General features: G+C 50.3%; 1 protein-coding gene across 3 annotated transcripts; it reads right to left on the bottom strand.

The window, feature by feature from the left end:
- Positions 1–25,341: 25,341 nt before the first annotated feature.
- TNFRSF21 (TNF receptor superfamily member 21) lies at positions 25,342–61,037 on the bottom strand. Of its 3 annotated transcripts, none has more exons than XM_037392003.1 (7): positions 60,842–61,037; positions 54,742–55,396; positions 52,500–52,985; positions 36,826–37,091; positions 30,231–30,284; positions 27,657–27,876; positions 25,342–26,786 (listed from the first exon to the last, which is right to left on the bottom strand). In XM_037392003.1, the coding sequence occupies exons 1-7, from the start codon at positions 60,893–60,895 to the stop codon at positions 26,557–26,559; spliced, it is 1,965 nt and encodes a 654-aa protein (XP_037247900.1). In that variant the 5' UTR covers positions 60,896–61,037; the 3' UTR covers positions 25,342–26,556. The 3 variants fall into 3 exon arrangements, with proteins under 3 accessions (XP_037247900.1, XP_037247901.1, XP_037247903.1); XM_037392004.1 differs by lacking the exon at positions 60,842–61,037 and adding an exon at positions 59,939–60,060; XM_037392006.1 differs by lacking the exon at positions 60,842–61,037 and adding an exon at positions 56,234–56,322.
- Between the last annotated feature and the right edge of the window lie 10,101 nt (positions 61,038–71,138).

The following is a 71,138-nucleotide window of genomic DNA, read 5'->3' as shown; positions in this document are numbered from 1 at the left end:
TTGGCCCCTGTGCTCTCTCGTTTGCTAGTGCCAAAAATGCTTCTGTGGTATGCAGTCGTACTGGTCTGATCCCTTAGGCTGAGCTTGCCACCCATGCAGAGCTCATGCAGGTGTTGCTGAGCAACTGCAAATTGAACCTGAAAGGGTCTGGGTGAGATAAGCGTAGTGGCACGGCCTCGTTCACATCTCTTGGACATGCTGAGGCTGCATCGCATTGGTATCGCTGAAGTAAAACAGGTGCGGGTAGAAGGTGCTGTGTCTACTAACAGTTTTTGTTGGAAAGTCCCTGTGTTTCTCCAAGTAGACAACTCCCTAGCCAGAACTGGGCACCTGTAAGGATGTGAGTACTTAACTGCCACATCAGGTGCCAAGTTCGGTGTCCCTTATCAATATCCCTCTTAAATACTCTGAAAGTCCCAGTAAGCCACTGCCTCAGCCTATCGACATCTCTGTCTGCTCAGTACATACTTGCGTAGATCCATGTTCAGCTTTGCAGGTTTGTGAGAGTCCTTTCCCAAGGAGCTCAGCCTGGGCCAGGTCCAGACATCATATACATAGGAAGGTATTTATGAGGATTACAGGCTGTCCCTAGCCAAGCCAAAGATCTTGGGCTGTGTGTGCATTTTATGATTTCTTCCAGACTTGTTTTCTCCCCATAGCCTTTCAGATCTCACCTCTAGAAATGACTGGAACACCTGTGGGACTGTGGCCCAGTTCTGATCACCTGCAGAACAGAACCAGAGAAAAAACTCCTGCTGGACATCCCAAAACCCCTTCAAGAGAGCAAGGGAAATGTAGGACAGGGCAATATCAAACTATCAAATTAATGCATCCTGAAAATGCTGTTTATGGATTTAAAAGGTTGGTTTGTTTATTAACCAGCACACCTGGCCCTTTTATTACTGCAGCACAAAGGCGGTTCTTTCTTCATGGTTAGCACAAAAATGGAGAATTATCAACAGTGGACTGTGTACATGAAAATAAACCTGGTCTTAGGTTAGGGTGTGCATTCAGCAAGCTCAGCTGACGTGGGGCACGGGTTTGACCTTCTTGCTGGTCCCAGCTGAACAGAGAGGACAGCAAACACTCGGCTTGAATTTCCTCTCACACCAGTTTTGCACCATTATTTTACTAGCACTAGTGTAAATCATCCATTTGCAAGGGTGGATGGAGGGGAGGACCGGACCTGTGGACTGGCAGGTGGAATCCCTTCTCTGTGACTCTTCCTCCTCAAGACCCAGATCACGGAACGTGCTGATCCTTATGGAAGGGCTGATCCATCACAGGCTCTCCCCCAGTCCATTTCTTGGAGTGCCCAACCTGCCTGAGGGGCTGGGGAATGGAGGATGAAGATAGCTGAGACCAGAGGTGGTTGAAAGCTGGAATTTCCCTCCAGCTGAAATCACGTACTGTAAAACATATATCCTGCTCTGGGACCTTAAACAAGAAGCTTTAATAGGGTCTCTAAGAGAAGGAATTATAGGGAAAAGTTTTTTGAAAGAAACAAAATACTTTCTTTTATTTTTCTGATAAATGATACTGGGATTGAAAGAGAGGCTTATCCATGGGCACTTGAGCACTGGGAGAAAATTGTCCTGGGCCAAGGGGCTGAGAGCCTTCCACCAGGTGCAGAAGTAGTTCTTGTTGCTTGTTGAGTATCCCAGGTGTGCAAGATGTGGTTTCCAGGTATCTAAGATGCCTTGGCTCCCTAGCAGGGGTCTGAGACACCCTAGGACCCTCAGCATGGGAGAGCTCTGCTGGGCAGAGTTTTCCCTGGAGATATCACTGATGGTGGCTAGGGCTCACCAGCGGTGAGAAAGCAGGCTGACTTCTACAACACATACCCCTGTCAGTGTTTCATCCATAGTTTTGAGGAGTCAGACTCATTTCCACAAGGCTTCATTTGCGACAAAATAGCATTTCTCAGTTAAAACAAAAAACCAAAAAACCAAGATGACCCACAAGCTTTCAGCACTGGCTTTTCTCCTTGGTCCCATCCGCACACAAGGCTGATCCAGAGCAAACCTTTTACCTTTGCCTGGGTCAGTTGTACATTTCCTGCAATTATTGTTTGCCTGCTATCCTTCCTGTTACGAAAGGGAAGCTGGCAAGATAAATTTTTTGAGACTAGTCTACACTTGAAAGCACTGGCCCTTATCCTAACCCCAGCAAGGAATGCAGAAGGACACGTGCTGTCACCCAGCACACCTTGGAGGGGTCTCCCAGGGGGTGGGACAGTGCTGCTGGCAGCAGGTGAAAGAGATGCAGCGTAGGGGGAATTTGTTGAATGGGTATGGCATCATCCCCTGTTTTCTCTCCTTTCCCCAGATCCCTTGTGCAGCAGCTGGCTCAGCACGCTGCTGGCTCATCCAAATCCACTGTCCTCATGCTCCCAGCACTGTGAGGCAGAGGACAATACGACATAGCGCTGCTGATACACGTAATGGGCTGCTGGTGAGTAGGCACGACCTTGGGAGCTGCGTGGGTAAGCGTCTCGAGCATGGACTTCATTAAATGCATCCCTCTGGCCCTGTAATTGCATGGGGCTTGTGCTCCTGGCATAGATGGGTGGGTTGTGGTCACTGTGGGACCCCTCTTCACTGATGCTGCCTGTCCCAAAAGTAAAGCATCACTCTTCCTCCCACTAGCCAGCACAGGCAAGAGCTGCTCGCTGCTGGCAGGTTTTAGTCCTGCCAAGGAGTGCACACTGCTACCCACCCACACTTATACATTTATTCACATCCAGCTTCAAGAGGCCATGGGACAACACTGGTCTGTGTACGCATGGCCACAATGTCCATTCCCATGGCCAAAAAGCAAGGTCAGATGGGACAGGCACCAGTCTCCAGTGCTTTCTGGGAAGAGCACCTTTTGGCTTCTTCTGTTTTAAAGCTTTAAAGTTGGTCAGATGCTCCCTGTGGAGCATAGCCCAGCTTTCACACCGGTTCTGCTTAAAAACACACATTGATCTCACTCAAAACACCAGCAAATCTGACCAGCCGGAGTTGCGTGCTCATGGGGCTGTAGGTTGCAGATCGTCCAGTTCAGACTACAAAGGATGCTCGGAGGATGTCTCTAAGAGGCCTCAGATGAGCAAACGCTGACTGTCTTATCTTAGGTAAACAGGTGATCCTTTCTGATAAGCAGGCATGATAGAGGCAGGAAGGAGAACGTGAGGTATGGTTGTCCACCAGCATTGCTTAGCTGGGTGAGAAGATAAATCTTGTCTTTTTATGTGGCTGGAAGAGCCAGGGAAGCCTTTCATCCAGCCTGCTCATTTTAAAGGGAAGTGCTTCTGAGAATGCAATATTTACCTAGTACTAATCACAGTCTTTGCCAAGTATTGAAAAAGAAAGGTTTTGCTGTAGTTGGCTGGTGATAGCTTGTCTGTCCACTTTTATGTTAGAATTCCTACAGAAATCCTGAGAGTTTTGTACCAGACTCAAAATTTGCCCAGGCAACTCCAGTCAGCCTTTGGGCTCCTTTCTGATTGGGGAAACGAGGACACGGAGCACTAAGCTATCAGCAATATGCAAAGTCTTTGAGGGACGTAGCTCTTCCAAATAGCAGAATCACTGCCCAGTTCTTCCTGGATCCCCTTCCCAAGTTTAAGATAAACTTTTTGCTGGCACAAAGCTCCAGCAGGACTCCATGGCATGCTACAGCCAAGCTGCCCTAGCAGTTTGCCCCTGCTGTAACTGCCTGCCTCCTCCCCTTCCTTCACTCTTGGCAGATGCCCTGATTCAGCTCACTGAGCCAGTGGGAAACCTCATGGATGTTTGCTGGGCTGGTTTGCGGCCAGCATAGCGGTATGAAGCAAAGCAGCTGATGGAGGAACTGGCTGAACACTTGTGGTGCCACAAGGCAAGGGACAAGGAGTGGACACAGCTAAGAGCATGAGGGGAAGAGATGATTAGCTCTGTTCAAGCCCTCATATATCACATAGACGAGAGGAAAAAATGCCAAGTGAACTCACCCATAGAAATTTTCCTGTTTGAGCAGTTTCAGTAGCAAATTTGTATCTTCCTTAATTAAATATTTTATTTAGAAAGGAATTTTGTGCAGTTCTACCAAGAATTCCTTGGTTTATGCAGACAAGCAAGAGGTTTGCACAGACACTTCTCATGTGACCTCAGGCACAGCAGCAATGACTTTCTTCACTTGTAAAGGACAAATCCTTTTAAATCAGTTCATTGCTCCCCTTTGGAACTATGCAATTCCATTTTGCTCCCTGAGCAAATGAAAAAAACACTCTGTGTTGTCCAAAGGACTGCTTTGTACTGCAAATGAATTTCCCTTCAAGGACTCTCTAAATCCCTGTGCACATGAGAAGTATTAAGGGAATTAATGAACATCTTGTTCATGCTAGTCTTCCAGCGGTGCTTGCTCCCTGCTACCCAGAGCTGCTCTGTTTGCCCCATGCTTTTTCCAGCCATCAAGCAGCAGCTCCGGCTGGGTCTCATCCTGCTCCATGGCCATAGCTCTTAGGGAGCTGTGGCTGGGTCAGTGCAGCTTTTCTGGTCCCACAGTGAGCAGAAACTGGAGCTTGCCTGGTGCTCTGCAAGTCCATGAGAACCTTTGGGCACAGAGGGACCCCAGGGACAGACAAGGTCCTCGTGGGAGTCACGCAAGCTGGCCTGTGTTTATACAGCATCATACAAAATACAGCAGCACAGCTGCACATGGCCCTTGGTGTTTAGGGAGTGAGGTTCTCATTAATTTTATTAGTGCAGCAGCTTTTTTGCATTCAAGAGCTAAAATTCCCTGTTCTCTCACAGGGAGAGTGAGTTCCCCCGGGCTTTAGGGTAGCCACCAGTTAATAGGATTTAACAGGTACACACCAGAGGTGGGCTCAAATGTGGGAGCTCACTTAGAGACCACTCATCTGGAGTCCCCCCAGCCAGAGACCTGCGAGAAGGAAACCAAACTGGGCACTGCTTCTCCGGTGCATTGGCAAAGGATGAATCAGTTGATTTTACAAACAGTGTTTTTTCAAAGGAAGAAAAGAAAATGATAACAGGAAGATAATAAGTAACACAGGATGCCTAATCACTTCTGCAAAGCTTGATGATAACTTATCTCAGCGTCCCCAGGGAGGCAACTGTGAGATCAAAAGCTCTTGAAGTGAGAAGGTGCATTTCTAGTGCAAGGAACTGTGCAGGTCCCTGAAGCCTCACAGCGTCGCGGTGTGTGGTGGCTGGAGGGCCTGAGCAAGCCGCATGGGAGGGGATGGCAGATGCAACACAGCCAAAATCTGCAGGGTCTGCCCCTAGAGAGAGGTGTGTGGAGAAAGCAACTCCTGTGAGTAGTTATGCATCAGTGAGGGGCAATTTTGCTGCTCACTCTGACCCCCCAGCTGGCAGCTGGAGATGGGCTTGGTCCAGCATGTTTGTTCCAGTCTACTTGAAACAATCCTTGGTATTTATGGCTGATTCAGAGCCAAAAGTATGTCCAACATCCAGTCAGCTGGCTTTTCTCTGAGATAAACAAATCAAATCAACCTTTAATTGAATCCCCTTCTGCCGAGACAAACTGGAGCTCAAGCACTGGGATTTCCTTGGATTGTTCCCACTGGTGAAACTTTTGGCCAGTTTTGCTCTTGCGTCTGGCACTTCTTGATGACTTCATATAGAGCTGTATGCAAATTGGCGTAATGAACTGGGGATGCTTTCAGCTGGGCGAGGGCAAGGCAGAGCATCAAGCCATCAGTGCAGTGTGTTCAGGCTCTGACACCAGTCAAAGGTAGCAGGCCAGGCAGCTAGTGCCAGCAGCTACTGTAGATATGGCACTTCGTGGATTAGGCTGCTTTTTCCACCATCCCACCATGCTTAGTCACTCTTGTGTAATGCAAATTGCCCTGTGAAAAAACTTCAGAGCAAGGAGCCCCTGAACCTTGGGAAGCTTCTGCTCCACAGGGAGCTCAGTCCTCCATGTGAGTGCTGTGTGCCTCCATCAGTGGATGGTGGGGAGCAGATAGATGCCCCCAGCAGCCCCCCACACCCATAGGGATATGAACCCCTGGGGTAATGCTGGGCAGCTGGGACAGGGCTATGTCAGCACTGGCCAGAGGCCTTCAAAGGCACCTCCCTAGGTCTGATTTCTCCCCTACCAAAATGGCTGGTGTAGGTTTGCTGCAGGTCTGGAAGTGCTGGCCAGGTTCAATCAAGAGTCCAGGTCCTTAAGCAAATTGAGGTGATGAAGCAGGTTAGGCTGAAAAGTCAGCCTGCAGGTCAAGGTCGGGGTCAGGGTCAAGGTCAGGCTTAGGCACAGCCCAGCGGTCACCAGACAAGTCCCTATGGGTGAGGCAGGTCCAAACGATGGGGAACAGTCCTCAGCTGTGCCATCTCCAGGCTGGCAGCCAAACCACTAAAGGGGATGCACTGAGGATGCTGCCAGTACCTAATTTCCAGGCAGGGGAGATGCGTCCATAGCAGCAGCCCACCATCACCACAGCCAGGCTGAGACCACCCCTCCGTCATCTTCCTCCCAAGCTGGTAGGTTGCTTTGGATGAGAACTCAGGCTCAGAAGAAGCCTTTCGCAGCAATGAGGTGCAGATGCTATGCAGGACGGCAGGTATGGGTAAAATATTCACAAACCAACACTTTTACCCAACTGTGTCGACTCTTGCAGCTCCGGCCTTTCGCAGCAATGAGCCTTCACTCACCACGTACGGCCCTTCCTAAGTCACAAGTCCCACAGAAACCTTGTGCTCTTCCTCCCTCCTTTAAAAGGTGACAAGAAGGAGCAACATGTTCCTTTCTGTGGTGACAAAGGACCACTCGTGGTCACTCGGACTGCCTTGGCTGCTCCCCATCCTGTGGACAGCCTGCCACCTTGTGTTGAAAGCTGAGGACTATCAAGGTGGGTTTGCTCGGGGCACTGAAAATGCCTCAGGCTTCACTTCTTTGGCTTGCATTTAGGACTCCTAAAGCCCAGAAGAAATGGAAAGGAGCTTGAGAAGCTCAGCTCTGTGGGGGATTCAGGGGATGCAACAGAAATAGCCTCAGTGTCCCCAGCCCTGACTTTGGTGGTACAGTTGCTTTTGGGTAGGTCATTGCATGGCATTTCTCTCCCCAAGCAAGGGAGATCATCTCCTGGGTCCACAGCAGCTATTTTGGACTGTCCTGCTACAGTGGAAGATTTTGATCCATTCAGGCTGATGCCATACAGTGGCATTCCCTGCAATTGGACATGACCTTTCTTGCCCTTGAGCCTGGCCCGTAATTTGCAGCACCCATACTAAAAAGCCCATGGAAGCTCCATTGCTTTGCTTCGCTAAAGGCCTCAAGCATCATTGAAGTGCTCATGGGTGCTAGAGACAGAGATATGGGCTCCAGGTACAACGTATGGGACATCAGCGTCCACTGAGTGGTGGCTGGAGGCCAGGCCATATGTTCAGGGCACCTCGCACAGTCCTAAATACCTGTGGGAACCAAGGGCTTCAGGTCCTTACACACCTCAGGGGCTGCATCTCAAACTAGACCCTGCTCATCTTCCACTTGTCTCCTTTTACTTTCTCAAGTCTTAACGAGCATAAAGTGTTCATTAGAGAGGATAATGTTTATAGGGTGTAAGATTCTTTCACAGATCATTTTTTCATTTTTCTAAATGCTCCTAAGAGTGTGACAAATTCTTCTCATAAATCCTATTAGTGGTTAATGAACCCAGAGGGAGATGTGCCATCATCTTGCTGAGCTCTGCTGTAGCTTTCTGCAGAGGTACTCTTTTATTTCTCCTATCTTTCATGGTTTCTTTCATATTTTTCTTTTTTTCACCATCAGCCTTTCCACCCTCCTTATGCCATTTTCCTCCCGTCCCTGTTCTTGCTGCAAGCGGCATCATGTGCCACGTATACCTCATCCATGGGACTGGCAAACAGCAAACATGAGGTTCAGATGCTATGCAGGACGGCAGGTATGGGTAAAATATTCACAAACCAACTCTTTTACCCAACTGTGTCGACTCTTGCAGCTCCAGCCAAGGGGTGATGGCAGCTGGTTTAGCCATGATGCAGCAGGCAGGGAAGGACTGAGCTGGAAAATGGTGATGGGCCAGAGCCAGCTTAGAAATGGAGAAAAACATCATTTTGTCCTCCTGGTTTTGGACTTCACTTCCTACACAGACCTGATTCCTCTTATCCTTGCACAGGCAAAGAGCTGCCCAGCTGAGGAAGGCCGGGTTCTGAGTTACTGACTCACAAGCAATGGTTGGTTTCTGAGATACCTATGTGCTTACCCAGCGGGTGGTGACTCCACCAGGCACAACACAGCGCTCAGCACTGGCATGGACAAAGTTTTTTGGGACTAAGTGGAAGTACCATCTGCTTCCTGAAATGTGTTGGATGTCACATGGCATGTCTGTGTCACGGTTGTAACCCACTGGGGTCACAGCGAGATGGTGCAATTCTGCCTCGTGAGCGACTGCAGTCTGAGCAAGGCAAAGTTGTGCTGCTTTTTCTAAGGTGGCCTTCCCTTTCTTTCTCCTATGGCCAGGCCAGCTGAGAATCAGTCTGCAGGATTAGGTCTCCGTGTACACCCAGATAAACCGAAGGAGAGCTCAACAGCAATGGTTTTTCCTTCTCAGCAGCAAGCTGTGGACACAGTCTGGCAGTGTGGCACCCATTGAATTCTGGCTACAGATTGAAGTCTCTTGACAGCTCGGCTGGAGAATGATACAGGTTTGTTTACTTGCTGGGGCTCCAACTGATGTTCGGCATAGGCCAAGCTGAGTCAAATTTTCGCGTTTTGCTATATATGGCTCGTGCACATCAGGCATGAGGAAACATGCTAAAGCCGCAGAGACTCAGCCATGTGTGCACTCCTTGGTTTCCTTGTTCCTGCATACCTGTGCCGGCTGAGATGGAAGGTAAGGTGATGGCAGACCCTTTTGTCGGTTCAAGGTTGAACTGCTGACCTGCTTATCCAAGTGTAAGAAGATTAAAACATCTTCTAAAGAAGGTCTGAAATCCTTGCTTTTCCAGTAAACAAGCAAGTAAGTGTTTACTGGCCTGCTGTGAAACCCAGCCAAGAAATTGTGCTGAGTGCTAGCAACACTGAAAAATGACCCCACGTCCTCATAGCAGCAGGTCCTTGAATAAGATGAGGAACAAGTAAAAGGCAACTTTCCAATTACTTTAACATGCATAAAAAATCAGGTTGTGCCTGGTCATGGCTTTGTGGTCTTTCAGTGGAATTGCTATTTGGTGCTGCCTTGCTCTTGCATCTTTATTGCTTATTTAAAATGTGCCTCTGCTTGGACTGGAGTTTTGTAATAGTGGCACTTTGGGCTTCCACATCTATTGCCTCCGAAAACATCACATTAAAACTTGTTCAGCTGTACAAATCCCAGCCCTGCAGACAGAATTCAAAACATCGCTGGCGCCTGCCTGGGTTCCCTGTAAAGCACTGACAAAGCTGACCCCAGATCTGCAGTAATGATCACATCCCCGCGACTGTACCCCTGTCACCACGTGCTATGAAAGCACCCTTCTGGCTTCTGCTCCGGGTCAGTAACATCGGCACACACCAGATCTGCTCCACCACTGAACTGCATTGACCTCCGCTCCTCCACCAAAACGTATTTACCTCTAGCCTAGAGCACAGCATTAAATGATTAAATATTTTACTGCCTACAGGAGCTGGGAATGATACTGCTCTCAGGAGGGGCTGGGCTGCACAGGTATTGTGATAATTAGGTTTAACCGATGTCCTGCTCCCTACTCTAGTGGTACCCAGAACTGCTGGGGGTTATGTGACAAGTGTCTCCTGTCCCAGCTTTGTCCTGCTGTGTGGTGACAGGTGCTCCTCTTTTGCTAGATTTGCTTCATTGTCACTATATAATATCCCTGAAAAGAGGGGGAAAACTCTTTTTTCAGCCCTCGACCACAACCAATAAGATGGCCAGGGAGCCATCCTGTCAAAATTTCCCTCAAACCCCCTAAAATGGGAATCAGGACAGAGCAACTTTCTTCCACCACCTTCCATCTTCTACCCCCACACACCTTCCCACAGTTCTTGTACTGAGAATCACTGAGAGCGAACCCAACTTAGTAGCACACTTTCTTACACCAAATAGTTGCTTACACACCAAAAGAGTTCCCATGGAGGAGCTACCTGCCACCACCACCTGGCTACAACAGCTGTGAGCTCCCCTGAAGTCTTATGGATGCACATGGTTCCCCACTAGTGTACAGTAGGTAATGGTCTTGGGTTTTTATTGAGGTAGAGGGAGCTGCAAGTGAATTGTGGCTTTTTTCCTTTTGGTTAGAGTTGTAGAAGCCTGTTTCCCAAGTTCAGACTTATCCAAGTGTGGGAAGAGTCACTCTTGGAGGTAAATGGACATATTCTCAGGTCCTGTGTGGAGATCCAGGGAGCTGAGCTCGTGGTTGTGTGTTCAGGTGCTGAGGGATCAAGAAGCATCAAAACTTGTTGAGCTGAGCCCCGCACAGGTTTGCTGGTGTTGGCACCAAGGAACCACGGTGGCTGGTGGTGGCCCTGGACAGCTGATGAGCTATTGGCCCAGAGCAGCCTCTGAATGACTGGGCGACCTGTGGACCCTGTACTGATGGGCAGCAGAGCAGGACCTCGACAAGCTCAGGGATGGGAGGTCAAATCAGCCCTGCAGAGAATCTAAAGGCCAACCCAAACCTAGTCTGTGAGACCAGACAGGTGGCACTGGCTAAAACTTGGCCACTTCTCTGGGTCAAGGACCAAGAATGTGGTCAATCCCATCTAGGTTTTCTTTCTCATCCCTCTCCTGTCTGGACTTTTGTTTTCCCACAATCTCTGGTTTTCCCCTTGTAAAAGGCTTCTGCCTTTCCCTTCAGCAGTCCTGTAGGATGGAGCCGGACCCACGCAGAAGTGTTGAATGTTGCAGAGGTGGAGGCCGGCACCCTGTCAAGGCTGGGCATAAAGCTGGAGAGGGTAACAGTGGGGCACTTGACCGCTTCATGGTATTAAACATCTTCTCTTCCAGCCATACGTGGTGATGTAGACCTGGGACATATTGGTGGGATATGGGAAATTTTTGAGCTCTTGAGGTGCACAGACCACAGGCAGGCAACTCCCGCTTACAGACGAGTGAACAGTAGGTGTAAGAAGCAGTGGGCAAATGCTTCTAAGGCTATGGAAATCTAATCATCCTTGGTGCATCTCACATCTGTTACGTGGTTTGAGGTCTGGAAACAAGATCCACATCCACAAAGGTGTTTAGGAGCATCATTCCTATATAGGATCCTCACCTGTGTCAGCACCCATGGGTGTTTATGCTGCTGGTAGGAGCTAGGACCTACCTATCTTTCACACATCTGGCTTCAAGCTGTCATTTTGGCAGACATGTAAGGACCTGGCATGGCTGGAAGAGAGCAAACACAAAATACAGGGTGTCCTGTGTAGGAGCATTGGTCGGGAGGGGACGTTCTGCAGCTCTGCCTCCAGCTCACTGGATCACACCACCCACGCCTGGACAATGGCCTTCATTGGGCATGTTCTTGGCATCGTGCCTCCATGCACAGCACTTTTTGTGTTCTTCCTGAGAGTTGTGAGGCTGAGCTGTGTGTTTGCTCAACAGAAGCTGGCAAGAAAAATCCAGAGGAACAGGAGGACCTTAGAGGCTATCAGGGTGACCAGGGAACTGGGACGGAGTCACAGCAGAAAGATATAGGGAAATAAAATCAAATAGATATGTAGATTCTGCTAGACCAAGCCCAGTGCAAACCACAGCTGAGCTCAGGTTTCAGTGTCACCCTTTGTCCCCCAGTATTTTGTGTCAAGGAAAAAAACTACTGTTTTTCTCCCCTGGTTCTAATTGCAAGCAAATGAATGGAGCTGTGTCTGATGAGGATAAACTACAGGAATTTCAAAGGATATCCAAACATTTAATTTTGAAAATTAGAAATGTTATGTGCATTTTAGCCTCCACGTAGTCCTTTATAATGCACAACTTAAGGCAAAGATGGGGGAAGAAAAGAAGGGGAACAAAATAATTGTAAAATGAACCAGATCAGCAGATCTGATCTGGAATTGTCAAGGAAGCATGATTCAACCTGATCTGGACATTTTTCAGTGCTATTGCAGCAAGAATGGGAAGGCCAAGGCTGAGCGCAACATCTCTGGCACCTTCAGTTGATGCCCTTATCTATTTATTTATTTAATTTATTTTAATTTTATTTTTCATTGGATGAAGCACTGAGAAGCCTGCCTTCTCCTAATTTCATATGCCTCATCATCCTTATCCTCCAGGAATCTCTCAAAGACAGAGATCCCTGACCTGCAGGACGCTGCAGGAGCTGTTTCATCTTCCCTGCACCATCAACATCTCTGGGTCCCACCAAGGTTTTCAATGCCATGCAAGAGTTGTCCTTGCCCATGATCAGCTTTTCAAGAGAAGCATTTTGAAGTCCACCAGGTCTTTGCAGGTTTATTCTCATGGGGGCTGCATTTCTGCAAATGTAAGATTTAGCCATTTTTTTTTTTCCCTCTTGCATTTCCTCCTTTAATGCCAGCCTCCAGAGGGCGAAAACCATTCAGAAAGACACTGGCAAGAGCTCCAGCCCTGCTGGAGGTGATCTGCTTTCAAAACCCCAGCGGAAAGACCTGCGATAAGGAATTCCCCCCAGATGGTGAGTTTTCTGGCCCATTTCTGTGATGGCATCTCTGGTCCCCAAGCCTGACCACTGCTGCGGAGGTCAGGGTGATGGGCTGGGTACTGGAAGATGAGCTGACCCAGGGCTTCCTGGAAAGCTTTTGGGATGATGAAATCGGCTCGTGCCTTACGTCAGGTAGGAGGTTTTCAGTGGCTTGCCCTGGGAGCCGGTTCATAAGCCAGAAATCCTGGGTGAGGCAGGAAAGCCCTGATGGTGCTGAAGCAGAAGTTACGCTCCTTGTCAAGAAGGTATACAAGCAGTTTCCTTGCAAAGTGCTAGGAAAGAAGGGGATCTGCCATTTGCCACCTTCAGAGGGGGTAGAAAATCCTACCAGATCAGAACGTCCTGGTGCTCCAACACTAACCCAGAGGCCAGATTGATGGAGCAATGGGTCCCAGGACAGCCAGTATTAAACCAAGGGCTGGATGCTTTTGGGGACAAGACATAACACTGCCATTTGTCAAAGAGACCCAGTTCCTGGGAAATGCTGAATTTCTTCTCTGAAAAACAGGTCTTTTGCATATGTCTCCAAAGGAACTGGAAAAGTAAGACCTGGTGGGGATATCATACTCATAAACAGAGAGGATATTCCTCGCTCCCAGCTGAAAGAAACGATTTTAAGAGGGTACAGAGGAAAGATGGCATGAGACAGGAGATGGGAAATGGGGCTGAGAGAGGTGACTGAAGGGGAAACAGGACTGCTGGGGGCCTCACTGTATGGAACATTTCAGTGCATATCTACATACTACCAGCTATGCTATTGGTATAATTCAATTCTGTAGTATATTGATGGTGAGATGGGAGGCTAACGGCTTGCCCCTGGGCTACAGGAGGATGCTGCTGTAAGCTGGAGGGACCCAGCACCTCTGCATCCATCCTGGCATCATCACTGAAATAATTTTAGTAATTAAATCATTTACTGCTACATTTCTGTCAGATCTTGTTACACAGCACCTGAGTTATTTTTCCAGTTGAGTGATTGCCTGGTGATGTTTGATTCTGCCATGGTGATGTTAAATATTCTATCCCTGATGAGGTCCCTGGCAACTGCCTCAGAGGGGACTTTGGTCAGGGCTGGCACTTTCTTCTGCAGCAGTAATGCTGTCAGGGTATAATCCTGATGTGGATGCAGTCCTGCCTCATCTGGCATCACAGCTTACCAGGGGCAGAAGGGGAGAATTTTGAAGAAAGGATGCAGGGAAGATGAAACAGCTCCTGCAGCGTCCTGCAGGTCAGGGATCTCTGTCTTTGAGAGATTCCTGGAGGATAAGGATGATGAGGCATATGAAATTAGGAGAAGGCAGGCTGCTCAGTGCTTCATCCAATGAAAAATAAAATTAAAATAAATTAAACAAATAAATAGATAAGGGCATCAACTGAAGGTGCCAGGCTCAAAACAGACAAATCAGCCAGTGTTTAGTACAAAGTCAGGCAAGGAAGCTTTGGGTGGCAAAGGCTGGTCCTGCTCTCCCCAGAGGATCTTGGGTGGTCACAGGAGAGACACCCATGGAGGGTCATGCAGAGCCCCCAGCTGCTGCAGGCTCTCCCCAAGCCACAGACGCTCAGAGGCAGGCGGGTTTGCAGGGGAAATGTCATTACTTGTTATTATGCCTCTCCCAGACATCTGCTTCTGGTGAGTGTCAGCCATACGACCGTGGGTGACTGGCACATGCGGGTGACTGGTACAGCAGTCCTGTCCCGTTCTTATAACCCCTTTGACTGATGCAGAGAAGCTGCAGCAGAGACAGCCCCGGGCTGAGCCTCTGCAGGCTCATCTCAGTCGCACTGTTCACTGTTTCTCACCTTGTTTTTGTAGCACAGGCATGGGTGGCTTGTGCCAGCACAGATGCTGCCCTTATGCCAGTCCAGTTGGAGAAACACCTGGAAACAGATCCCCCGTGTCCATCTGTCTGTGTTATACCAAGCTAAGGAGCCTTCCCTCTGCCTCAGCTGCCTCTTGTAACCAATAAATCCTGATTTGTTTTTTGCACAGTCCAGCATTAACAGAACAGCTGGAACAACTGTACTGGAATATGCATGGCTTTTACTGGAGAGGAATAAATTATAATGGTACACAGAGGCTTTTTTCTCTTTTTTTCCTCTCCTCTCCTCTCCTCTCCTCTCCTCTCCTCTCCTCTCCTCTCCTCTCCTCTCCTCTCCTCTCCTCTCCTCTCCTCTCCTCTCCTCTCCTCTCCTCTCCTCTCCTCTCCTCTCCTCTCCTCTCCTCTCCTCTCCTCTCCTCTCCTCTCCTCTCCTCTCCTCTCCTCCCTTCCCCTCCCTTCTCCACTCCTCTCTTCTCCTTTCATGTGTCTCCTTACTGCTCTTGAGGAAAATGAGGTTTCCTCGAGCTTGATGATGGTGGTTCTACAGGGCACTGCAGTGAGGATTATGTTGTATAGGATTTTAATGTGGTAACGTTAGCTTGCCAAATGGTCCAAAACCCAGCAAGCACAGGGAAAGAGCTACTTAGTCTGATCAAAATATGCAATTATTTTTATCTTTAGAAAAATGCCTCCTCTGGAAGGAAACAGCTACACATGTAGAGATGGGTGGTGGTAAGATGCTGGCATTTTAGTGCTGAAAATTACACTTCACGCTTTTCAACAGAGCCTTGGGGAACAATGCAAATGAATGATACAGAGGATGGGCACCGCAAGCCTGAATGTCTTGCTCTCACCACTTCCCTCCCTCCCACTGGCACCACCAGCAGGGAGCATCTGGCCTTCCTGCAAATACCACGTGTGATTTATTGCTCTGATATTAAAGGCTGGACTATGAGCCCAAACATCACCCTCAGAGCAGCAGGGTATAAACCTGTGCCGCTCACCATGGGACTGCCACCGTGGGGGGGCAGCTCTCAGTGGGCATCGTGTTGTCACCTTCAGCCTGGAGGTCTGAGGCCAGCTGAGCAGTGCTCACCTCTCGTAGCCTTGTCTAAGAAATGCTAATTGTGCTGTGCTGCTCGAGCCTTGGCTCTATAATTAGCAGTGCTGCATCAGCAGGTGTTGATGCCGCAGTGTTGATCATGCAGCTCATTTTCCAGGAGCTGCTGAGACTCCAGACACACGAGGGGTTATTTCAGGTGACTTGTCCATCAAGCAGTTTCCCCAGGTCCGTCCATCCCCTCTGAGTGAAGGTTTGCTGTATAATGCAAAAGTGCTGGATTTTTACAGTGACTAACCAATTAGTCTGATTGGGAAATGCACATAGATTTTGAAATACGTTTTTGTGGACTTCATATTGAGACTCCAGTGGGACACACTTGAGAAGGGAGCTGGGACCTGGGCTGGGGACCCAGCCCCAGCCCTGGGGCAGCACCAAGTGTGAGGGCATCATCAGAGGCGATTACACCAAAGGAAGGGTTTGCTGCCCTCAAGGGAAGCATTTCCACCCCTTCAAGCACCCAGACTGGAGGGTGGAGTCCCCCATGGCTCTTGTGCATTGGGGCAAGCATGCCAAAAATCAGTGAAGCTGAATGTTCTTTCAAGATGTACCAAATGCTGTATCACTGCCTATTACACAGATACATGTATATTCATTTAAAATCTGGCATGCCATCCTAGTTTGGTTCCTCCAGAGAGGTCTCCAATGGGCTGGTGCACCTGTGGCTTGAGATGTCAGGCCCAAACCAAGACCTGTGTGGCCATCTGTGGCAGCAAAACGCTGCTGGCTTTACTCATCCATGGGGGTCATGTTCAGGAGTGCATCACCTTGAGGGTAGATGCAGGAAAACAGCCTCCCCCAGCCCTTCCCACCACACATCCTTCCAGACTGAGGTCCTCCAGGGATGTGGCTGTAGGACACAGAGCAGGGAACACCTGAGCAAAACAAAGGGGGTGGGAAAGGACAGTAAAGACGAGGGGGGACTTTCAGTTTGAGGTGCAGAAAAAACAGGTTACTTTTTTTTCTCCCATCAAAACAGCTTTCTCCACACCCACACCCCACGCCCCACCACCCCTCAGCCTGGAATTGCTGAGGTATACTGGGGGCCCACTGAATTTCTTGCATAGCACATGCCCATGCTCGTGAGTTCAAAGATTGCGTCTGCCGGTGACTGCCAGGATTTGGTCCCTGCCAGACCAGCTTTTATTTCCCTGCCAGATCTAGAAGACCTTGTAGATTCATCTCTTTGGCACTTTATCCCACACGCTCATGGCACAACCGAGTAGCTGCAGTTACCAAGCAAGTGTCACCCCCAATTTATGTCACCGTAGGAGGGAGAAGAGCCAGGATTATTACGTGTTTATTATATTAGTGGCCCTATTTCTAGGCTAACAGCAAAACCAAGACATGTTTTGCAGATGATTGTGCGCTTTATCCCAGGCAACAAATCCTGACTCAGCCTGTTACATAAATTATTTATTACAATCACAGAAAGTTAGAGGCAAGGAAGGCTGAATTAGTCCAGACAAGACGGCTGATGGAAGCAAAGTGAAAGCATAAACAAATGCAGAGCTGCGATGAAGGCTCCTGGTTTCAAAAGGGCAAAGCTCACAAACTGAGCATTGCCGCAGCCCTGCTGGAAATGCCACCGGTGTGAGGACCATTCCCGGCGTGGTTTTGGTGCAGGAGAGTTCACACCCTCCCAAAGGTCTCCTGTTCTCTGCTCAGGGTTGGGGGACAGGGACATCACCTTGCCTATGGGGTGAATTTGGACAGGGGCAATAGGATGAGGGTGCAGGAGGTTGAGAGTTAATGTTTTAGCTGGGGTCACACTGTACTAGCTGGCCCTGGTGCTGTTGTGTTTACTCACTATCTCAGGGATATTAGGAATAAACAAGACTGCAAAGAATTGAAGTAACCACGGCTTCCCAGCAGCGATGCCCCCCCTGGGATGCCCACAACTGGAGGGAGAGGGAAGCAGCCAGGAGCTGAGCTTGTCAAAAAAGAGCTGCAAGGAGGAAGACCCCCCGTGCCACGCAGGAACGTGGAGCACAAGCTGAATACAAGTGCAGCCCCAAAACAGGGGCAGGCACTCAACAAATATTTAACTTCTTAAACTGCCATCCATTGCCGCAAGTCAGGCAAAAGCAGGGAGAAAATCGGGAGGGAAGGTCCAAGAACATCCCTGAGGTTAGTGCCGAGGTGGATGTTATTTCACCTTTCATTAGTGACATGTGCTGGTGGCCTGTGGCTGTCTCCATGCGCTGGATGTACTGAAGATGACCTTGAGGTCCAGAGCAGCAGCAGCAGCAGCACCAGCCCCGGCTGAGGTCCCAATTTCCCACACTGCAGGTGGGCTACACTGAAGGGGGCCTGATGGGGAAGGATGGACTCACTCACCCAAGGAAAAGGGGCTCTGGCTGGTGGTTTCTGCTGGGTTTAGCTGTGGCAGGTGGGGAGATGTCTGCCTCCTCCCCACCTCTGCTGCAGGGGTGAAAACATCTGGAGAGTGAGAGCAGATGCTTGAGGATGGGAATCCCTTAAATGACCAGGCATGAGTCAAAACCCTGAGAAAACCTGACTTAATGAGCTCAGAAGAAGAAAGAGAAGAGAGGGAATGGAATGACAGTCTTCAGATACCTCCAAGAGGGAGCCAAGGGGCAGACAGGGAAGGATAAACATCAGGCAGGGAAAATATTTAATTTAGCTAAAGGACCGTATTGACACTCAAGCAAAACAGGATTATCTGTCCACGGATACATTTAATTAGAGGAAACTTCCCAGCTATTAGTGCAGAAGAAAGGGGGGGGGGGGGGGGGGGGGGGGGGAAGGAAAGCTGTTTTCAAGATTAAATGTCATTTTAAAAAGGGAAATTTTATAACACGGTAACAGCAGGGGCGGGGGAAAGGGTTGATGCCCCATCTTCACGCCTCCTTTAGGCGGTCTGACAGCACGTGGGCTGGTTAGTTTACCTTTACTCTCCAGACTGTTGACTTTTTTGGGTAGCCCCCCTGCCTGATTTTGGCCCAGGCCAACTCACAGGTGCCAGCCAGCTCACAGGGCCCGTCGGGGGGGTGCAGGGCAGGTGGGTGATCCTTCCCTGCAGCAGGGTTCAGAGGTGCCCCCCAGCCTGCAGGTTAAACCCTTGTCTCATCACTGCCAGTCCCTGCTCCTCCATCCTCGCACTGCAGGAATAAGGGCTAGATGCTGGGGGTGGTGGGGGAGGTACTTTGGAAAGGAAGACAAGGAGAAAAAAAACCAACACAAAAAGAGGAAAAAACCTCTGCTGTTACTCAGCTGAAACCTTTATTTGCGATGTTGCTTTTCAACAGCTTTAATTCCCTTCCCCCCCTTAAGGGAACTTGATGAAAAGGTTCTCCCCACTCGTGGCCAGCTCTGATTCCCAGGTGTGAATGCCCTGGCCACGTGGAATTGCTTCGCTTGCAAAGACGAGAGCTCTGCTCACCTGTTTGACGCCTTTCTTCCATCGACAGCCATACAGCCACCACCGCCATGCCGTGCCCTCACACGGGGCAGAGGGAAGGAGCATCCCAGCTCTGAGGAGACAAGCCAGGCTGGGGGAAAAGGCAGGAGGGAGTGGTTTTCTCTGGGGAAACGGGGACAGAGGATGGAGGACAGGCCCATTGGCTCTGCTCTGGAGCTGGACCTTCCTCCCAGCTGCACACAGAGATGGAGCAAGAGGAAGGCAGATGGTCTAACCAGGGAGCCAGCATGGCCCTAGATTTATTTCCAGGCTGACAACTAGTTTAATGGGTAAATTAATTAATGGAAAGCACGGTTTGCGAACACTACCTCCAACCCTCCCTGTTTGCTGGGACTCAGCACTTCAAAACCCAAATCTTACCCATATGCTCCTCGAGGGAGGCTGGTGCGGGGTCTGATGGGGCAGTTTTCTGAATTTTACCCTGATTTTTTTTCTGATCAGTTTGCTGATGGTGAGTTTCATCCTCCATCCTTTGTTTCTCCACCTGTAAAATGACAATAATGCTGCCAGCCTCGGTTGTGAGGTACCCAGGGTTCTGCTCACGGGGAGAGCTGTAGGAAAACTGATTATTCTTATAATAAATTAATAGTATCAGTAAAAGAGAAGAAGCAGTTACCATGAAAAGCACTCATCAGCTCTTCGAAGCACCATGGAAGATCAATAATTTAATCAATCTAATGCTTGCCAAGTATTAGCCTGGAAAGATCTGAGTTGCCAGAAACAGAGTCAGGCAGATTAATGTCCTGCCCACAGTCTTGGTTTTCCACTGAGCCTGACAGGTCCTGGCAAAAGCTCCTGTGCCCAGAAACGTGTTTTGAGATTAGCATGCTTGCAGAGTAACTCATTTTCTTCAGATTAAATTAAAGCAAAGTGAATTTCATCCGCAGTGGGAAGTGAGCAGACAGGTGAATCCACACAGCTTGTCCTGGCACCATGGAGCTGAAGCCCACCACGGGGGTGGAGTGGTGCACCCAAGAACAGCAGATCCTTCAGCTGGTTTGGCCATCCAATTCTCAATTCCCTGTGTTGTGAAATTACTGCTTTGGAAAATGCCTTCCTAAACACACCTCAGACACAGCTGCTCATCTCTTCCTTAATCCCCTTACTGCTTAATTGGAGATTGGGTTTTGGGGTTTTTTGTTGTTTTTTTTTTTTTTTTCAGGGCACAAATCTCACGTGACAGTGCTCTACCCAATGTATACAGCCCTGTTGCTGCCCAGAGGACCTAGACAGTGTTGGGGAAAGCCCAAAGCAGTTCTTGGGTCTGGGTTTGACCTTTTACACTATTGGGTGCCCAGCAAAATATGTTCCTGATACTTAGCAGAGTGCTTTGGGTAAAAATCTGTCACACAGTGGAGCCCTTAGAAAGAAACAAGCTCACGGCTGATGTCCAAGCTGGTAGGTAGGTAGGAATCCAGAGGAAGCTGTCTTTGAGGAAGGTGCAAATGCTTCCTGCTGTCTTGTAGTAATATTCAAGGTTCAAACAGTTCTAAATAATTTAAATAAATAAATAGATAGATAGATAGATAGATAGATACATACATACATACATAAAGCTTCATTACTTTGCACTGTAACTGACAGAACCCTAGATGACTGGGATTGAAACGGACCTCATGGGTCTCCAGCCCTGCTCTGGGGTCAGACCAGGTTGCTTGGGGCTTTATCTGGTCACATCTTCTCTGTTTGACCTGCTCCTCTGTCCTCAGGGTGGAAAAATTTCTCCTTATACCCAAGTAGGAACTCTTTTATTTCAACTTAGGGTCTCCATACAGTTTACTAAAGACCCCAAACTCCTGATGGACAACCTCAACCCCCTCCACACCTGCTACTGAAGAAGAAGGAAAGAAACCAAGACAACATGCCTGATTTTTACAACAGAATAGAAGTCTTTCATCTTTGACACAAGGTATTTCGAGGTTAGGGATGAGATGAGCTGAAGAACGACAACATTTCCAATGATAAAAAGGGCATTTTCCCCCTCCTGGTGCTGAGGCTGGAACCATGGACCTGCAAGGGTAGAAGACTGCCAGAGGAAAACAAGAGGACGCCTGGCCTGGACATTCTTGAGTCACCCTCCTTGGGCTGAGGAGGACCTAAATGTACATCTCCCCCATCCTCCCCTCTGGTTTAATCACCTGCTTTTTAAACAAAAATCCGGGCAGGAGGCGTGCCTGGCTGAGCTCCTCCTGCCTGTGCAGGGCAGCTTATTCCCAATGTTAGGGCTGAAAAGGGTCTGTCCTAGGGCTCTCTCCCACCTCCAACCATTTCCCAGCCATTCCCAGGGTAAGGTCCCCAGGCTGGGGGTGGGGGAGAAAAGTCCGACAGAAAAGTGCTGTAATTTGTGTATTCATGTCTAAACCACCAGCCATGAGTTCATGGGGGTGGGGATGGGGTTAACAAGGCTTCAGTCATGCCTGAATCAAGAGATCTGTTTTCCGCTGATGCTAAAGAAGGAAAAGGAATAAAGGAAAGTTAAAAAGAAATTTTAAAAATGAGAAAGAAAAAATAAAACTCACAGGGTCGCAATGTTTTATGAGCTTTCAAACTTTTCCCTCCCTAAAAATATCAGAGGAAAGACTCGCTTCTGATCTTGAATTAGATCACTGTTACATGCAGCCGAAGCAAATCTGAGAAGCAGTGGGAGGAACATCTCCAACATTGCTCAAGTGACTTTGAAGCCAGATGCTTCAAGAGCAATTTAGGCACCTAAAGAACAGAGACCAGCAGCTGGCCTGGCTGTGACAGCACCTAAACCTGCAGGAAGGCTGCTGCAAGAAACCCCACCAAGTCGCTGCCTGAGCTGCTGGGCAGCATCTTCATCAACTGCTGATCCAATGTTTTTTTGACGCTTCTGGTTCAGTTTTGGGTTCCCCGCCACCCCCCCTCTTTCTGGATTATATTGGTTAAGAAAATGTTTGAGAAAGGGAGGGGAAGCCGAAAGGGAAAATTACATCAGTCCAAAGGAAACCGTAAACCTCATACATGCCCACATGGTGAAGAAGCAGCCATGTCCTAAAGGCTGGTTTGATAAAGACCTCAGGGGATGCCACCACTAGGCATGTACTTGATGAACACATAAATGATGGCTCCTCTTCTTTCTCCTCCATCTTCCCCTTTCCTACCAGTTGCCCTGGAAACTTCCCCATCACAGAGGCAAAGTCCAAGAGAAGAAAATCCAGCTGCAAAGCATTCGTGACTTAAAGCTCATGGCCAAGCCATGCCAGAGGAGGATTTCGGCATGAGCTGTTCTTGTGCCGACCTGCTGCCCTCCCACGCACTGCACAGCTCGGCCCTGATGCCTCGGGGATGGGCACAGATCCCCCAAATAACCCCTGCATCCCACGCCGCATCCTTGGGCGGCATCGTCATCCATCTCCCCGCAGGTTACTCACACAAAGGCTGCACAGAGGATTCCTCCTCCTACACAGAGACTGTGTTGCAATTCACCAACAATTAGCTGAGATAAAAGGAGCCGGAGGGCTGAATAACCTCCCAGAAGATCCCGGGTGCTTTTCCAACCAGGGATGCAAGCAGCCACGCTCGGAGGGTTGCAATTAATTCCGCATTAGGATAAACTTCAATTAGGCTGGGGTAGGAGGAAAGTGCACCAGATGCCTTGTTCTTCTGCAGGGAATGCTTGTAATTCATAGGAAAAAAACCAAGAAGAGAATAAAAAAAATAATAATCCCAAACCTCCGTTGCATTGGAGGAAGCAAAAGACCCTGGAACAGCAGAGCCATCCAGTCCTGAGGCCGCCAGGCCATGTTGGAGGCATCTCCAAAGGGTTTTGTCCCAGCAGACACTGTGACCTTGCGGGACATGCAGTTTTCATACCTTGTGTCTAAGCCTGCAGCAAGCACGACTGGAGCAGCTGAAGTTTTGCGACCTGCATGTGAAATGTCAGTCTCCGCTCTGACGCAAGATGCCCACAGCAGGCAGAAGAGGGGAGCACAGCTGCGCTCTCATTTTGCTTTCTGTCCCTTGGTGGGGGACAGCAGGCAAGGAGCAAACGCCACGACTGAATGAGCGAGGCCAGGCAAGGGGCAAAGCAAATCCATGCATTTCGACCCCCACCTCTTGCCTACAATGCACGCTGAAGTACATTTTCAATGCCTATTAATGATACCTAATATTTACCTAATAAGACAATGCATTTTGCATTTTATGTGTATTATATATATTTCTAAAGGTCTTCATAGTCACAGCTTTACCTTGCTAAACCCATTTAGCCAAAAACTTCACCCATCCGAATCGTGCACCACAACCTGTGTTGCGGCGTGCAAGGTTTGTGCATTGCCCGCGATGCCTCGAAGAAGCCACGTACAAGGACAAGGACGCCTGTCCCTGTGACATTATGCCTTCAGGTCACGAACCCATCCATACTACCTGCCTGGTTGATTTTCTTAAGGCATGAGAGAGCTGGCTTAGAGGAAGGGTGGGGGCATGGGGCTTGTGGCTCCTCACACCTCCCACACTGCCAGGAAACACACTGCCTGTGCGTGTGGCTCAGCTGCTCTCAGATATTTCCCCTGCACACCCCCAGATACATATTTATATATAAATATATATACGTATAAACACATATATATAATACACATAAAACTAAAATAATTTTAAAATATATAAATATAATAATATAGAAAATATTTATGTAGAACATATTTATACATTTGTATGTATAAATTATATATAATAAATAAATATATGGCACACACATACATACAGCAGCAAAGGACTGCTTAGAGGGTGCAGCTTGGAAATAGGAAATGATGGAGCCAGGGACAAAACCAACATCCAGGTGCAATCAAAAGAAGGAACGATGCTGGAAGTGCGTACAGCACAGAGAGAGCCAAGGATTGCCCAAACGCTGGCCTGTCCCATGACCTGCTACCAAGATGAGTTAAACGCATCCCAGCAGCCTGGGCACCCACCAGCACCCACTTTTACAGCTTCCTCATGACCCCTCAGCATCTCCCAGCCAAGGCGCCTCCACAACATGCCTGCTTTGTGGCATTTCTTCAGTGGGCTGCAAGATCCTCTTCCCTGGACTGTTTTTCTGCTTCACCTTCAAAGCCCATCAGAAAACACAAGCGGCTGCTCAGATAGGAAGCGGAGATGCGGGATGGGACTGGTGGTGCCCTGGGTGAGTGGCACAGCGGCTCTCATGCTTACAGCCCATGAGTTTACCTGGGAGAACCTGGACCTTCAGAAAAGGGCAAATTCCCAATTTCCCGGCTGGGCGGACTCCGAGAGCCTGCTAAGGATAATTTAAAGCCGGTGGTTTGTGCTTGCCTTAAGCTATTGATCGAGCCCACAATCGCACACCCTCTCTCCCCTTGTCAATTCTTGCCTGGGCAGACTGACAGCAACCACAACTGCTCCTAACACAGAGATAAAAAAAGACCCCACTTGCCAACAGGGTGGTACTGGGCTCCACCTCAAAATCCTGCTTTTAGCAACCCCTTGTACACCAGGCACACGAGCCACGCTCGCTGTTTCTTCATGACGCTTTGAAGACATGTTGTAGCCACCGAGAGCACAATGCTTTATAGCCAGAGAGTGAAAAAGCCACCCCAGGGCTCCCGATAGAGGCTCTTGCTATTTCACACCCTATTTCATCTCTGCGTTGCAGTTTTAGTCCTGTACCTATCATAGTTCTGTTACAGCAACTTTCAATGCCAGCAATAAGGAAAACGCAGCAGCCTAGTTAACAGAAAACACTCTGGAGCCAAGCATACAAAGTCACAGTACTATACACCAGAAGCATTTGCCCCATTAAGGTTTCCATTCGTAGACAGACTAACAAGGGACGAGTTATTTGGAAGCAGAGATTTTTAAGGACATCGGTAACGTAACAGGGCAACAGAAGCACAGTGACTCCAAGACCTTCACTCAGGAGTGACTCAGCACAGCAGCTGCATTCTGAAAATTAATACTTCAGCCCCCCCCAAATGCCTGTAAAGCTTTTGAGAGCTTGCAAAAACCAACCCTGGAAGCCCCATCAGCCATTCGATCCGCTCACTGCTACAGGGATTGACATGTCCCCCACCCCGGCTCAGTGCAGAGACCTGCCCCACAGGAAAGCATCCCCATGCAGCTGCAGAGAGCTCCAGCAGTGACCGTGGGGACTCAAGGCAGTGTTGTCAACTGAAAGCAATCACATTTTGGCCTTAAAGCAAAGCTGAAGGAGACAACACCTCTCACCACCCCCAAAATCTCCCTCTTCACCCCTTCCACAGGCACCCTGAGCAGCCCCTACTCCAACGCAGTTGTCCCAGGTGTTAAGGAGGTTAACACAGAATCATGTCAAGTAACAAACACCTAGTATTTATTAATAAATTAGTACACTGGAAGGCAATTTTTCAATTCATTCCCCTCTTCCCCCACTCCCACCCCTTCCCATGGGGCAGCACATGCCACCCTCATATTGTTATTTCCTCAAATTGAACGTAGTACAGACTGTTTGTTACGGGAGCATAATAGTTGCAAATATAATCAGACAGACTTCTTACGATGCAGCTTTTTTAACCCCACCCCCCAACCTCTTTTCTTTTATTAAAAAGTGAAGTGTGATTTGAAGAGACTATTAAGACCGGATAAGGTCTTTGGAGAACCTATCGGCCACGTCTGTATAAAAAACAAGAGACACAAGTGTAAAAGCATAGCTTGTTTTTTTTAAGTCTTACACCACGAGGAGAGCAGGATCACCGGCGGCCACCTTTGGCTCCCCATGATCAGCACCAGCTTCCTTCGGGGCCCTGCCGCTCCCACAAGCGGCAAGGCAAGACAACTCCTTACATTCGACTGAAGGCAAAGGACCTTTTCATTGCCTCAAAGGTTGCTGGGACTGACCCTTTTCTTTGCGGTTAAAGCGCTTCTGCTTTAGCTTATAGGAGCGCGATGCATTGTCCAGGTGAAAACCATACAATAAATAACTGTGCTAGTAAAATCTCAGCAATGATATGAGCTATACAATAGTACATTAAAAAAAAGAAAAGTCAGCTCGGGTGGGAAGCTTAGCTGCATTAGAAGACGGTAACCAGCAATGATTGGGCTTTTTTTTTTTTTTTTTGCACGCGTGTTTTTGCCATTTACCACTCCAAGGCGAAGGGAGGTGGTGGGAGACAGTCACTCCGAGCAACAGCTTTGACAGAAGAAGTGAGTTACAGAGCAATCCCCAATTTGATGTGTTAAATTACATCAGACTTGTGGTCTTCTAGTTAATTAACTGCATTACTTATTTATGCTTTTTTAAAGTGCATCGACTGATCTGATTGGAATGAGAACAAGGAGCAGAGAGGCTTGGGATGGGGGCAGAGGGTGCAAAGACTTGGACTGAGCGATAGAGTTACGGCAGAGGGGTGCAACGCTGGCAAACTGCCCCCCCTCCAAAAACCAAGGACACCTCAACGAAAATACTGGCCATATATTCTACAACAAAACCTGCCTGCGTATTGTCGGTCTTAACGAGTGCCAAGCTAGCTCTAGCAGATATTCGGAGAGTGCATGGTGACCCAGTGCCTACAGTAAGTCGGGAAGGTGGCTATAGACAGAGTCCAGGAGGGTCTGGCTGGCTTCCTGGCTCTTGACTCCGGCAATCTCAAATAGCCTGTCCAGCTTGTCTTCAGCCTGTGGGATCTCCTCTATCACGTGGAGCTCCTCGGGGTTGAGGATGTGCAGCATGTCATCAAAGATAGGCTGCAGGTCGCAAGGGTCCAAGCGCACCTGGCGCAGGACAGTGTCCTTCTTTTCTGTAGGAGGAAAGGAGAGGGTGGTCAAGAAACCTCCACTAACCAGAGCTCGTTCTCCCTGGAGACCTCACTTGGGGTCCATTCCCTCGTGCTGCCTCTGGAGAGGGACCCACCACCAGCAGAACCAAGGGAAAAGGTGGAGGGTGATGGGGAGGGGAGAAGATGGAGAAGCCAGTGTGGCTGAGGCACCTAATCCAGGATCCCACTCGAGCAGATACAGCATTTATAAATGCTGAATGGCCAATACAGGAAAGCGAAGGCAGGAGAGGAGCCAAAAAAGCTGCATTCTGCTCTTTTGAGTTGTTTTCATTGGGTCAGCTTCATTTCTGCACCCAAGTATAAATTCAGTAGATTGACTAAGCTCAGTGTTTCACCTTCATCACAAGTTTAAGAAGATTAAATGCAGTAAATTAAACCCTATTAAAAAAGCAGGGGGGTTGACTAATGGTAGTTTATATCTCCAGTCACACACTGCAGCAAGTGGATCAAGGGTGGAAAAAAATAAAATTCAATCTTGAAATGACATTTTCCTGGTTTTACCTCATGCAATAACGCACAGGCCAACACAACAGCCAAAAGTCAGGAGAAATCCCCACCAGACATCCAGAGATGCTACAACTTCTCTGGCAGCACTTCCAAGAGTTAGAAGCCTTTAAAGGTGTTTTCCCCTCCCAAATCTGTATCATCTTTGCTACAAGGATAACCTGGTGTGGAATGAGGATGCAATAAACGTAGCCTGGCAAGCCAATTTTCCCAGTTATTTACTTTAGTGATACCATGTTGGGCAGCTCTTCCACGTATGCTAACTGCAGGGGACACACTGTGGCATCCCTTTGGTCCTCCCGCTCCCCTCCAGGCTGATTTTGGTACCTTTGGTAATAAAAGAGCCTGTCCGGCTGAGCGCAGAGGAGCCGCTGGAGGTCGAGTCGCACCGCAGGAGGGGCTCTGCTTCATCGACGAAGAAGCATTTCTTCTCTGAAGGAGAGGGCTCCACAGTGAGGACAGCCGCCTCGGGGGGCTTGGGGCTGGGGCTGGGCGCGGGGCTGAGTGGGCTGGGGCTCACTGGCAGCGCCAGTCTGTCAGCTTCCAGCTTTGAGGGGAAGAAAGAGAAGGAAAATTAACTGGGGGCGCCAAGGGGGGATGCTATGCAATGGGCTCGCATGTAAAGCCATCTGCATCCCAGCTTTCAACACACCCCAACCCATCCTTGGCAAGTGGTCCCTGCATTCAGGTGGCCTCCTCCTCCTCCTCCTCCTCCTCCTCCTCGCAGGGAGGCACTGGAGATCACCTGGGGTGGACATTTGGCATGTCAGTGCTCAGCAGACAGGAGGGGTAGGTAACTCAACTTGCACTCTGGGTAGGAGCACCCACAGCACCAGGGTGGTGCATGCAACCACAGCAGAGCATTTTAACTTGGTTTTCCTTCTCACGCTCAGTTTATTAAAGCCCAAAGGACACCACTTGGGGGCAACCAGTGATGATGCCCAAGCAGGTAAGCTCTGCCAAAAAAACTGCTCCACAGCTATGAGTTACAGCTTGGCTCCACACCTCCAAGCAGTGGTGAGGCTACAGGGCAAAAGCTGTGAGAGCCCTCGGGGATCTTCACTGCAGCACACTCCTGTGACCAGCTACACCAGTAACATTTTGAGTTAATGATTTGTTTGCCTCGTCTCACCTTGCTCCCCATTAAAGTGTTGATGAAGAAATCCATCCCACCAGACTCCAACTTCAGGGCCAGGAAGGACAAGCAGGGGCTGGCATTGACCTCAGTGTCACCCAACTGCCTTTGCCTTTTGCTACCCTGATGCAAGCCAAGGGCAAGTGTTTGGCTCCACAGTCCCAAAGACACAGGCAAAGACTAAGCACTACTGGGACATGTCGCGCTGGGAAGCAGCACCATTTGGGTGCTGGTGTGAACCCGCTGCCTAATTTGACTGTGCACTGCATCTTCCTTCTTACATCTCGTTCCTGCACGACAGCAGCCAACATTATCCACCCTCCTCCATCTCTCAGCATTTCCTTGGGGTGCAAATCTCAAGCAGAGTATTTCTGGTTCACATTCCCTGCAGGGACAAGAGGCTTGGGGCAGCATCCCCACATCCCTGGGTTGGCAGCTTGGGCACCTCTGCAGGTCACCAGGTCCCTTAAATATTTAATGGTCCTTAAAGCAACCTGCTTTAACTTCTTTCCAAGCCCCACATCCCTGCACAACCTGCCAGAGAGCAAAACAGCAAGCCCTGTCCAGAGGCAACCCACCCTCCTGACATTATTTCACAACCCTGTTTTCTCCTTCTGCAGAGGGAAGACCAGGCTATTCCTCCTAACGTGCTTTTGCCTACTATCCAGGGATTAAAATGCAAAATTTGGATTAAAGGCTGTGGGAAAGGGAGCTGCTGAGCCACCTCCGTGCCGGCATGGATGTGCCTGAGCATTCCTCATCCGTGTCGAGGAATTTGCCACCCACAAATCACATGTCTGCTGAGACGCCCATTAGTTCACATTAAATTAACATTGAAGCCAGCTCCTGGTAGAATAAAAGGGTATTTTTTTCTCCCCCTATTGAAAATAAACAGGGGAGGATTTGTTCTAGCTCAGCACATTACGCAATAGGCATGTTAAAAATAAAAGTCAGCTTTAATTTTTAATTAAAAGAATCTGCCTTCTCCTCTGAAACTCCCTGTCCAGTACGGCTCATCGATGAGGATCAGCCTATTGCCATTAACAGGAAAAAGCAAGGGAAGGACCAGAACAGCAGCTGGCCAATTTCCAAATTGCAACACTCTCCAGCTTCCCCCTTTACAAATAACAAACAGGCTTTAGGGGTTAGTTTTTCCTTGTGCAACTCATCTACTTAATACCCAGCCGCAAACCCACCTCCTGATTTCCAAAAAGTGGCCTGACGGCCAAGGAGCAATTACAGGGAAGTCAAGGGAGCAGCCAGCTGCCCTGGCTCTGCCTTCCCAGCAGAAGGGAAAAACCCTTCCCAGAAGCGAGTCATGTGGAGTTTAATTAAACAGCTGCTAAAGCACACTAGGAAAAATAAAAAAAATCACCCCTGGTTATTTGACTGTAGGCGTCCCGGGAGCCCAAAGCTTTCCAAATAGCTGAATGGTTGCGAGCTTGAGGCAAAGCAAACAGGATGCTCAGATGTGTGTTAATATTTAAACTGCGGGAAGAAAGCAAGTGGGAATGAAGGTTTTGAAAGGCCAGGGAAAGCAAAAGGTTGTTGTGAGGTGAAGCCTGTGGAATAGGTGTAAAAATACACTATTCATAGCCCATGACTCATTTGCTTGAAACCACCTTGCCCATTCCTATTTTTAAGAACAGTGGTGTGCGAGTGAAACCAAACTCTGGCTGGAAAAGAAGAAAACCAAAAAAACCCCCACCAACAACAAAAAGCTCTCTGCAGCCCTTTTGCCTTTCCAGAGCCAACAAATTTCTCACCTTCCCATCATCGTTGCAGGGGTCCTGTGCTTGCCACTGAGGCTGCATTTGCACCTGCACAGACAGACACATAAGAGACTGTTAAGACACATGGTCCAGCATGAAACCCAAAGGCGCCACAGTGGCTTTGATGCATCAGCAGCCTGCAACTGGTCAGCTGTACCAGGCTGCTCTGCCAACTTTTTGGGTTTTTTTACGGGGTTTTTTTTTTGGTTTTTTTTTGAGCACTGCAGCAAAAGGTTTGCAACGCCAAAAAAAAAAAAAATCCTAACAGTTCCTGTGTACTCGCAGACCTTTAGGACACAGCTCAAGCACTGACATGTTCTTGGATCCCGATGCATCTGGGAGGACACGCTAAGCAGCTCAGGGTGTATGAAGGTCCTTCCCAAAAGGATGGGGACAGAACACGACATAGGCTTGGCTTTGTTTTCTTTTCACAGCTGCTCCCAACAGCTCTGTTTGAACTGGTTGGTCCTATTTTCTGCCTTCGTTTTTCTGTACTGCAATAAAAGCTCAACTTGGACAAACAGACACAGCAGCTGCTGTGCTAACGTTAGGAAGGAACAGTCATAAGCATTTAAAAAAACCCACCCTCCCTTGGGCGATGCTTCCCTGTAATTCCTCCTGCAGTAACCAGGCGGTAGCAGAAGCCAGTGGCAGCTTTGCTGCTGCAGAGGGTGGCTGTGCACCCTCCTGGGAAGTGTGGGGGGATAAATTTAGCACCAAGGCGTCCGTTTCCTGGATTCCCTGCCAAAAGATGACACCCGGCTGACACCAACCCAACTCCCAGGTCTGTTATGCCTCTGTAGGGGATGTGGGAGGAGAAAACCCGGCACATGAAGCAGGGTGGGCTGGGTGGCAGCCCCACGAGGGCAATGCTGCAAATGCAGGGTGGCACCGGCGGAGGATGCTCTCACTGTGGTCCCCACAGGCATAGGGAGGATCTGCTTAGGATGAGTGGCTTCACGGGGCACATGGGGGGTGTGTGTGTGTGTGTGTGTCCACCTTCGGGGCAGACCCAGCCTTGGAGGTGAAACACTGTTGACCAGGCCATGAGATCTTATTGAGGTGGCAGAGATGCAGCAATGGTGTGCAGACGCTGCAGAGCAAGAGGCAAGCCCTTTGCCAGAATGGGAAGGGCACAAAGGTGCTCAGCACCCTGGATGTGAAAGCCCAAATGTCCTCCCTGTGTCCTTCACCTCACTGCCCAGGTTTCAGAAGAGCGCCCAACACCACCTCTGCGGTGGAGCCGGCATCCCTCAACACAAGGCAGCCCTGCAGAAGAGCTGCTCAAGTCAAGCCTCACACAACCCAGGACAGGCAATGCCGGGTCTGGGGAGGGTTTAGACACCAAGACACAACCACCCACAGAGGAAGCAGCTCTTCTCCACTGCCTCTAACCATTCATGGGCCAAAGTGCTTCTCCAAGCAGGAGATGGTGTTTCCATGGAGAGCTTCTCGTGGCTTCTCCTTTCTATGGATTTGCCCACCCACTTTTTCAACTCAAACAATGACGAAGAGTTGATGAAGTCGTGATGAAGTCTCCAAACCCAATTTCAGGCTGAGCAAGCTGGTACCAAGTTCAGCTTGTTACGACCGCACCATCTTCTAGTTTCACCCTGCGCTCCCCAAGCCCATCATACTGCACGCACACAGACCCAACCTGGCTACCACAGCACGGAAACGCCAAATATAACTGCACCTACTATAAAGTTCATATTCTTGTGTTTATATTATTTATATTTGTATTACTTCATAAATTACTACATTTTTGTTTACTGCACATTCTCCAGCCTGGTTCAAACCCGACCTCTGTTTGCCAGAAGTCAACTCATGGTTTAGAGCAAACCTGGAGGAAATGCCCACTCCAGCAAAACCCCACCAGCCCTGCCCCTTCCCCAGGGCTCTGGCCATGTTATCGTACAGCTTTGTGCCTCAAATAAAACCCAATGCAAGTCCAGAAGGAAAAAACTGTATGCAATTTTGTTTTTTCCTGGCTGCCTGGCCATTTCCCAGCCTTTGGACTAGAGCGCCCCAGCTGGGAAATCCGTCCGGCAGCTTCATCTTTGCTCTGCCGTGTGAGGTTAACGCAGCACAACATTAATTGCTAATTACTGGGTCAAGCCCAGTTTTGCTTTGCCAACAGAGGAAACGAAGAGGATGGACAGCAACTGTCAGGGGCTGGATTTGGGGAACACTGCTCCAGGCTCTTGACCTCCCCCTGCAGGGTTTTGACCTGCAAAAGAGGAAGGAGCCAAAATGCGCTGCCACAGCTGCATGCGGGGACACGGGGATGCTTTCACATCCTCTTCTCCTCTAGCACTCCCCAAAAACCCTACCGCTTAACCTCACAGCAGACCCAGCCCTGACATATCTGCTGATTCACGGGATTATCTGCAGCATGCAATTGGCTGTGGACCTAAATCTCATTGGGCTTGGGGCTGCAGTCTCACCCTCTCCATTTTCAGCATCTCCCTTATTAATTTTTTTTTTTAAGGTTTGCTGAGGCTGCACTGCTGAACGCCCTGAGCAAGGCTGTTTGCTTCCCCTCCATCCGTTCGCTGAAATATTTCAGCCAAGGCCAGCAGAGCCATAAATAAAGAGATAAGAGCTTAAAGCATTGCTCACAGTAGGACACTTACAGTAGCCAACTAAACCAGCTGTGCCAGCAATGCCTCAGGCCAGCCCGGGTGAACACAGACACCCCTTGGTATTTGAAAAATGCTGTTATGCACCCCCAAAAAAAATCCCATTCCCCAGCACCTGCGCTGCACTTAACTTCTCTGATTTTAACCCCAAAACGGAGAATTGCAATTTGCTGGGATAGCAGTGAAAAACCGCTCCCTTTCTCCCCCTCTGTCCCCTGTTCTTGCTCTTGTTGGCACCACTAATTTGGGGTGTGCCTGCACTCACTAAACAGTGCCCAGGCTCGCGTGCTGCTGCCTGGCAAGCCTGCCTGCAAGGGGAGAGATTTTGCAAACCTCAGAAGCTTTTGTGGCAGGAGCCAACCTTTAGCAGGAGCCCTGTGAGTTAAATGCACCCCGAAAAACCTTCCCACAGCTGCTGCGCTTGCCATATTTTCTGGATCAGCTGCAAAAAAACCCTAGCAAAGCGATTCAGAGGGCTAATCTCGTTTTAACCTAAATTCATTCAGCGCAATGCAAAACCAGCATAATCTCCCACAGCTAAAAAAGCCGGCGAGTCTTCAGCAGAGGTCTTCTCTATCTTAAGGAAAATGTTCTTGTCACATACCGTAATGCTCCAGAAACTCCCTTTAATTCCCCTGTTCCCACTGGGGGTTGTAAATATTTGGATTTTGGAGCCCAAAAGGCTGCTGAGGGAATGGGGCACAACAGGATAGAGCAGCTTTGCCTCCACAGGTTTCACAGGCTGAAACCAGATGCCCAGATAAAGGATTTGGGACAAGGATGTGATAGTGGGTAAGATGAGATGGTGAAGGGAGGCTGACTGCATTTAGGGTACCAATTTGCTGTCCTAGAGCTGTATCACTGTGTAACACAACTTTTAGTTATGAGTTGGGGGTGTCAGTGCTTTCTTATGACACAGAACTGTGTGGGGAGAGATGGAAAAACCTGCTTTTGCACCCAGGGATGCCGGACAGGGCCAAAGGCGTCACGGACAGCACAGCTACTTGCGCACCCGCCTGGGCTCATCTAGGATACATGTTTTAGAGGCTCCCTGCTGGCTTGGATTGCCCCAAGGGCATCATGCCATTAGCTGTAGGGAGGATGCATGCATTTGCATTGCTTATGAGAGTCCTCACTCCCTCTACAGCACAAAAAGCTCTTTCTATTATTTTTAGTTGGATTTTTTTGTAAGACCTCTTCTGCAGGGCCAGTTGCTGGAGAGGCGCAGCGCGGCACCCACGCCTGCCACCAAAAGGGCAACCTGCTCCTCCGCTTCTCTCCAGTTTGGTACAGCGGGAAACTGCCTTGATTTGTCTGCATTTGGAGAGAGTCAAACTCCAATTAGCTCCGATTATAGGCTTTCCAACCGGCAGATTAAAAAAAAACCACCAAAATCAACCTCAATTCCTGCTCCTGGCGTTGAGCAATCAGCTCCCCTGGCCGCTTGCGGGCTGGAGTACTGTGATGTAGCTCAGCGACAGCGTGAGGCTCCAGGAATTTAAGTCTCCCTTGCACAAGCCACTTCCCACAGCTTCCTGCATCCCTCCCAGAGCTATTCCACCACCACCCACATCCACAGTGTGGGAGCCAACTCAGGGAGAGGAGGCAGACAGGTTACAGCAGGTAATACCTTGCAGAAACACAGTGTGCTGCCATGCTGAATCTGCACCCTGGGACACTTTCAAGCTTTGACATCCCACATGCAGCTTCAGTGCAGCAACCGGTCCAGGACCTTCAGGGCAGGGGAATGGCCAACACCTAAGGCTGATCACGAGGGATGCTCATCAAAAAAAGTCCAATCAGATGCATGGGGGAAAAGGATGTGCCAGCTCAGGTGAATTTGTTAAACATCAACTCCATTGCTGAAACAAGCCCCATTCCTCATGTGGGCCCACCTGAGCCACCTACTCAAAAGATCAGCGACCCAATTTTACAAATTTCTAGGAAAGCAAATGAAGGTGGTAGGGGACCACCAGGCTCCAGGTGCTGCTGGATGCTGGGGAACACAACACACTTTTGGAAAGCAAAGAGAAACATCTTACAGGACACCTAGTCAGAAAGTCCAGAAGACTTGCATACAATTATCCATGAGATTTGTGTTTGCTCATTCTCCAGAACACCTGCTTGCTACCTTTTCAGAGTCATGGGCACATGAAAGCCAACAGCTTGTGGTTACTCCATTGTCAAGAGTCCACCACTCCAACAGGTCATAAACCCTGTTCCTGGAGCTACCACCCACATTTTTGTGCTGTTTGAGAAACACTACCTGATCATCTTGGCCAAAGCAGCGCAATGGTCAGGGGCATTAACTACTGCAGAGCCCAAATCCGTTAATTAGGTGTTGCGTGCTGATGAAGAAGCCCAACATTCTATCTGATGTCCTGGCCCAGCACTTTGTTGTAGTATTCAGTCAAAGCAGTAACTAGGAGGACAGAGGTTACTACCTGCTCCAGGAGAGCAAGAGGATGTCATATCTTTCTGGGACACTGCACATACTGGAAACTTTAATTCACATGTGCAAAATGACAATTTCGTCTGTCTCTCCTTTTCCTAACCATAGCTTTGTCCCAGGCTTTTCATTTTTTCCATCTTTGATATTAAAAAAAAAATAAAAATCTTGGAGCACAGTAGGAAACGAGAAAGCTACATGCTGCTTAATTACCAGGAGCTGGAAAGAAGAAAAAACCCAACTGAATACAAGCAGGAGTAATCTGGGCAGCTGGCAAAGTGAACCTATCCAAAATCTGGTCAGGACGCATGGGGTGATGCTTGGCATGCACCTGACTCAGTGTCTCTCAAAGAAACACGAGCTCAAGACTCTTTGCTGACACAAGGAAAGCTGTGATTTCACACTAGGGTTACAAGGGACCAAGATGTCCAGTTCGCTGAAAAAAGTTACGTGGGATATGGGATGTGGTAAAGGGACCATGGTCCTCCTTATAGGGAGGAAGTTTGGGATGGTCAAAACAGATTTGGGACCCCCCTGCCCTGATAAATGCTCTGCCCCGCACACTCTGCTATACATGAAGACACCCACCAAGTGCCCAGAGAGGTTTTCAGGCACCCATCCATTCCCCTTTGGGTGTGGGTCACTGCTAAAGTCAACGGGGAATGTTTCACAAACTGGTTTGGGGGAAGAGCCCTCCCTCAACTGCCCCCACCTCTATGCATGTCATCCCATTGGCTTCCAGTTTCAGAAGAAGCCACATCCATCACCTTTACGAACGCTTCCAGAAGACCACTGAATTATGAGAGCCAAAAAACTGAAAGCACACTGACAGGTAAGGCAGGCGTGGCCAAAACAAACTGCAAAGGTCACCAAGGCACCTCCTGATGACTTACACCCAGCCGAGACCCTACCTGCAGGATATTCTGCAGCAATTTGTTTATCCTTCCAAAATATGGGACAGGTTGTTTTAAGGCCAGAGCTGCCAAAGAAGGCAACAACTCTGAAGGACAGCATACATGGGACACCCCATGCCACCAATCACTGCCTCGGAGGAAGCAATCCACTGCTTCATGATAGCAACAATTAGCACTCAAGGACACCTGGTCATTCTCACAAAATCCTGGGCAATTAGTTACAGTATTTAAGAGCAAGTTTAAAGGGGGATGCTTTTTCCTCCGTGTCCCCAACATGAGGGCTCAAGCACCAGGTCTTCCTGGCGATCTTCAAAGACACATGCAAACCATAACATGTGGGACTCAAGAGCCTGTCATAACTTTGACAAGGTTTTGACCAAACTCTGGCAAATTTTCGCTCAAAAGCAACACAAGGCTTAAGTATAAGCCCCCAAGGAGCTTCAGGGGGAGATGGGAGTCCAGCTGGTTGGCTATGAGCCAAGCTCAAGGTCACAGCCATGTCCCACGCACCCACATGCTCACCACAGCCAGACAAGATGTGCACCACCTCAGACCAGAACATGCAAAGCCCAGCCCATCATTACCGGTGTGGTGTCCTCCATCAGGCCTCGGATCTTCTCCACCACATCATTGCGGCGGTGCTGGCGGAGGGCACTGATGAGCTGGGCCAGGCTGGCCTCAGGCCCACGGATGGTCCAGTGCTGCAAGGCGGCGTAGGCGCGCTCGTGGTCAGCAGCGTAGCCGTTGGAGAAAGCCGCCACCTCACGCTCGCTGGCATTGCACAGGAACTGGTAGATGTCCTTCCACTGGCTCCCCACCTGGGCTGCCACCAGCTTCAGGATGTCAATGCCTGTGGGGCAGAAGAGCTACAGGTGAGGCACTGGGTCTGCAGCCTCTTGGCACTGCAGACCTAGGCTTTACAAAAGCTTCTCCCATCCCCACACAGCCATGTTTTGCTTTTCTTTGGTTGGTCTTTGGAGACTTTATTATAAAGACTTTTCATGAGTCCAGGCTGCAAGGAGCTCTGCAGACAAGCAGAGCTCAATGCAAGGTGCTCAACACCTGCTATGCAAATAAACGGTGATAGATGCATAGGTTACTCCCATCAAAGCATATGCACCCTAAAATCAACCAGGTTAATTTAACCATAAACTTTCCTGCACTTTTTGGCATGGTAAAACCCCTGGTACTCAGCCACCATGCCGCTGCAGGAACAGGCAAGATGGCAAAGCGCTTGCCCATACGCCTGCATTGCAGCCACTGCTTTGAACAGGAGCTGGATTAAGAGATGTGTCACCAAAGCACTTCTATAAAGATTAATGTTTCCACAACAGAGCACCTTCAGCAGCCATGATCACATTTAGAGCCGCTTCCAGGGCAGACCAGTGGGATGACTGAGTTATGGGACAGGAGACCCCCGCACCAGGTAAGCGCTGGGTGAATGGAAGAGCTGACAGGGGATGTGAAGAACAAAAAGGCAAAGTTTCCCCCAGAAAAGCCCTTGAGACATGCTGGTTTAAGACTGTGAGGGTCTTTTCCCTGTATTGTGGCGGCAATACAAACAGCATGCTTATCCTTGAGTCTACTAAGAGGTCAGGAGTTAAACCCTCAAATAAAGCCATACCTCCTTCATAACAGCTAATTAACCCTGTCTTAGCAAAGGGTGAGCTACATCTAGTTTCCAACAGCCACATGAAAGGTTGGTGGAAGTGAGCTGCAAACTGAAACTCACTTTTTCCAGCGAGGTAACCACACCTGGGCTGCCTTCGTGAGCCAGCACGCCTCCATCCTACCAGGACTACCAGGAATCTCTCACTCTGCAGGTACAACTGTTGTGTCAGCAAAAAACAGCTGCTTATGGAACAGTATCATAGCCAGGGTCCTCCCTGCTGGCCTAAAATTTAACAATTTCTAATGCGGTTTAGACCAAACCTCCCAACTGCACCTGCAGGTTGCAGCCCTGATATAGCCAAATACATACATAAACTCCACAGCCTGATACCTATCTCCTTTTTTATACGCGTATATACACGCAGATATACGTGTATATCTCTATGTATGATGTAGGTATCTTGTATAGGTGTGGATACATACACATATGTATGTGGCGGGCTGGGCCCAGCCGGCCGCCGGCTGCCCCCTCAGCCGGGCCGGGGCAGAAACAGCGACGGGCCGGTGGGGCGGGAGCGGGGCAGGGGGCGATCGCTCCGCAGCTGCTGTCACGGGCAAAACAGGCTCCGCCGGGGGGAATCAGTTTAATTGATTGCCGGTCAGAGCAGAGCAGGGCAGCGAGAAATAAATCCGAAGCTCAAGGCACCGTCCCGGGCCCTCCCCCCGCGGCCCCTCCCCGCTCCCCGGCCGCGGCGCAGGGCGGGCCCGGGGCGGGGTCAGTCCCTCACACGGTCCCCGCCGCTCCTGCCCCTCCGGGGGCGGCTCCTCACACCCTGCCCCGGCCCGGGGCCCTGCCGGGCTGCCGTTCCCCACGCCCGGCCCCGCCGTGGGTTCCCCCCGCGGGGCGCAGCCCCTCAGGCCCAGCCGGCCCCGGCGCGGGTCCCCGCGGGGGCACCGGCCCTGCCGCAGCCCGCCCAGCCCGGGCTCCTCTCCCCGCGGGGCCACGGGCCCTGCCCGGAGCTGCTCCAGCGCGGCCCCCGCGGGTCACAGCCTCCCTCGGGCACCCCCTGCCCCGGCTGCGGGGGGGAGCTGCCCCCGGGGGCTCCGTGGGCTGGGGGCACAGCCTGCCCCGCCGGGGGCTGCGCCGCGGGCTGGGGGGAGCCGCTGCTGCGGGGCCTGGAGCCCCCCGGCCTCCCCCTGCCCTGGCCTGGGGGCTGCAGGGCTGCGGCTCCCACATACTCCCGCTCCCCTCCTCCGGCTGCTGTTGCCCAGGTTTTTGCTGGCATTTCCCTCCCTGTTAAATCCGTTACCCCGGAGGCGCTACCACCCTCGCAGACGGGCTCAGCCTTGGCCAGCAGCAGGTCTGTCTTTACGCCGGCACCGGCTCCGGTGAACACAGGGGGAACTTTGGCAGCAACTCACAAATGACACCACTCCTGCAGCCCCCCACTACCCAAACCTTACCACACAAACCCTGTACAATATATACACATCTACAAAATATCTGTACAGCCTGATATAGATTTTGTGTGTGTGTATATACGTATTTTAATAACTTTATATAGGATATAAGTATTTTACATATGCATATATACACACATATAAAAAACCCTATACAGCTTCATGCAGGTACTTTTGACCAACCCCCGTCTCACTACTAAAGCAAGCTTATCAAGACCTGCTATATATAGACTTCAGTTTTCACTTCCAAGCTAGATAACGCAGCCATGACCCCGCAGTGCTCAGAGCATCCGCAGCCAGCGCTCAACCTGCTCTGCAGCAGAAACGCCAAAGTATAAACTGCATTTTGCATATCCCTACCCTCCTCCCACCATAACCACCCGACCTCCCTGCCCAGCTGATGTACAGCAACGTATGTGTACCATCACAATGGAGATGTGAGGGTTGGGGTTTCTCCTACCATAAAAGCTCAGCCCACTAGCCCCACGCTGGGGATGCAGCCCCCGCTCCAAACCAACCCAACTACAGGGCTTGGTTTTAACTGTGGAGAGGTTCAGGAGGGAGGTGGGGTGGGGAAATTGCTGCCTTCGTTATTCAGAATAAGCCCAAGACAAAGCCAATGTTCCCCAGCATCAAGGAACAAGAAAAGGCTGCAAATGTGCCATTGAGATTTATGATGGGGTTAATTATCTGAGGCACATAAACAGATGCTATCACCCACCACATTTCAGCGAGGCCTGGTCCTGTTAACTCTACTCCTTACCCAGACAAAAACCCAGTGGTCCTCAGTTCAAGGTGACCACGGGTTGCCTGCGGGCTTCCAGGCAAATCCCAAATTCCTCTCCCTCAATGCTTTTGCCTCTGGGATGGCCATCAGTCCTGCACAGGAAGGACAGGCAGCCTGAATCACACTGGCAACCAAGCCTTGTGCCTTCAGGTATCACACAGCCGTGCCGGTAAGAAGCCCAAAAGCCAACTCAGGTTTGGGGTCTGATCCTTTAAACCAGCAAATTCAAGCGCTTTAGGGACAAAAGCAGCAAAATGCCAGGTTTATGCAGCCAACGCTTAATTTTATCACTCAATCCAAGGAAAGAAAATGAGAATCCCCGAGTACGAGGGCAGAAAAGACTCTGCAAGGCTTGTGCACCAAGGTACGACAGCAATGCAAAGACGGACGAGCAGGTCTGGTACTACCTATTATACCTATGTGTATATATATATAAAAAAAAACATTTATGCACTGAGATATATCTACATATAGTGCATCAGTTATCTCAGTCCATAAATCTCACAGAGCTTTTTCTCCTCTCGTATTCAGGGTTTCTTATTTTTCCTGGGTTGAGTGATATATATATTTACATATAGATAATGTGGCCCATTTATATCATATATGTACACACACACACACATATATATATAAACTGAGCAGAGCTGGGTCCCCCCCGACAGTGCTGCCCTGCAGTGAGACAAACCTCCTGGGTGGGAGGTTTGCCTGCTCCCACACACATCAGTCACACAGAAGCATTAAAACATAATTTTCTGTTTTAAGACCCTTGTGTGGCACTTCTAGTCCTCCCAGGAAAGGAAAAACCTGCTCCCATCTACATATTTAAATGCTGATAAATCCCAGTATTTACAGCTGCTGTACTAGTGAGAAAATTTTTCAGCTGGTTGCAACTTGATTTGCACCAGTTTTACACGGTGGCACCATATTTACGCCCTAATGTTCTTGCACAAGATTTATGACAAAGCGCTCAAGCTCCTACTGACATTTTCAAGTTTAGTATATTTAATCTCACTATTCAATAAAGTGGCCCCATAAACATGTTTATATCCCTTGGCAATAATATCCCAGGGCACGAGAACACACCAGGCAGCAGAGGACTTAATGGCGCGTAATAATCTTTGGAGAACAAATGTTCCATTAAAAACGAATTTGGAAATGTCTACCTTAATACTATAAGAACCTTAAACTCATTTTCTTGCAACTATTAAATTCATTAAGCCCCATATGTTCACTACATCCACTACAATATTGGGCAAACAAAACCCCAGAAAGATAAGGAGGAGACACAGACGTGAGCGCAGATTTGGCTCCAGTCATTTAGAAACCCATTGCCCCCTCTGTTCTTGAAAAATAAGATTAAAACCATTACATGACAAGTTGCGGCTGCACGCTGCCAAGTAATACTGCCCAAACCACTTACAGTAACTTAATTCACTTATTCAAAACTAAAATAAAATGTTAATGCTTATAATAAGCTTACAGTCCTACTATTTCCATACTTCCAGAAGCCCTACAAGTTTCTCTGCAGAGCACTAATAGTGGTGGAATGTCCCGTTGGGATGGGAAAATGCCTACCAGGGTGCATGGAGAAAAAAAACCCAGCTCCACCTTCGGTCCTGGGTCCTCCCCACCCACCGAACCAAATGGACCTTCTCCTACCACATTCACCTGCACGACAAGGCTGGAGATGATGGTCAAAGCCCTCTGGATCCCAGCAAGCCCAAGAGAAATGGCCAAACTCAGCAGGGACATGCTTTAACCCAATCGTTTCATGCTTCCCACGTGAGGCCGGTCGCAGCCACATCTGCACGATGAAGCTGCTCTGAGCTTGCAAATACCAGAGAACAGCCCGAGCCCTCCTCCTCCTTTAACACAGGCTATGAGAACAGCCTGGGAGAGCTGGCACCACACTACTGCTAATAGAGGAGGCACCACCACCCTGTCCATCATCATCAGGGACCATCACCATTTATCACCCAGCTTTGCTCGCCTCAGACACTGGAATTAAAGAGGACCCCTTGCTGTGAAACCCTCATGGCTGCATTCAGCAGAGCTGCATGTGCCATGACCATCCCAGAGCAGGCAACAAAAGCATCTGAAGGATCCAGGACATCCACACATATCTTGGGTACCTGGGCAGGTGGCATTTCAGTTGCTATTATCTAAACTTCACAGTTCCCTAAATATTGTGATGGACTACTCCATGTAACCACCTAACATTTGAAGACAGCGATAACCCTGGAGCAATGAAGAACTCCCTTTCAAGCCAGGACAAGATCAACATGGTATGCACGGGCAAGGGTGGATGTACACACGTAGGAACACGGGCACAACCAGGCATGTCTAGAGCCAGAGCAAACAGACAAATGGAGACAAGTCCAAAGATGGACAGACGCCTGCAGAGCAGCACAAGCAAACAGCACTGCTGAATACACGTCCACCTCATCTACAAAGGTGCTGAGCTAAGGGAGGACCTTCCTGGAAGGCAGGTCTAGTCTACAGACAGCTCACTCTCCAAGCACGTTGCTCACCTGTGCCACAATCTTCCCCATAAACACCATTTCAGTGACTTCCATTTGCTTATGTTCAAGATTTTTCCCACCCATTTCCAGCTCCTTCGAATGCCTCCTGCCTCTTCGCAGTACACAGTTTGGTGTAGACAGAGCAGTCACTCCTTCCACTCATGAATGTCACCAAGGTGGTCATCACACAAGCACATGGGGCTTGCCTGAGCTTTAGTGACTCTCTTGAGCTTGTTCTGGACAAGGCTCACTTGCCTCCCATAGCCCTGTTATTTACAGGTTGGATGTAAACCTAGTTCTTCAGCGTAAGAGGCCAGTGCAGCCTGGGGCCACGACCGGTGGTGCTGGCACGCTTATGTACAGCACCTGCAAGAGACCCTTTCTCTTCCCTGCCGTTACTTTTTCACATCTTCAAGCAAACTGAAGAGGAGTGGAAGAGCTACCCCGCCAGAAGGCTACACCCAAGCACCAGGCAGCAGATACCGTAAAGTCTAACCACAGCCTAGCCACACAGGAGCTTCAGTTCCTTCCTCTCCCCACCCTCTCACAAACAAAAAGCTGTTGTCATTTTCATTTTCAGAGCTCAAGCCAAACATCACTTGGTATTTTCAGAAGAGCGCTCATTGAGAAGCTGCTGCTGTTAAGTGGAAATCTCATGTTCAAGTCTACAGAGCCTTCCCAAGCCATGTGTCCTCCCATCCCAATAATAATGAAGGGATATAGCACAGGGAAAAGGATTAACACAACATCAGTTCAAGTCTTACAGGCTGTCTTACACAGCTGAGAAGCAAAGCCCAGGAGATCTTTCAGGACCTGTGGCACACAGTCTCAGCTAACAAGCAGCTCATCTGCCCAGGGTTCCAGAGCCAGCATCACACATTTTCAGCAAGGCAGGATTTCAGAGAACTTCATGCTACAGCCCTCCATCAGCAGGGATGGGTCCCACCAGTCCATCCACAACACCCGTGGGAACTGACCTCCACCATCCCAATACCAATCTGAGTTGGAGCACCTGGAGCTTCCACCACCTACCTACTGTCATGGGTATCCCAGAGACAAGTAATATTAATTTGTACACTGTATATAGTGACAAATCCTAACTGTGACAGGCTGGCTGGGCATAAACACTTGCACAGACCTTGAGGATGAAGCATCATGGGTGGAAAGCACAGCCCAAGGGCACACAAAAGTCAGACAGGAGAACTACGGAGATGCAGCCCAACCTCCCCTACGTTCAGATAAAAGCTCCAAATCACTGCAAACCCAGCTCTGTTCCTGAGCTCAGCCCACCTACCTCCTCCAAATATCCTCCTGACTCATGCAGAACACAGCCACAGCAGCCTATTTTTACCCCTGAGCACACAACCAGAGCCTGCACGTACAAGCGAGCCAGGATGCGGCACATCCAAACTCCAGTTGACACCACACCACGGCTCTGCCAAACCAGGACTCAGAAATCCCAAATCCCCAACACAAGTACCTTTCCAAAAGGTGAAGATTTCATCAATCTCTGCCAAAAAGGGAAGGTTATTGGAAACTCAATTCCTCCCCCCCCTGCAAATATACTTCAGGTCCTAAATGAGGAGGTTTGGAAGGTATGCAAGGTCCTGCACCTGGGTCAGGGCAATCACCAATATCAGCACAGGCTGGGGGATGAAGGGATTGAGAGCAGCCCTGCTGAGGAGGACTTGGTGGTGCCGGTGGATGAGAAATCTAACAAGACCGGCCATGTGCACTTGCAGCCCAGCGAGCCAACCGTGCCCTGGGCTGCATCACCAGCCACGTGGGCAGCAGGGCGAGGGAGGGGGCTCTGCCCTCTGCCCTGCCCTGGTGAGACCCCCCCTGCAGCGCTGCATCAGCTTTGGAGCCCCCAGCACCAGAAGGACATGGACCTGCTGCAGCAAGTCCAGAAGAGGCCATGAAGATGGTCAGAGGGCTGGAGCCCCTCTGCTGTGGGGACAGGCTGAGAGAGCTTGGGTTGTTCAGCCTGGAGAAGAGAGGGTTCCAGGGAGACCTTATAGCAGCCTGTCACTACCTAAAGGGGCTTAAAAGAAAAATGAAAAGAGACATTTTACCAGGGCCTAAAGCAGCAGGACATGGGGGAATGGCTTTAAGCCGAAAAATGGTAGATTTAGATCAGATATTAGGAAGAAATTCTTTACTGTGAGAGTGGTAAGACACTGGCCCAGGCTGCCCAGAGCAGCTGTGGATGCCCCATCCCTGGCAGTGTTCAAGGCCAGGCTGGACGGGGCTTTGGGCAGCCTGGTCTAGTGGAAGGTGTCCCTCAGCAGGGCTGGATTATAAGATATTTGAAGGTCCCTTTCAACCCAAACTTTTCCATGATTCTAACAAGAGCCTTTATCCAGACAGGAGGAAAGGACACATTTATGAAGACTTGCTAGTGATTTGCTACTTTTCCCATGGAGGACAGTGCCGGTATCAGACCCTCCCAGAAGCCAGTGATTCACATCCTCTGTGAGTGCTTTTGGGCAACAAACCACTAAATGGTGATGTTTGTTTGTGGTGGGTTTTGCTGCCTTTTTTTTTTTTTTTTTTTTAACAACAAAGAGAACTCTTGCAGGGCAGGAAACTGACTCCTGACAAACACTTCCCACACACTCTGGAAAATAACTTAACCCAACCAGGCAGTCAAGGAAGGTCTGTGATCAGCCACATGTGGTTTTGAACATGTTTCAGACCTGTGAACTTGAGGGTCAGCATGAGACAAGACCTCCCTTCCCACCACATCCTACGTGGAATCCACGTCTATAACAGCACCTTTGGTCCAGCCCTCTTGGGACCCACGCAAGGTCCTGCCCACCACCATGGGATGCTCTCCCTGCCTATCTCCCTATGCTGGCATTGGGGACCTGCAGTTTGAACTTGCTCTTCCTTTGGTTTAAAAGGGAATGGCCAGTGTAAGTATTTTATGTAATTATTAAATTTTAAACAGCTTTCACAGAGTTAATCTTCATTATAACCCTCTCAGACAGCTGGTAACCCTGAGCAAGCACACTGCCCCGGCCAGAGCCATATAAATATCCAGACACCCGCAGATGCCAACCCGAGGATTAAATTCGCCTCCCACATTTTTTCCCCCCTAGACAAAGCCTCAGCAAGCAAAGAAAAAAAAAATATCTGCCTTGTTATTTGAGGAGATGTGTGAGAGCCTTACCAACGTGAGAAATCACAGCCCTCCTGGTACAGAAACCAGTGCTGCATTTTTGGCAAAAAGAAACTAAGTTCGGCATGTTTTTCTACAGGGACAGCCCTCTTCTCTCTCCAGAGCTGCCCTGCCTCCAACACCCGGCACTACACCTTAACAGGCAGGCAACAAATCCTGATCCCTTATTAAATTAGTCCAAGGGCCACCCAGGAATTTTGACCCATGGTTTTTTGGTTTTGTTTTTTTTTTTTTTTTAAAGCAGATTTGGGAGCAAATATACTAGCTTCCCAGGACAGCTCCATGCCACCCTGCACATGTTGTGAATAGATGGCTCACATAGCAACATGCATAAAAAGTGATCAAGCAGCTGCCTAACGCAAGCCTGCTAATGCAATAAGGCTGAGGAGCAAGAGATGATAAACCTGCACATGATTAGTTCTCTTTCTCTCAGAGCAGAACAGCAGCCTCCCTTCACCTGTGTTTTCCAAGGCTCCCTTATACCATGAAGCCTTGGTCAGCTCCTGCAAATGCACTTTGGAAACAACATAGTTTCTCAAAAGGTCAAGGATGAGTTTGGGGCAAAGCTGAGAGAAGCTGTGAGTAGTTTGAGGAAGATGGTGTTTCAAACTCATCAGATATCACCCCAATGCTCCCATGGCACAGGTCTGCACTGCAGACAGAGTTGCTTCGTCTCATCCCGAAGCAGAGCATCACGCCTGTGTTGGTGCAAACACAGCCTGAAACACAGAGCTCCCGTGCGGCCAAACAAGCTCCAGTGAGGGAGCAGGCTTGTTTTAAGGCTCAGCAGTACCACAGCATCCATATTCCTTGTGGTGCCCAGCACACGTCTGCCCCTTCCAATTTAACAAGCTACGTTTCTGCCTGGGTCTCACTCTGCAGAAGTGGACAGGCTGACATTAGAGGACCAGCAGATCATTAGGCTGCAGATGCCAGAAGATTGACTGCTTTGAAAAAAACCCCAACAACCAATCAAAAAACTCCAAGCCAACACCTTCGGCCTCTCCGTTTTGGCAGGTAAACAATCATCAATCCCTCATCTCATGCTCTGCCTGCCAGAGTCATATTAGGGTTTGCACACAAGCCCAGGGCTGCTCCTCTCCAGGCACAACAGCAATTACCAAATAATGTTAGCCACAATGGGCACACCTGCCCTCCTGAGATGCTGCTGGCCATCTCCACCCTACCTCTGGTCTCGGCACAAAACCTTGAGGCTACCACAGTTTGAGGCTGGTGAAGCTTTTAACTCCATCACTCCTCCCCATGCTCTGCAGACGTGCAGAAGAGACAGAGTCCCCAGGGGTCTGTTTCCACCACAGCCCTTCCATCCTCACCCTGCCTCCCAGTATGATGCTCCTGCCACCAAGCTGTGACCCATTCAGGAGCTGATCAAAGGGAAAACTACAAAACAAAACCACTGCAGTAAGTGGCTTTCATCTCATTTACCCATACCAGCACTAAGGAGGGGTCCCAAAGGAGCATCTGAAGTAGTGCCATCCCTGCAGCTGTTTCCTTACTTAGGGTAGCAGTTGAACAGGGAGTGACACCAGGCTTGAGGAGGAATACCCCCTGCTGGGTTGTTTCAATGCACTTGCTTACCTTCATTAGGTGATGGATCTATAGAAAAGATTATGGTTATCTGTAGGCTTTTTTTAGTCAATGTGCTGTCTCTTTAAAAGAATCATGTAATTTCACTCTGATAAGCATCTTCCAATACTAACCACAAATTAGTACCTTGACTCCATGTGAAGACAAGCCTGCAATGACACCGACATCCTGATGCATACTGCCAGCGTACCAGCACAGTGGCAGGCTCTCCAGCGTACAAGGATGTGGTCCCTCCCTCTTCAACACTCTCAAGAACTTCCCTGGGAGCAGATCAAGCTCAAGCCTAACCCTGGTCCTACAGCAACAGAGCTCCAAGCCAAGGACTATTCCCTACAAATCACCAGCCAAGAAGATCCTGACTCCCAACATGCTGACAACAATTTGGGCATCCCAAAAACTGAGCCACGAAGACGCCCAAATTCTGATGCTCCCCATCTTTCCAGCACCACCCCTCAGCTCCCCACTCTGATCTTGAGCCCTCTTCAGTATGCACTCTTCTACCTGCAGTCAAGCCTCAGCTCCATCTCTGCTGCAAAGAGCTTTTGCAGAACAGTTTATTTTTCTGATTATTTAACCAGAGGCTTGCTGGCTTTGCTCTCACCACCCACTGCAATGACGTGCAATTACAGGACTTCAAGAAAAATAAAAGGGAAATGGCATCTCATGCCAGCCCAGTGCTGCCAAGATCTGTTCTTCAATCTTTCAACTAAAAAAAAAAAAATCCCCAAACTCGCTTCTTAGCATGTCATTTCAAGCAGCTTCTTCTATACACAGGTTTTACCCAAGATCATAGCAATTTACACAGTTATTGCCTTTCATCCTCTGCTACTCAACAGGTAAAAGTCAAAGACAACACTATCAGCAATTATTGCAAGATTATTTCAAGCCCATCTTCATGTTTGGCATAGACTGATGCCAAATTTGGTGTTTCCAAGACATTCAAGAGACAGGCTTTAATTCTCAGTTTTCACTGAAAGGTTTCTGCAAGCTCAATTCCTTGCCTTTGGAAGCAGCTGAAGAAAGGGAACAGGAGACTGTTTAGAAGAAAGCGTTTCCAGTGTGTGGGCTGTTCTTGATCTTCTACAAGAAAGCAGTCGCACAAGGTTAAAACCACAGAGCACTATCAGCCCAGTACCCATGTCATTCAGGCACCATGCTGATAATTTCTTTCGAAATCTTTGGCAAACTGCTTTTGCCCTTTGGATTCCCATCTGCAGGGCTACAATACAAGAGCCAGCTGAAACAACAAGAGGTCCACTTCTCCAACCACAGTGGCGCGGCTGGTGTTGCTCTGCCTTCCCCATCCCATGTAGATGAGACCTCAGAGCTCTTGGGAGAGGCCCCGTCGTGGGGAGAGATGCAGAGGTAGGCTGGCCGCTAACTCAGGCCGTTAGTCATCACAAGCTCTTCCCAGACCTCTGAACCATTTCATCCAGTGAGAATCACCAGCATTTGCTGTCTCAGCTGGAACACATCCATGTTAAGGACACAGGTTAAGTTTAAACACCGGCTTCCCAAGCTACTATTTTTAGGTTTGGGCTGTTATTTAAGGCGTGTATTATCACTAGAGAGAGCACAGGGCACAAACACCACCTGACGGGGAGACGAGGACAAGTGAAACACCCCAAGACAACTGCTGTTTAGGATCACACGCCCATGTCAACAATTGAAGCAATTCAATACATCCAGTGCCTTCAGGAACCGGGCAAGAGTTTAAGCCACGGCTTCCACTCAAAAATCCTCCTCTTTTGGGAAGGAGCCTAACCACAGTGAGATGTCTTTGCTCCAGCACCAAGCAGTGCTAGTGCCACCCTGACCACGCTTCACTCTGAACTGCTGGGCTTGAAGCATTCAGCAATAAAATCCAAACCAGCAAAGCCTTGGATGGCCGTCTGGTACCACGGGAGGCTTGAGGGGTGCTGGTGTGAGGGCTCCACAGCTCCTCTGCACAGAGGCTGCGGCGCCTACCTCAGACCCGGTATTCCCTTTCAAAGGTTAAATCTGTTTACCGACAGGATTAGGAGGGAGGAGATGGTAAACTAGGAAACTAGGAGGAGGCAGCAGTGGGGAGACTGTGTGCAACAGCCACATACACAGTCTTTGCCCTGGCAATAAACATGGTCCAATCCCTTGCTGGCATGGACAGCCAACACATAGGTGGGGTGATCATACAGATGTGGGTGCACTGCCAGCACCAGACTCTGGGACTTCACCCCCAGCCCCGAAAGAAGATTTAAACCTAACTGCTTGCCCTCCACACCCCTAGTGCAACCACAAACCAGGCAGGCACCTCAAGATCTAGGGAGCAGCTGTGGTCCTCACATCTATGGAGGCTTTGCTCTGGCAGTTTACCATGGAGGGATCTGCGCTAGCAGCATCAGAGGAGAAAGATTTCCTCTCTGCAACAGCCCGGACCTGTCTGTTCCTGGCTCTATTCACCCCTGTCTGAAATGCTGCTTCAGGAGGAAGCATGATTTGGGTACAAACACTGCTGGAGCAGCAGAAAGCTAAGCCACGAGGCTGCAGGTCTGCAGTACATCTTAGCTGTAGAGCCAGTTATTAAATAAAAGGTCAGTTCCTCTATGGCACTACATCTTCTCTCATTTCAAGCAAACAGTCTGAAGAGCCAGACATTTCAATAGGAAAACCAAAGGGATTTATACACGACCGCGGAGGAGAACAATTTCCATATCCAACATGACAAAGAACCACCACCAAGAAAGAACTAATGAGCGAGGCTCTTCCAGCTAGCGCAACGTGGTTCAGGCAACACCAGAGCTGCACTAAAAGCAAGACAAAACATTAATTGGTTTGCGCTCATCTGCCTTCATTACACAAAGTTCAACTGAGGACATTCAGTGGCATGAGGAAAGCCATGAAGCCACCCATGCCAACACAGAACCAGCATGACTATTGCAAGAATGAATGAGAGAAATGTGCAAAACTGCCCAGCCAGGAGCCCAGAGTAATGGGGCAATTTGCCTCCAGACCCAAGAGACTCGATCAGGTGCTGCACCAGTTTATCACCTAAGTGTGGTTTTGCTGTTAGATCCAGCTTAATTCCCAAGACAAGGGGAAAACTTAGCAAGTATCTTGTGAATTTGATGCACTAGCTGATTTCAGCTGTTAAAGGACTACAGAGAAGACGGGAACAACTCATCTTGGGAAGCACAGGATGACCCGTGGATGATGCTGTCCCCTCATCTTGGGAAGCACAGGATGACCCGTGGATGATGCTGTCCCCCAAAGGATGACAAGATCTGGGAGGTGAAGTTATAGGTGTATATGGGTTAACACAGCCTTGCTGCTCACCACATATCACCTTAACTGCACCATTTCTTTAACCTGACTCATGCTTGGTGACCAAACACGTGACACTGCCCACAAAGGCAGCTCCAGAAGGGCCACCTGCAGGGCAGGCATTTTGGCACAGGGTCTGAAACATCAAGTTAAAAACCAGAGTGGCACCTGCTCAAAACAACTCCATCTGCTCTTCACACTCCAGCACTTCTGCCTTGTAGAAACTCAACCCCTGCTCTGAGATGTTTAAAAAAAAAAAACAAAAACAAACAAACCAAGAAAACCACCAGGAGAGCGTCAGAAATTCATCCAACTGCTAATTAAAGTCTCGAGGAAAAGAGTTACTACAAATTAGTAACAACCAGCCGCTTTTGGCCAATGAACCATGGCCAAAGCCATGTAGTATTTCTGGTAGTGTCCACAAATAAGGATGTGTAATAAGGTTCTGCAGCCCTGTTGCAGATCACTCACCACAGTCTCAAGGACCACGCTTCAGGCACCACAGATTTTAGGGACAATGGGGTGCAGGGGTTATTGGCAAGAGTTATCTAAAATGGCAAAAAGCTCAAGAAACTGCACCCCAAGGATGGAAGAGAGTTAAAAAAACCTGGTAAGTAGTGCAAACACAACAGAAGGCACAAAACTAATTCCAACAAGACCTTACTGGTTCTATAAAAGCATTAATGAAGGCAAACAAAGTGTAGATCTATTAATCGGCAGGAGGAAGAAGAGAGTACGTGACAGAAGACGCCTGACTCAAAGCCTTCTTTGCTTTGTACTTAAGCACTCAAGGATGACTTTCATCGAGCACTGATCTCTTAAACCTTCCAATCTTTTTTTCAATCCATTCTTTGTTTGCTTCCCCCCTTGTTAAATGTGCTTTTCTAAAGGTTAACTGTGAGCGGATGTTTAAGGTTGAGCAACCTCAACCCAAAGTAAGGACTTGTCAGTGCGGTTGGCACAGGATGGGGGTGGGGGGGCAAAACTGCCACTGTAGCTTTGTTGAGAAAGAACCACACATCCTACTAGGGAGATCATGGCTGCTTGGTGCTCACATTCATGCTACTGTTGATTAATCATTGATTTTTACAAATTTCAATGTAATGACCACAGTGGGTCATCTTTAAAGTCTTGCAAAAAGCTGACAGCAAGTCATCCACCAAAAGAACAGAAAACGCTACAAAGCGGAGCCTCCAGGAAGCCCTCATGACACTCAGAGCTGTACACGTCCACAATACAGCCTTTAAGGACAACCTTCCTGGTTCCAGCATGGGCGAAGGGCTGGGGACACACGCCAGCAGTTGGGATTTAGGGCTAAGAACCTGAAATTGAGAGGCTGCCAAGAGGCAGGGGATGACTCAGCCTTCCAGAAACAGACAGGATGAGGGGAAAAAGGACAATAGGAAAGACAACCAGACCCACGCCTGAGTCACTAAGAAAGTAAAAAATATGAAACAAAAGGGAAGTGGAAAGGGGGAAGGACGATCCTTCTACCAAGGATGGTTGGGAAGATGGAGAGGAGCTAGTGGGGCAAGCAGGTAACATTCCCTCCATTAACCCTTCCTTCAGGAGCCAGGACCCACCATGGGAACAGGAAGGGGGAGAAGCCAAGGATGAACAAACGTCTGAGGAACCAGTACATAGTACATAGGCTTTGTCCTCACTACCAAGACCCAGCAAATCAGAAAAGCAACTGGTCACTGGACATGGGAGTGGCCCCTCCAAAAACCATGTGAGACAGCGGAGAGGACACTGCCCCCATGGCCCCCAGTCGCTACTGCTCACCATGCCCGTTGCAGTAATAGATCCACTTCTCCCTGTTCTGTGTGGGGGTGGTAGACTTTTTCATAATAGCTTTTTCCACAATGGCACTGGGATCTTGTCTGGGTCCCTTCTTCAGAGTCCGTGAGCTCTTTCTGACACTGCAGACAACGATAACCACCAGGACCAGCAGCAGGAAGAGGACAATCATCCATGGCAAGTGTTCATTGATGTCGAAGTGCTGGTGGACATTCTGTGGACCTCGCCGGGGGGGCCTGTATGGGACACTGGACTTCTCACCCCCCACCATCTCCAGCGACGGCTGCTTCTCCAGCGCTTGGCTGGTCTGCTTGTGCCGGTAGCTCTGCGCCTGGCCGGTGGCGAGGGTCCCACCAGCACCGTCCGTCTCGTTGGCTGAGGTTTCATTGTAGTAGTCTGCCGGCTGTGCCATGCTGCTGGACGCGTGTGGTGCTGGAGAGGGGACAAAATCAGGAACTGAAGAGTTCAGACCTGCAGAAAGAGAGGAGAGTTCAGTGTCATAGCACCAGAGACACGATACGGCATCACATCACAGTCTAAGACCTGCCTGAGCATCTGCTTGGCCAGCAGACAGAAACCCAATGCTAGGCTGCGAGAAAGGGAAGAGGTGAAGCTGAGGTTTGGCTCTGGGCACAGATGGGTACAGTTACACGGGTAGGTTCAAGGTAAAATTGACCCTTACTGGTTAAGGCTAGTGGCAGCTCACTGAAAAAAAAATTTGGAAAAAAAAAAAAGTTACTAAAGGCATGCTGTCAATCTTGTCTGTTCCACGTCCAGTACTTCTCAGAAAACCTACAACTTTGAGGGAGTAGTTTGTTCTTTCTTAGGTTTACAAACATTTGCTTTACTCCAATTGTGGAATTTGGGCTAGAAATACACGATAATTTGGAGGCTTAGTACCTCTTTACTGGGCTTTGCTAAGGAAGCACAAACTTTTTTTTAATTAGCACTGCAAGGGGGTGTGGATGCATCAACTACAACACAGGCTTCTGAAGAAACAGAAGCAACCAAACTTCCTCCCCTAAGAGCTACTTTCCATCTTTATTGAGTTTTCTTATCAACCAGCAGCTCTCAGGTCCCAGCCAGATGGTTGACCAAACCCTGGTGAGAAGAGGAAGGGTGTTGTGGCAAAAACTAGAGCTTACTTTGGAAACTTGGCTTTTGAAGATCATGTCTCATACCAGTTGAGCCCGAGAGTGGGTGTTACCATCTGTAACCTGATTTTGCCTCCGACTTGGTTATTCAAAACACTCTGACCAGGATACAAACAGGGAAAATGCTTTAACTTTTACCTAATTGTCTACAGTTGATTTCAAAGTTCAGGGAACACCCTCCTGTCCTCTCCCAATGACACACCACCGTCATATCAAGCTTTGAAACCTAACAAAGGAGAAGCACTGCAAGCCTACTGCTGTCAGCAATTCCCTACTATTGCATCTACCAACTCAGGTGTTCAGGCCACCACAAGTTGCATTTTTTTAATTAAAATGCCCCACCTGAGACACTGTAAGGAAGCTGCTTCCCAAAGAGTGCCGAGCACCAGCTCAAATGGGGTCCTACAGCATCACTGCAACCACCACAGCTAAAGCATCTCAATAAAGACTGGGATGATGTACCATTTCCAATTAAGCAAGAGAATAGGGAATTCAACCTGGTTCTCCCCACCAGTGGTAACTAATGGAAATCTTAAAAGACTGAAGAAATAAAACAAGTTATGGGGCAGCCTAGGCTTCTGGAGGGCTATTTTGGCAACAGTTCCCATGCAAGCCGATATGCTGGCACAGTAGAGGGCGAAATGCAGTGAGGAATGCACAGGCATGAAAGCAGTGAATCCATCAGAGGAGTCTGGTGAAGCAAAGCTCCTCTCCCCTCTGGGTTTTCCTGCTGCATCCCAACTCAGGTCTGCCACAACTGCACAAAGACTTGTGCCAGCACAACACACAAGACTGAACGGAAGGCTGGGGAACATGATGTCCTTCCAGCCCAAACAGCAGAAGAGCCAGGAGTCCAATCATGCCTACAGTCCCAGTGAAAATGTCGTTAAATGTGGTTTAACACAAGCGAGGGCAACGGGATGCACTCTGGAGCTGCCTTCTGGCCAAGAAGCAAAAGCACCATCCACGCTTTAGACTAGGCTGGCCTTGAACAGCCCAAAATGAACCCTGACAGAGGCAGGAACTCAACCCCATGACCAGAACCACGTCTGTGTTTCGGTGGTGAACATTACCTTTGGGAAGATGAGCAGTTGGTGGAACTTCATAGGGCTCTTCGCTCGCTTCGGTGCTTGATGAAGTCAAAGACATGTTCGGAAGAGATGCTGGAGAACCACAGACGTTGTCACTCTCCTTCGTCCCTGGCTTGATGACCACCATGTTTTTCCCAAAGCAGTCAGTGTATGTTTTGCACTTCATCACACTAGAAGGCACATCAGAAAAGGTACCACGAGGGCACGGCTTGCACCTAACGTCTTCCGTCTCGGTTCCTTTCTTGCGGACGCCCCAGCCGACCGGGCACACGGTGTAAGGGACGCAGGTATCATTTGTCTGAAACGTACCAGACAGGCAAGTGCACTCGCGGTCAGTCAAGGCAGTACAATGAGTTTTCTCAATCATTGGCAGTTCACAGGGTTTTCTACAAGGGTGGCACCGCTCTATGCCGTTCTCATGCTTAGTAAAAGTCCCATCTGGACAAGGGCTGCACTCTCTTAAGGTACTCTTTGTACAATGTTTAGACACATAGGTTCCTGCGGGACATTTGTCGCAGATCAGCTCTTTGTTGGTGGCACGGTCAAGGTGGCGGTACTTGCCTGGGGAGAGGCTGATGGCATTCTGCTCGGAGGTCAGCTTTGACTGACCATCAGTGGTGCCAAGGAGCATGAGCAGCTGGAAGACAGATGGGAGGGAGGTATTAGTCAACAACAGCATGCAACTGGAGCCTCTCTGCCAGCAGTCCCTTGCAGGATCACAAGGGATGTCCCAGAGCTGTGGGACCACCGAGATGTTTCTACACCCAGGGGAGGGACCTCAGCAAGGTCAGAGTGGAAGAGAACCAGAGCAGGTGGCAGCACGCCCTCCGGACACATCACCAGCTACGATTATAATCCTTAAATTTGACACCATGCTTCTTGGTGAGACTAAGCATCATTTATACTGAAACCCTGCCAGGGCGGTAAATACTGCTAATTGTGTTTCAGCAGTACGTGCTACCTGGTCACCCCAGGAGAATTCAGACCAGCTTTGCATTTCAAGGCTGAGAGGCTCCAGCGCTAGCCAGGCACTTGCCCTGAAGTCAAAAACCACATGCAGGTGGCAGCTCTGACCTGTAAAACTTTCCTCCTCTGTATTTGTTAATCTGCACTTGTTCAAATAGTTACTTTTCTAAACCACGCAAGCCAGGATGAAATCCGGGCTAGCAGCTGTTACCAGACTGCTCCTCACCTCTCTGCCCTTCCATGACTTTTTATGACCCTGTGCAAGCGTAGGGTTTGATGTGACCGCAAGAGATGTTACACTTCAAGCCTCCAACCACACCTGAGCCCACTTTAAACCGGATGCATTAGTAACAGAAGAGAAAACCTGATGCTATTTTTAAGCTCTTTGAGGAGCTCTGCTGAAACTCAGTTCCTCATTGCATCAGATACAGGTAAAAGGTCTCCAGTTTTCAGACACTGAACTGTACCCAGCTGGGCACGGCTAGATGATGGCTACAAATCTGTTTACCTGTTTCCAACCCCAGGGCTTTAATCCCTAAATGCCTTTGGATCTCGGCTGCTCCATCCCCCAGGAGAAGCTCCAGCTACCAAGCAGGACCTCTGCTCCCTCCAGAAGACCTCTGGGTCCATGGATTTAATGTCAGTTATGCCAATGGAGATAAGACCCCAAGAAAAAAGGCGTATCAAAAGAAAGGCTGACACAACCTCATACAGCATGCAAAGCAATACAAAACATTTTCAAACAGCTGCAGGCTGAGTTAGGAGGGAGAGAGAGGAACGAGCCAACGTTACCTTGAATTTCCAAAGGTGCCTTCCTAGACTGAAGGTAAAAAGACCAGAGACCCTAACGCTTTCCAACTGCACAGCCAGGCACACAAATTGCTTGGCTATGTCATACAAGCCCTCGCCTCTTGCTCTGCTACCTATTCTGGGCTACCAGCCAACAAGAATATATTCAGAAGGGGAAAAAAAAAAAGAAAGCCTCCCAACAACATGACTCTGCAGAAGGCACATCGCGGCAGAGCTGCAAGCTGCGCCGCGTCATTTTTGGTGCAGTCTCTTGCTTCTCTTGCTTCTTGGAAACATACAGCACATTTCTGTTTCACCTGCTAAATAATTTACAGCTCGGGATTTGTACAAAACACTTCAATATTCCCCACCCCCCCTGAAGCAGCAATTACAGAGCAGGCAAAAGCAGGCAAGCCCACAGGAGTTGACGAGGATCCTACATGGCCAGGCTAATTACGGCACGTCAAATTAAAAAGCAGGGCTGCCCTGGCAGGCAGCAAAGGCTTACAGGATGAATTTTATTTTTCCCCTCCCCTAAGACATGATTTAACAAAGCGCTTAGCTGGCTATAAGGAAACCTGCCACCACCCTCCCCCCGCCCCCCCCCCCCCCCCCCCAGTAATCTTCATGATGCAACCCTGAGTTAGCAAACCAGATGCAGCAGGATCCAGCCTCTCGAGGTGGCGTGAGGGGTTATCACCTATGATACTCCTTCCTCCTCCCAGTGCCAGTGCCGAGCAGGACAGGATGTTGGGAGAGGCAGGACAGGCAGAGGCTCTCCTGCCTCTCCGGGGATGAGCTGTGTGTTGCTGTCTGGGATCCTGATTCTCTCCCTCTGCATCAAGCCAGACCTCAAGAAACTCATGGACAACCCTGCTGTAAGCACATGCCACGGATCCTCTCCCGCTCTCCCTTTTCTTCCTGTCTCCAGTATCTTTCCATCACCCATCCGGGCAACTGAAGCCAGTGGGACCTGCGCTACCGTAACAGCACCAGGTCTGGGTTTGGTGTTTCAAACACTATCTCAAGCAAAGCAGCACTGGTGCTTTTGAGTCCCTCCAGATCTTCAGTTGCACATGCACTTCCAAGCTTAGGGACAAGAGCAAGTCTCAGTGGGGGAAGGCTAAGCAGTGCTGAGCATCTGCTATTTATTCAGATTGGCACCCCCGATCCCTAAAAAAAAAAATCAGCTGCTCAGGTTTTGTGGCTGGCACCACTCACATCTCTGAAGGAGAAGGCCAGGAGGAGCACAACAAAAAGAGGTGTCTGCTGGTTTGGTCCCTCGTCCGCAGGACTGCCCAGCAAGCAGCACCCAAACCTAGACCTTTGGGGCTGGATACACCCAGTTTTGGTGACAAAAGCAACAGAATAATGAAGTGAGCTCTGCTTAGCTGCTGGATTTCAGTTCATTACTCCAGTAACAAAGAAAGTGTATAGGGTAAGAAAATAAAACACAGAAAAAAGGAATTGGTGCAAGAAAACACTGAAGAGCAGATCTGGTTCTGAGCAGTTGCAGTGCTACTCACCATACTCGGTGCAGGAGCAGCTCTCGACACTGAAGCCAAAAAAGGTTAAGTGGGACAGGGCGGCCACAATCCCAAAGAGCATCCCCAACTCTGCATCAATGCCCCACGCTGCACAGGCAAAGGCACTTCCCAGCCACCTCCCCCCATTCCAACACGTGGAGATTTTATGGTACAAAATAAATATGGTACAAAAGCAGATCAGGCCGGGAAACACTCATTTTCACTTCTGCACGTCAGGGAAACAGTTCAGACAAGGGGACCTTTGCGCTCAGCTAAAAACAAACCCTTGAGCCAGCAGCACCCTGCAGCTGACGTGAGCATGAGCCACCCTGCCACCACCCAGTTTGATGACTCCATCTCAATGGTCACATCTATGCCATGCCTCCATCATTCTCTTAAGGAGCTGCATGCTGCAGGAGAGACCCGGTGAGCAATGTGCACAGTAAATAGCTTTTAGGAGGCCACAAGCTTCCCGTGCACATGCATGGGGGATGTGACTAGGAATACAGTGGCTCATTTGGGACCCAAACCCACTCGGTGGCCCGGTGAGTCAAAATGCCAGCAGAAAGTTGGTGGATCAACAGGCATTTGTGTCCTGAAACGGGGTGACACCTCAGGACAGTCATAATCTCGGGTTGTGTACAGTGCTGCCCTGCTGCCAGCCCAGTAGAGAAGAGCAGGAGCAGAATGCTGCGAGTGAGCAGGGCCCAACAGTGCTAAATTGATACTCTGGGAGCCGTTTCCATGCAAAACCAGCAGAATTTGGTAGAAATTGCAGCTGGCTCCATGGCAATGCCTTGGCACGGGTCAGGGACGAGCTGTCCAGCCCACCACCCTTCCTGAAGGTCAGCTGCACCCTCCACCGACCAGCACCAGGAAGTTGCTTCCAACATTGAAGGAGAAAAAAAAAAAAAAATGAAACAAACTCAAAAAGACAAACAGACTGGTCTGGAAGTTTTATGGTAACTCTGCAGACAGGAGCCCATCTCCTGCCCCGCTCACTGTAAAATGGATCAAGCAGAAAAAAGTTGCCTGTGAGGAGAGTACCAAAGAGTAAAGCAAGTTTCTGCTTCTTGCAACGTGACCAGCTATTGCAGCTGGTATGGGGTTTGTGAAGCCGAGTCTGGGGCTTAGCCAGCTCAGCAGTCCCTTTGCTATGTCTTGAGAGCGAAACACAGGCAGCTGAGCGTGCCAAAACAGCAGCACCAGCACATCTGGTCCCCATGAAGGAAAACCCAGCAGCTATTCCTGCAGCCAGCATGGACCCGAGCTTGCAAGCGTCTGCGGCATCCCCGGTTTTGCTCCAAGCAGATGAAATCCCCCAAGCTCCCAAAAGCCCTGAGTCAAAGCAAGGTGACATCACACCACTTCGAGGTGAGGGCATTGGGGGAGACGGTGGAACCTACCTTGCAGCAGCTGGTGGCTGCCTGAAGCCCCCACCAAGCAAGGGAACGCAAGACCAACACCATCCTTACACAACTGCTACAGAGCCACTATCGCTCAAAAACCAAGCGGGCTGGGCGGCTTTGGGTTTGCTGCAGTAAGAGACCCACCAGCTACTGATTTGAACCTACTTGCATCGGCCTGGAAAAACATTAACTCCTTGTGGGGCCGAAGGGAGTTACCCACAATTCTGAAGATAAGATGTCGGATGAGGAAACCCTGGCTGGTGGCCAAGGGAGCATCCTGCCGGCTCACGAGCAAACGGGAATTCTGCCTTACAGCTCATTTGCTCGTACAATCAGCACACACAGAGGTTAGAATACATGCGTGCAGAAGCAATACGCACCCGCTTGCAGTCCCAGCTTCATTTTGCAAAACTGCTGTTGCATTTCCCTCCACCTTCACATTGCCCTTTCTGCCCCCTCTTCACTCTATACCCACCGTTCCCCACTGACCTCCAGGATCCCAGCTGGAGCTGCGTATCTCAAACTCCCCATCAGCATCTCATCTTCCAGATGTGCTGCAGCACTCTCCTCTCCCAGCGGGAAACATGGGAAAACTTGGGAGCACCCAGCCAGCACCGTGCATGCACCCCAGCTGCTCCAGCTCTGTGCAGTTACCCTTCGCCTTCAAAGCTACAAGGCTGTTACCCCGGCTAATGCTCTCCTGGCTTGAGATTGTTGTTGTTTACTCTGATTCCTGTCGAGCCAGCACCAGCTTGCTAAGATCCACCTTGACTTCAAGAGCAAGTGCACTCCTTGGTTACACAACCCAGCCGCAGCAGCTGCTGCGGCGTGTGCCAGACACACCGAATTACCGTCTCTCCCCCCGCCAAAAAGCCGGGATGGTGCCCTGAAGCGCAGGCTGGGAAGGGCCCTACCTGGGAAGGGAAACCTGGAGGTGAACCCACCGGAAAATATTTCTGTGTTAACTCCGGGCGGCTGCCTGCAATTAGCGGCGCTGAGTTTTTGCTGCCTGCCCAAAGGGTGGCAAGGAAAGCAGCTGGGGGGGACGGAGGGAGGGATGGAGGGGACGGACCACAGCCCGGTGCTGGGCACGGGGCAAGGCACCCCTCAGCCCTCGGGGTGCGGCGCAGCCCTGGACGAAGGCTCCGGGGAGGATGCCGCCCCCAGCCCGCCCGCAGGAAAAGGGGGATGGCGAGGACAGCGCGGGGGCTGCAGCCCCCAGCCGGTGCCCGCCGCCAGGGCGGGGGCGGGCAGCACCGCGGCGGGGGGACAGCGCGACACGCAGATACACGCGGACACCCACCCTCCCTCCCCCCCGGGGCGGGCGGCAGCCCCGCACTGCACCGCGCCCCGCGGACCCTGCGCGGGCGCTGCCCCCCCGCACACACTCACCGTGAGGAAGCCGGCGGAGGTGGCGGCGCTCCGGCACACCGCGGCGGCCCCCATGGTGGCGGCCGGGGCCGGGGCAGCGGGCGAGGCGCTGCCCGTCCAGCCGCGCTGCCTCAGGCGGCGGGGCGGGGGGCCGGCGGCGGCCGGCGGGGGCAGGCGCCCATGGCGGCGGGCCGGGGCGGGGGGCCGGGCGGGGCGGGGGGGCCCTGCCGCCCGCCGCGCTCCCACCTGCCTGCGGGGCCGCCGGCTGCGCACTGCCGCGGCGGGGCGGCGCGCACGTGGGGCGGCGCGGCGGGGCGGGGCGCGGCGGGGCGGGGCGGGGCGGGGCCGCCCTTTGTGGCGTCACCCGGCCGCGCAAGCCGGCGCGCAAGGGCGCCCCCCCGCGCAGCGCGGCCCCCCCTCCCCGCGCAGCCCAACGCCCCCCCCCTCCCCCGCGCTGCCCGGTCCCCCTCCCCCGCACAGCCCGCCAGCTCCGGCGCTGCGGCGCGGCACCGCGTCCCCCCCATCTGGCTGCGCATCTCTCCGCGCCCGCGCAGCCCCCGCCCGCTTCCTCCATCAGCGCTACCGCGGCGCCCTGTGGCTTCGCGCCGGTGACCCGCCATCCCCGAGGCGTGCGAAGCCCGCGGGGGCTCCACCGCAGCGAGCTGGCAGCCCGGCCATCCCAAAGCCATCCTTGCGCCCAGCACCCACGCGTTGGGCGTGTGGGCAGCGGGGCCCTGCGCGGTGTCACTGCCCGTGCTGACGGGCCTTCCACCCAGGGGTGACCCTCTCCCGCCCGCCTGGCACCCTAGGGACCGAAGGGAGAAGGAAACGGTTTGGCTCCAGCTGCGCCCCGGGTTGCTTTAGCATCTCCCTCCACCACGCTCCCTATGAACGGAGCTGGAGCGGTTTCTCTTCCCCGCAGGAGTCTGGCTTGGCTGGAGCTCGGCCATCCCAGGGCTGTGAGCATGCAGGAACTGCAGGGCGGTGAGTGTTGCACACCATCAAATTGTGGGGTGGGATCTTCATGTTATTCTTTTTCTTCTCCAACATCAGACTAGATAGAAGGATGAAATTTTTTACGATGAGGGTGGTGAGACACTGGGATGGGTTGCCCAGAGAAGCTGTGCGTGCCCCATCCCTGAAAACATTCAAGGTCAAGTTCCACGGGGCTTTCAGCAACCTGATCTGGTTGAAGATGTCCCTGCCCATGGCAGGGGGTTTGGACTAGATGGCCTTTAAAGGTCCCCTCCAACCCAAACCATTCTATGATTCTATGAATGTGTAGGACATGTAGGATATGTGATGGAGGAATGGACAGGGAGCAGACACCTCCCTCCATGAGCCAGGATTAGCTGGAAGCTGAGGGTGGCCACAGCACAGGCAGTGCCCTCACAGACCACCCTGCAGCATCTGAGGAGGGTGGGCTGAGCAGGGTGCTGGTCACAGTGCCCATTGATGGCCATGGCAAGTGATGGAAACAGGTCCAAGTCTCTCCAGGGAGGCAGGAGGGACAGGAGATGGGGCCAGAGACAGGCCTGGAAAGGCTGAAACGTAAGTCCAAGGCAGGAACAGAGATGAGGCTTCAGGGTGGATCCAAGGTCCGTCTAAGGAGCCCAGGGCCTGCAGGGGTGGGGGAGGCCCTGCTGAGGCTGATCAGGGCCTTCAGGGTTTGTAGGTGCACCAAATCAAGGCAGTATGTGATTCCCCACATTGCCGGTTGTCTATTGAGGAAAACATTCAAACATCTGATTTCCAGAGCCAGCAGAAAACCTATTGACCAATAGTCACCTTCTAGAGGCATCCGAAGGGAGATGAAACAAGGGAAGGTTTCAGTGCCACACCAAAGTGGACACCACAGAACCCCTGTGAATGACAGAAAATCCCCCCAAAAAAGGAAGAAAGGAAAAAAAAAAAAGAAGAAAAAAAAAAAAGGTGTTCTTACTCTACAGAGTTGGGTTTCATCCAGACCCTTCTGAAGCCCACAGGAAGACTCCTCCTGATTTCAGGGAGGTTTGAATGTGGCTAGAAGGCTCCTCTCCCAGCCAAGATGGACTTTTTCTCCCCATACGTTCTCGATACTTAATCCTGGAAGGGAGCAACAACCCTCGGGAGCCTGGGAATGATCCTGGAGAAAAGCTTCCTCCCAGAGCCAGGGTCGCAGTTGCAGGATTGCTGTTCCCAGGAGGGGATTAAGACAGACCGTGTCATGTGTGCGGGGAGAGGACCTGAGGACCTTCCTCCACAGCTGGCCATGCTGCTGTGCAAGCACTGCAGAGTCCTGCTTTGGGCTTTGCCTTCCCCTGGGGCCACCGGACCCGGGAACAACGCGCTCTTCCCAGCAGGTCAAGGAAGGGGAGCCTCATCCCAAAGACAGATCACGATGCAAAGCAAGACCCGGCAAGGCTGCCCAGAAGGCAACCCGGGATGCCCATTGCTGCTTTTAATTCAAAATACATTGGGCAAATAATAAGCATTAACACAACTGGGTTAACACCAGACTTGTGGATGGAGGAGAGGATTTTCACTTGAAAAACGTGCAGCTTTCTGATGGAATACGGGACAAATCTTGCTCTGCAAGTGTGGAGCTAATGGGGCTGGTTGTGTCTGGCCTAGACGAGGGATTGAAATGCCCTGGCAGCACCAAGCCACGATGGATCCATCAGCAGTGTGAAAGGCAGAGTTCAAATTGTATTAGGGAAAAGCAGAAAAATAATCATCTGGAGGACGGAGTGACTCAGGGGATTGGCAATAAGATGGATCATGTTGCTGCTGTGGAATAGATTCCAATTAGTTACATCCGCTTTTAATTATTATTATTTATACAGAACCTAAAGGCAGTCCACAGATTACCCAAAAATGCGTGGGCTGATCTGTAAATCCCCCATCGCTCCCCCCCTTTGCAGTCCTTGTAATGACAAACACCAGTCACGCTGCCCAGGCTGGTTCATACTGGCTGTGACATACGTTGCTTATTAGCATCCAACTTGCTGCATCTCCACTTTTCTCGCTCTTTGGAAGGAAAATAGGGAAGTGGGTGACTGAGGTCGGCATTTCATGTTGTGTTTTTGATGGCAGCAGTGGCTCAAGAAGTTCCTCCTCGCCTCCCTGTATTCAGTTCCTTTTTTGCCCTTGTGCCACCCCATGAGTCATGCAAACACAAGCCCATGGGATCAGCCAGGTCGGTGATCTGCTAACTGTTAAAAAAAAAAAAAAAAAAAAAAAAAAAAGGAGGGTATTTTTAATCAGAGTTGGTGAACCTCATTGCTCATGTTGACTGGACACCCCTGGGTATTTGCTAAGGTGGTGGCAGCAGTCTGAGGGAGCAATGGAAGGACATCCACTGACCTGGTTTGCCACCAGAAACCATCTTCTCTTTAACAGCAAGCTGTCCTCTCTTGCAAGGAAAAGCCAGTAGTCCTGCTTAGTCATCTGGAGCAGTTTAAAGCATGTTCATGGAATGGGAGGAATTGTTTCGCCAAAAGAAGTTTTTTGAGAAATGTTAAAGAACATGCTACAGAACCATCACTTGCTTCACCCTGTAGAAACCAGAAGCATTCTTGGAAGTGACTCCCCATTACTTATTTGCAATCAAAGAGGTCAGGCTAATGGGGCAGATGTGATTTACTTTTGGACTTTCTCATTGTCTGTACATGGACCATTGCTTCCACATATCCATAGACACAGAACGTTTCTGTGTTCTGTTGCTCTTTGGGAAAGTAGCCACTGCATGGGAAACTTTGCAGCTCCGATTCATATAGAAACCACAATTGTTGCTTGCATTAACGTAAATTGGGAAGTTACGCCAACAAAATTTGGGTGAGAGTTCTCGCCTTTCTGGCCCTTCTTATGATCTCCAGGAAATCGGGAAGGGAAGTGTCTACTGAGAGCAGATGTTCCCATGTACATATATATATATATATATACACACAACACATAAATACATAAATACAGTGGCTTCTAGCAGGTTCCATGGCAAATGCAGGATTGCCTGCAGGAAGTTCTTTCAGGTGGTTGGGGTGAGATGAGAAAAGGTTGGTTTTCCAGCATGAGATGGCAACCGATAAAGATCTTGAGCATGTCCTCCAGAGCAGCAGACAGAGCAGCTCTGCCATGGCCATTTGTCTGGACTGGGACAGAGTCCACGTCTTCTGTCTCCTATTAGATGAGCTTTTCTCACTTTACACTGTGGAAAAACAAAGTCATGTTCTCCACTACAGAGCTAAGATGAGTCTGGGTGTCCCTACAGAGAATCCAGTTCCTGCCTTAAACTTTTTAGCAGCAGCAAGTTGCTTTTCTGTATTATTTTGATTCCACTGACTGAGAAGCATCTTGAAGGAGAGAAATTTCCTTAATGCAGGTGTATTATCGCTGATGGGTTTCCTGTCTGGGTGCCCCTGTGGGGTGTCAGCGCGAGGAGCTGGGGAGCCAGGAGGGGGTGGCAGCAGGGAAATTAAATGCAGCACTGCTGGATGCAGGTTTAGTCACCGTCGCTCCTGAGCTGATCTCTTTTCTGGAAAAGGCTGATGCACAGCTGAAAAGCCCGTTTTCCCAGAGGACCTTCAGGAAGGAGAAGCTCAGCAGCTATGGCAAGGCTAAGCACATAAACATGGCTTTAACCCTGCACCCAGGGTACCGGCTGGGATATAACCAGCAGGTAAGGTGGGGGAGGTGAGGTTGCACAGCTGGTGCTACGTCCTTGCCCCTGGTGAGAAAGGGGAGAGGGGCACATCAGGCTGGCATGTCAAATCCTTTACAGGTCAGACTCACTGTGAAGAAGTTTCCTTTCTGCTCCCAGAGCAGTACAGTCATGCAAGTGCTGTAAAGAAGAAATCTCTGTCTGAAAGCCATGGCTGCCTGCGCTCCGAGTTCAGTGCGGGTGCAGCAAACCCAGCAGTCACGTCTGCACCTTTCAGAGGAAAAATAATGAACGTATGTAAAGTTAATGCACCTTTTGGGGGGAGATAACCCTTTGATTATATGGAATCTTTTGCAGGAGGTCCTTTGTCTCAGCTGGGGAGCAACACCCAGATTTTGCAGCCTGGAGGCTAATCTCAACCTCACCAAACCTGCTATGACTCTGGGCACATCATATAGTGCCCTCGTTCACCTTCTTCCTTCCTCTCTGGTGCAAGGTGCAAGTGCTCTGGGGCTGAGGCATGCACCGTGCCTAACAAAGCCAAGCCTTGCTCTCAGCTGGGGCATCTCGATGGTTGTGAAGTTGGAAATGAAAAATCATTAATATAATTTTTATGCATGTATCTGAAAGTCTTGCAGTGCCCCTAAGCTTACACCGGAGAAATCAAAGTAGCGAATCAAGCAGTATAGGCATGATCAGAGAGTTGGCAGCAAAGCCGAGAGCTTCACACTAAGCAGAAGACCATGCGTTCACCCGTGCCTTTGAGCCCAGCACTGCCTGAGTGGGACAGGGATGTGGCAAGGTGGTTTGCAGAGCTTTCAGAGAGTGCTGCAAAACTCAGTATGAGTTTCCCAAAGCCCATTTCTTTCCTGGGAGGGTTGTGTGCTCTTGCAGGTTCAACATTGCAAAAAGACACCAATCCACCCTGCAAATCCGTGATTCATGTCAACTGGGGATGCAAGATCCCTCTTGTGTCAGATTACCCAGCACACGTGATGCTGCCGGCTTAATGCCACGTGTCACCTGCAGAAGGACCGTCAGAGTGGCAGGGGCAGCTACTGCCTAATCCGTCCCAAATCCCCCTGGTACGGAGATGAACCACCAAATAACTCTCACCACCTCTAACCCAGCAGGCTTCATTTCGCTCGACTGAGCACAGCACACTTTGCTCAAGCAAGAGCTCAAAGCCAGCTGTACAGCCCTGGGGTCTTATTTGGATCCCCAGGAGAATGTCACTTCCTGAATGACCTTGCTCAGGCACCCCAGCTGCACCCAGCGGGGTGGACCTCATTGCTGAGTGATCACGGATAATCTTAGTTACAGCTTAAGGTCTCCTCCCACCCCTCTGATGTATAGGGGACCCCATGGCTCCGTTGTCCCAGGGCAGAGGGCATGCAGGGCTGTCCACTGCCGGCCCTGCGCTGTACGTCATATTTGATGCGTTTGTGCAGTATAAGGAGTTGTCCAGGGCAGTCATTAAGGGTGATTCCAAAGAGATGCAGAAAGTGTCTGGACCAGGCAATGCACGTAAAACTCAGCGTCCTTTAAGGGGGACAAGGACTCCATCCACGTGGGTTACTGCCACGCAGGAATGAGATCCCAGAGTCTTTCTGAGGCTCCCCTGGATATCAGGTCGCAGTACAGCAGCAGGTGATGGAGGCAAACAGCCTTCCCTGAACCTGTGAGGATGGCGATGGGTATGGAGGAGCCCCTGGCTGGGGAGGACTCAGCAGGTGCTGCAGCGTGGGGGACATGAGGCTGAAGTCACGGATGATGCAGAAAAAGCCAACAGGGAAATTAGTAACCCATCACAGCATACATAGGTGATGGAGCCTGGGAACATGCCAGGCCTCTGAATCACCAGGATTTGTGCAACCTCAGTCCTGGCGTCGCTGGGTGTTCCCTGCCGTATTGGCGGAGTGCTGCGAGGCAGCCTTTTCCCTGGAGTGGCCAGTGGTAGAAAGCAGGCACGGAGCAGCCTGCCGTGGCTGTAGGCAGCTGCCTGGGGTGGCTGGATGTCCTCAGCACCGTGGGGAGCAGGGCAAAGTGGCCTGGAGGTAGCCAGGTGTTCACATCTTTCATGGGCTCCTGCAGCCCAGCACTTTTTAAAAGCCTCACCCAAGTCTGGCTGATTTAAATCACTTCAGGCTATTTAGTGATCACGTAAGCAGATGTAGCTTAAAGACTAATTTATAGACTTAACATTGATTGGAGCAATTTGGTGGGCTCTATAAGGAGCTGGTTGTGCCATGACAAGCTTTCAATGGAGACAAAGGGGGGGGGGGGGGGGGGGGGGAGAGCCAAGACCTCCAGCACAAGGGAGCTCAAGCCTTGCATTAAGTAACAGTTTAGGAGGCAAGAAGAGCCTGCAGGAAACTCCCTGCAGTCTGGCACTCTCCTGCCTTCACACACATTTTTACTGCGTGCAAATCCTCTGCCAGGAAATTTAGAATTAGAACGGGTGCTAAATTACTGTGGAAGAGAGCATCCTTAGCGCAGATTATTGCTGGAGAGAACGCCCCTTCTCAGGGTTTGGTGTGTAAAGCAGCACAGAGATCACAGGCCAGCTCACGTGAAGGACACATCCCTCCCATCTCACCAGCCTCCAGGTCCTTCCTAGAGACCAGGCATCCCTTGGCAGCTTTTCAGATCCTCTCCTGTGATGGTTTCTGGTCCTGTTTGCCACCACAGTTTTACTTAGGCTGGATAAGAGGGAGAAGGGAGGGTAAGTCCCACTCCCTGAGCTGAAATCACCTCCACCCTCAGCTTAAACACGTTGACTTGAACTGACCTGAGAGTTTGCTGCGGCCAAACACAGGGGCCTCATTCCTGCCCTTTCCCCCACAGCTCCAGGCCACGAGGTCCTCTCCTCCCTTCTGTCTTAGCCCTCAGACTGGCCGATTCAGTGCTGATTTAGCAGAAACCTGTTTCCTTTTCTTGTTCGGTTATTTTTGTGCCAGATGGGTAGTTTGGGTGTGTGGAGGCTGTGCAAGACCAAAGCTGATGCAAGGGAGAGCGACAGGGAGTGTGTGGAGGATGGTTCCAGGCAGCCTGTGGGTGATGGATGCTCACTGTGGATACAAATGCTGCATCAGAACCATTTCCCAGGTCATACAGGATCAGAGGAGAAGCAGAGATGGTCATTTGGGGCTACAATGATAACTGCGGTGAAAGACCTGAGACTGGGGAAACTGGGCAAAGATGTTGGCAGGTTGCTGGAACAGTCCGAACAGCAGCTGGGGAATGATCACCATGGCACGGTGATGACTGGGAGGTGTTGCAGGAGCCCTGGGGTGCAACCAGGCCTTGCTTGTAGCTTACCTCTCCCTGAGGTCTGCCCTTTCACTGTGGGGCACTTGCTGGTCAAGTAGCAGAGGGATGATGGGATGCCCAGTGCCATGTCTATGGAATAAGCCTTGTTAGAGGTAGCACAGGGTTGGACGTAATAGCCACCATGTTCCTGCTCTGAGCCCAGTTCTTTCCATTTCACCTCTGGGAACCTCCTCTTCAAGCTCTGAAGTATCTATGGAGCAAGTTGTCCTTGAAAATGAGCCAGGGCATAGCCCTAAAAGCTCTAGATGCTGACTTGTCTAGGGGTAATGCTGTAATAAATGCAATCTCTCTGGCAGCAACAAAAGAGCAATTAAGGAACCCTTAATTTCTAAGGGCCCTTAAAAACACATCAGGTTTCCAGCCAGAAACCTGGAAAAATTTAATCAAACCAGCCCGGGTATTCAAGGGACCATCCTTCCCTGCAAGCCCTTCCCCACAATTCTGCCTCTGCTCTCCTTCCCCCACTGCCCTGCCTCAGCCATCCTTCCCTGCCTTCTCTTCCCAGCTATCCAGCCCCACTTGCGAACAAAGAATCTTAACAAAACAGCACTTCACTGAAAGGAAGAGAGACAAGGGAAACAGGAAAGCAGATAGTATAACAATAAACAACCACCCCATCCAAGGTACACAGAGAAATGTTCAACCCTCTCTTCTTCCTCTTTGCTTTTCCGGGGCCTCGTAGGAAAGCTGGCTTCTGCCTCTGTCCCACAGCCCCCCACTGTGTGCAGTTCACTGCTCTCAAGCCTCAGGCTATGCATTTCTCCCAGGCAGCAGATATCCACCCACCCATCCATCCATCTCCATTAGCCACTACTCATCCTTATCTATTCAGGGATGCCCTTAGCAGGAGCCCCATATTTTCCACTCTCAGAAGGCAGCTTACTAAAGTCAAAACCCAAGGGCAGCCCATTTCTTATGCACAGCTTCTGATTGTGGTTGTGTTGAGCTAAGTTCTCAAGGTCGTAGAGTGAGGGGAACTTGGCCCAGGAACAGAAGTGCTTGTGGACCTCCAGTTTCTATTGCCAAGTTCACCTTCACAGAATCACAGAATGGCTGGGGTTGGAAGGGACCTCTGAAGATCATCTAGTCCAACCCCCTGCTAAAGCAGGATCACAAAGATCAGGTTGCACAGTGGCATCCAGGCAGGTTTTGAATGTCTCCAGAGGAGACTCCACAGCCTCTCTGGGCAACCTGTTCCAGAGCTCTGTCACCCTCAGAGGAAAGAAGTTCTTCCTCACATTCAGGTGGAGCTGCCTGTGCTGCAGTCTGTGCCCGTTGCCCCTTGTCCTGTCACTGGGCACCACTGACAAGAGCCTGGAGACATCCTCTTGGCACTCGCCCTTAAGGTATTTGTAGACATTGAGAAAGTCCTCTCTCAGTCTTCTCCAGGCTAAACATACCCAGCTCTGTAAGCCTTTCCTCATCAGGGAGATGCTCCAGTCCCCTCATCATCTCTGCAGCCCTCCACTGGACCCTCTCCAGTAGTTTGCTGTCTCTCCTGAACCAGGGAGCCCAGCACTGGACCCAGGACTCCAGACCCAGCCTCACCAGGGCAGAGTAGAATGGGGGGACATCTTCCCTCGACCTGCTGGCCACGCTCCTCCTCATGACCCCCACGATCCCATTGGCCTTGCTGGCCACCAGGGCACACTGCTGGCCCATGGGCAACTTGCTGCCCACCAGCACTCCCAGGTCCTTCCCTGCAGAGCTGCCCCCAGCAGGTCAGCCCCAGGCTGTTCTGGTGCGTGGGGCTGTCCCTCCCCAGGGGCAGGACCCTGCACGTGCCTTTGCTGAACTCCATGAGGTCCCTCCCCACCAGCTCTCCAGCCTGCCCAGGTCTGGCTGAAGGGCAGCGCAGCCTCTGGGGAATCAGCCGCTGCTCCCAGTCTGGTATCACCAGCGACCTTGCTGAGGGCACCCTCTGTCCCTCCATCCCGGGCACTGATGGATAAGTTGAAGAGGACCCGACCCATCACTGACCCCCGGGGAGCCCCGCTGGCTACCGGCCTCCAGCCAGCCTGTGCCGCTGGTCACAGCCCGCTGAGCTCTGCCATCAGCCAGTGCCCACCCATCTACTATGCGTGCAAGCAGGAGAGGAAGAGGGGAAACTCAGAGCAGGAGCACGGGGAGATGTGCCTGATCAGTGACATGGTGCCAGGCAAGGGACAAGCTGTTCCCCCGCTTGTTATTGCTACCAGATGAGTGGGGACTTTTATGATTTCTGGTTTTGGATAATCAAATGCTGATTGCAACAGAAGAAGGAAGGCTGCAGTCCTCATCCCTCCTGCACCCTGTGCTAGGCAGGGAGGGGTAGCGGGCACAGCCCCCTGCCCTCTCCCACACAACTTT

The sequence above is a fragment of the Falco rusticolus genome, chromosome 6, assembly GCF_015220075.1.
Source record: "Falco rusticolus isolate bFalRus1 chromosome 6, bFalRus1.pri, whole genome shotgun sequence".
In the NCBI taxonomy this organism is placed as follows: Eukaryota; Metazoa; Chordata; class Aves; order Falconiformes; family Falconidae; genus Falco; species Falco rusticolus.
The sequence above is the reverse complement of the archived record's forward strand: the minus strand, read 5'-3'. Positions and strand labels throughout refer to the sequence as shown.

Coding starts and splice junctions, on each gene's coding strand:
- TNFRSF21 (XM_037392003.1), bottom strand. CDS start 60,895: ATGGGGGCCGCCGCGGTGTGCCGGAGCGCCGCCACCTCCGCCGGCTTC. Junction 30,285..36,825: donor TGATGGAGGACACCACACCG/GTAATGATGGGC, acceptor CTGTCTGTGCAG/GTGCAAATGCAGCCTCAGTG. Junction 27,877..30,230: donor CCTGCAACGATGATGGGAAG/GTGAGAAATTTG, acceptor TTCCCCTCAAAG/CTGGAAGCTGACAGACTGGC.